We start from the raw sequence: 51,652 nt of genomic DNA on the forward strand, positions 1-51,652 counted from the left end.
GCATTCTTCGTTAATTTGTATTTGCAGTTTCTTCCCTTTAGATTATGCTCCCTGGAGGAGCATCTGTATCATATTCTTTTGTACTTCCAGAATCTTGCATGACACCTGGCATAGAGTGACCGCTTAATGAATGATGTCTCACTGAACAATGAGTGCTGTGGAGGGATGGACATCACCGGAAGCCATCACTTAAGCCCAGACCTCTGTTGTTTAGTGTCCCTTAGCTGGTCACTTTCAGATAAGTTTGGCCATGCCACCTGCTTCCTGTTGTTGGCTGGATCCTGTTTCTTGGCCCTGCTGGAGGAATGAGCCTGAGTGATGATGTTCTCTCCCTGAGTTGCTTCTCTCATTGTGATGGGCTTCCATTCCTCTGTTAACTCCTGCTGAGGAATTTAATAAGGAAAAACATTTTTTAAAACATATGGAGCTTCACACTAGTGATCATCTCTAGATTGGAGAGTTGTGGGCAATTTTATTTTCTTCTTCATGCTTTTCTGTATTTTCCAAACAAAGAGCATAGATTCCTTAATAAAAAAACAATACGATAAATATTAATTTTTATTTTGAACCCAAGTTTGAGATGGAAAGAGTGCCTTGAAAACATTCAGTTTTGGTCAAGGGTACAGACAAGGAGGATACACGTGGAATTTTCTTCATCACTTGCTGTAAAAAAAGTTGGAAAAGAAAGTTCCAGTCAAAATCACAGCTTGACTAACATTCCCCAAGAAGTCTCCTGCAGATTTCTATTAAAATGCTAGTGTTTTAGTCTCCTATAGTTTCCATAACAAAATAACATAGACTGGCTGACTTTAACAACTGAAATAGTATTTTCTCACACTTCTGGAGGTTGGAAGTCCAAGGTGTGGGAGTGTCAGGCCTGGTCTCTCCTGAGGCCTCTCTCTTGGCTGGTAGATGGCCACCTTCTCACTGTGTCCTCATATGGCCTGTCTCTTTTCTTCTCATGAGGACACCAGTCATACTGGACCCGGGCCCTCCCCTTATGACCTCATTTAACCTTGATTTCCTCTTTAAAGACCCTATCTCCAAATGCAGTCACATCAGGAGCTAGGGCTTCAACATATGGATGGTGTGGGGGGGAGCATAAATCAGTCCATAACAGCTAATGAGAAAATAAGCACATGGACTCTAAACACAAAACTTGACCAATGACCACAAGTTTGAGAGAATTTATCTCTAATTCAAAAGCCAGCAGGTCCAGCCTGAAACAAACTAAATGATCATGTGAAGTATATTAGTCCATTGCTGTTGCTATAACAGAATACCTGAGACTGAGTAATTTATAAAGAACAGAGGTTTATTTGATTTACTGTTCTGGGACAGCTGCATCTGGTACAGGGCTCAGGCTGCTTCTACTCATGGTGGAAAGCAGCAGGCAGCGGCGGGTACAAGATGATAACATGGTGAGAGGAAGCAAGAGAGAGAGTGGGGAGGTGCCAGGGTCCTATCAACAACCAGCTCTTGCGGGAACTAATAGAGGGAGAACTCACTCATTACTCCCCCACCTAGGGAGAGCACTAATCCATTCATGAGGGATCTGCGCCTATGACTCAAACAATTTCCAGCACTGCCACATTGGGGATCAAATTTCCACATGAGTTCTGGAAGGACAAAATATCCAAACTCCATCATGAAGGCTGATATTGATTTACTGCTGAACACCCAGTGCACGGAAGCTGGGGTGTGGCTCAATTACCTACTGCTGAGGAACCAGCACCCCGAAATTTAATGGCTTAAGATATAAGTGACATGTTCTTTCTCTGGCTTTTGTGGCATGTATGGGTGTTTTTTCTTCTGGTCCCACCCAGTTTCACCCATGGGTCCCAGTCCTATGGAAGCTAGACAAGGCTGGAAGGCCCAAGGGGGGTTCACTCCCAAAACTACAGCTCCATATGGAAAACTTGGGCTCCCTTAGCACTGGATTTCAAAATTCAGAACAGTGGAGGAAGGCTGCCCGGCTACCTATGTCTGCAGTGCCTCTTACTGTGGCTTCGGAAGCTGGCTAGGCAGGCCCAGTCTCTTTAGGATAAAGTTCACGGACACTCACGCATTTTCAGTACTGTGGGACTATCTGAAATAGCATACTTACCTGTAAATCTCCCTCCCTGCTCAGAGGGTCTGGCAAGGAACAGGGAGACCCAGCTCCAAGTGGCTCTTTCTCTGAGTTCAGCGGGGGAGGGTGGAAACTGTCCTCAGCTCCACCCTCTCTCTTCTTCTCAGCCCCAGATGCTTCTTGCATGGGCTTCTAGCATGAGAGGTGCCGGCACAGGTAGGCACTTGTGTCTCAGGTGGAAGGAATGAGAATAAAGGAGGGACAACCTGAAGTATCCGTTCTCCAGAACGGATACACATGAGAAGTGTGCCCGGATCTCCAGAACTGAGCCTGACCCTTCCTGAGCTCTTCTCTCACAGCCCTGCACAACATTCTTGCACTCACCTGAGCACCTGCCAAGCGTGGACTGGGGTGCTCAGCATTGGGGGAACAGAAACCTACAGCACAAAAGCTGAGCTCTGTGGGGCTCAGCTGAGCTAACATCTATGACTCAAACAAGGATCAAGGAAAGTCTGAATGTCAGACATTACTGTTACTTTTCACCATTTCACCATTTCTCCTTTTTATCAGGAAACTGCAAATGAGCTTTGGAAGGGTTCACCTCATCCGCGAATCCTTTCCTGAGCACTTTGCCTTTGGCCCACCCCTCCCACTCCCCCACCCTCCGAAGGCCATCTCCTGGCCCCCCAGAGCTCCCCAGTGAGCCGCCAGAGCAGCACTTTGTTTTTGTTTTGTTTTGTTTTCTATCCCAATAAAACTTTATTTACAAAAACAGGCATCAAACTGGATTTGGCTTGTGTGCTGCAGTTTGTCAACTCCTGGCCTAATGAATGACCTGTGTGTACATCCAGAAGAAGGATGAAGTGGTACAGATCAACATTACAGCTTTTAAATAAGCATATATATTAAAACCCTTTAATAACTCCCTTTTACCAATAGGATAGAGTTCCCCTAGCATGGCAGAGATCCTTATCAACAGGAAAGTGTATTCATCTAAATAAAGGTGGGAATATGTTTAGAATAGAATAGTGATGCTACCTGCCACATTTACTTCATACATATACAAGGGTGCTTCAAAAAGTTTGTGGTTAGCGCAGCTGGCAGTGTGTCAGTCATAATCTGAAGGTCCCAAAGAGTTTGTGGAAAAATAGAATTAAAAGGTAATACAAATTTTTCCATGAACTTTTTTTTTATTGATTATATGTATTCATGGGGCACAGAGATGTGGTGATCAGATCAATACCATCAGCATGCCCACCAGCTCAGATTGCAATTGTTCACCAGGTGCCCCACCATCCCCTCCCCCATCCCCCACACCCCTAAGTCTATTCAATGCAGCACTTTCTTGAGAGTAGCTCATTCCTCAGTTTACTCACGTGTCTCTTTAGGGGCAGTGACTTTGTCTAATTTATTCGTATATCCCAAGCATCCAGCATGGAACCTAGCATGGTGTGTGATAAATGTTTAGGGAACAAGGAAGGAGGGAGGGAGGAAGAAGGTGATGAATGATGATATGGGTTCAAGCAGGCTGTCTAACACTTAACGTTGGGGCAAGGTCTTATGAGCTGATGTGGACCACCTGCCCCTAAGTAAAGAATGTGTTTAAGTTCCTGAAATGGTTGACATACCAATTAATGTACAACCTCCTGACCTTAAGTGAAACAATGAGCTGTTGAGGCATGAAGTTTACTGCCTGTTCTATTCACAGACACCCTTTAGCCTGTATGTTGTAACCTGTACCCAATAACAGCAGCTTTTGTATCTCACACACCAACAAATATGGGACCACTCTGGTATGAGGAGGCCCCCTCCCTTTTCCAAACTTTCCTATAAAATCTTCCCAGTGATAGACTTCCAAGCACTTCCCAATTCTGTTGGTTTCTAGGTGGATACTTCAGATTGGCTTTCAATAAACCTTTATAAAATTATTTCTGCTCTGACAAGCTTGATTTCAGTCCACAAAAGGGAGAAAGGGAGGAAGAAGAATTGCTTTTGCTCAGTGGATCCCCTCTTATGGGATTTGTCATAATGTCATGTTATACTTTTCTCTGTGTAACCGAGAAAAGAGAAAAAGAATTCACTCAAAATACAATCAGTGAGGCCTGGAGGGACTGCCACCCATCAGGGGAGAAGCCCCGATCCAAAATCAGCCTTTCTTTTTATTGACAAGACAAGGAAGTTTTACAAGAAAAATCAGTGGATTCAATCATCAAAGTAGGACATAAGGACATGGCCAGTGTGACAAAAGTTGTCCATGGCTAAGTATAGCTTAACAATGGAAACTAGTAACATCAGTAAATTAAAGTGACATTCCAAAGTACAATTAGTAAAGAACTATTAATTGTCAAACTGGCTCATTATCTAAAGTATGACCTCTCCTTAAACAGAAGTTACACTCTTATGATAAAATCTAAATACAATTATCTCTAAAGTTTCCCCCAACAGACAGCTTGTCCTAGCAAACATTTTTTCCACAACTTTCCCTTCAGCAATTCTTAAAATTTCTTAACAGAACCGGTATGACTACTACCTGTCATCTCTAAAATAATTATACAGTCCCGTACCTTACCAGTGATTAAGAGTTGATTAGATGGGCTTTGGCCTCACTATCTATGGGCTGTAGCCCCATACATGCATTTACCTAAAAACCTTATTCGAAAATCAAATGAGAATCACGATTTCTAACCCACTACAATGTCACATTTCTTTTCTGTGTGTGAATGCCAGTGCACAGCTGGCCCTATCCAGGAAATACAATTTTGGAAAGGCCACTGGACCTTTCCCAGTATTGTAAATATACCAGTGAGATTGGGTTGGGCCACTTGTACACCAGGCAAGGGCCCAGGGCCACCAGCTCGGCTCCCCCTACTCCCCACAGTTCCAGTGGGCTTTCAGCATCTGTACCCTCCTGGCAGAGCTCTAGGCTGGGCCCCAGGGCAGACAAGACCAGACAAACAGCACCCACACCCAGGCTTCTCCTGCTTTAGTTGCAAAGGCACTGTATCAGCCCGTTTTGTGTTGCTATAACAGAAATACCTGAGACTGGGTAATTTATAAAGAACAGAGGTTTATTTGGCTTACAATTCTGGAACAACTGCATCTGGCATGGGCCTCAGGCTGCTTCTACTTATGGGGGAAAGCAGCAGGCAGCCGGCGGGTACAAGCAGATCACATGGTGAGAGGAAGCAAGAGAAGAGAGGAGGTGCCAAGGTCCTATAAACAACAAGCTCTGGTGGGAAATAATAGAGCGAGAACTCACTCATTACTCCCCCAACCTAGGGAGAGCATTAATCCATTCATGAGGGATCCGCCCCCATGACTCAATCGTTTTCCAACACTGCCACACTCGAGATCAGATTTCCACATGAGTTTTGGAGCGGACAACACATCCAAACGCTATCAGGCACCACCCGGGAAATCCCTTTAAAATAAAGATTCTAACACAGTGGACTGAGGTGCCCCCCAGACCCTGCATTTCTTTTCTTTTCTTTTCTTTTTTTTTTTTTTTTTTTTTTTGTGACCGGTAAGGGGATCGTAATCCTTGGCTTGGTGTCGCCCGCACGGCGCTCAGCCAGTGAGCGCACCAGCCATCCCCATATAGGATCCGAACCCGCGGCCTCGGCGCTCCCAGCCCCGCACTCTCCCGAGTGAGCCACGGGGTCGACCCCCAGACCCTGCATTTCTAACAAGCTCCCAGGTGAAGCCAACGCTGCTGGTCCGGGATCCACACTTTGAGAAGCACCGGGTTTTGTCACATGCACAGAAGAGAAAATGCAATCCGACAAAACAAACAAGAACCTGAACTAGCGCCTGGGTCGAACAGAGGGGGCGCGCGGCGGGGACGCGCTGTTCTGCCTGGGCCCGGGAGTGGTTCCGGCTGCTCCGCAGTCCCGCCAGCTCCCCGGGCACCGCAGAACCGTGTCCAGCCTCGAATGGCAGCGTTGGCAGGACGCTCAATGCGCCGGGGCGGCCAGGGGGGACGTGGAGGGAGGGTCCTGGCACCGCCCCCTCCCCAGGCACCGCCCCCTCCCCAGGCACCGCCCCCTCCCCAGGCACCGCCCCCTGGATTCTGGACTCTAGCGTTGCGCCGCCTGACTTTCCATTCTGTAAACCCTGAAGGAGAAACGAAACTGAAGCCGAACCTGAGTTGATTGGTGAACGGAGGCGGGGCATGAAAAGAGGAAGCAGCCCGGGACAGTCCTTCGCGGGTCGTGACTGCAGGACGGGACCAGCCTTGCCATTCGCTGCTTTCATCCGAAAGACACGGGAACACTCAGCTGTCGGGAACCGTGCTGGATCCCACGTGCAGCAGCAAACAGCACGGACCTGGTGCGGGCCATGGCCTGTCCCCAGCCTGGTGGCGGAGACCAAGGCAGCGTGATAAGGCCGTGCTCCAGGGCGGAGGGGGGCGAGGGGGCGACAGGGCGACGGCGTCCTGCCCTGCCTGACACCGGCGTGCGATGTCAAGCTGCAGGAAGCAAGTCCGCCAGGCCTGGAGGGGGACCGGGGAAGACATTGCTTTGGAGAAGGGGCGCCCTGAGCTGTAGGTGGCTCACGTAGGAAGTGGGAGTGTCGCGAGATTAGAAGGGTCCTGCACATCATACTGAGCAGTTTGGAATAACGCTGTCCCCGCAGCCACGCCCCTCTGCACCATTTAAACAGGGCGCTGTCAGCTTCCCACAGGTGTTACAGGAAGTGCACCGATTTTGAGGTAGGGAGCACATGCCATACAGCTGGCCAGCGATGGCTTTTCATGAACACCAGCTCAGCTCTTTTTGGCAAGTCCAGCCCAGGGCAGGCCAGGCCATGCGGTGTGAGAGGGCTGGACAAGGACCAGAGAGACCTGGAGTCCCCTGGGACACCCACGACTGCACGGGCAATAGAGGTCAAGGGTCAGTGTGATTGTTTGACTGCTAGTGCTTCCCCTGTGGCTGCATTGTTTTTGCCAGATACTTTTTAGTGGAGGTAGGAGTACCAAAAAGGCAAGACCAGGGCTGTGCCATGTGGGGCCTGAGGCAGACAGCAGGGCACTTCAGTCCGGTTAAGTTCAGCCCATGCGTACTGAGCACTACTGTAGTGTGCAGGGCCCCAGGCACTGAAGGAATAAAAGCTTGATAGGACCTCACCCTGCCTTCATGAAACTGACAGCCCCGTCGAAGAGGTGGCCACATCCCACACTGCCCAGAACATCACCAGAAGTGCAGTAGCCTGAGTTAAGGCCAGTGGGGGCCTGGAAGAGATCTGACCCAGGGTTTGGAAGGAGCTCCCAGGAGCAGCTGCATAGATGAGGAGACATGGAAGTTGAGCCTTGGCAGGGGAGGAGAATTCCTCTGGGAGTCTAGTGGGAAAGGATAGCCCAGCAGGAGGAGCATAAACAAAGTCTCAGTAGCATGAAGTGTGTGCCGTGGTGGTCAGGATGGCAAGTAGGGTGCTGAGACTGGAAGAGAATTGCCTGGAGGATGGGAGGGGGCAATTCTCAAGGACTAAGAGTCTGAAATTTATTTGGTTAAGAGAAGAGTAATGAACTTATCTTTAAGAGGGAATACATCGTTAGCAATTCACGTGGGAGACTGTGAGCTTCCTGAGGACAGGAGCTGCTTCTAGAGTTTAGCATGGGGAGAAGATGCTGAAGCGTGCAGGCTTGGGGAATAAAAATGTGGGTTGGAATGGGAGACTGTGAGCTTCCTGAGGACAGGAGCTGCTTCTAGAGTTTAGCATGGGGAGAAGATGCTGAAGCGTGCAGGCTTGGGGAATAAAAATGTGGGTTGGAATGGTAGCATTACCACTTCCTAGCTATGGGACCCAGGCCCTTGGGCCTCAGTCTTCTCATGTGTACAATGGGTGTGATCACCTTACTCCCTTTGTGGGGTGGTCGTAAAGGTGAGCAATTGCACGTGAATATCTCAGGCTGACACCCAACATACTAGGGGCTCAGTACATATGATCTATTATTGTATTGCTACTAAATTACACCCCAAAACAAGCATTTGTGTTTTGCAGGGCACTGCCGTATATTGTGCATATTAGAAGCAATAAGGTACCAAAATAGAAGGCCAGGGAGGGACTGGGGCAGGCAAATGAGGCTTCCAGGCATCCAATCAAAGGAGGCCCTTTGATATGGATTGAATTGTGTCCCCAAAGTTTTATGTATTAGCAGCTTGATCCCCACTGTGCCTGTTAAGAGGGTGGGAAATCCTATTACGGTAATTGAAAGGTGGGGTCTTGAAGACATGATTAGATTGTAGGACCATGCCCTAATGAATGGATTAATAATGGTGGTCATGGGTCTGGTTCTGACGGCTTTAAAAGTGGAACCCGTGAGAGCCTCTCTCTGTTCTGCCATTTTCTGCCATATAAGACCCCTGCATTGCTGTAAAGCCACCACCAAAGAACACTCTCACCAGATGCGTTCCCTGGACTTTGGACTTCCCAGCCTCCAAAACTACAAGCAATAAATTTTGCTTTCTTTATGAATCATCCAGTTCCAGGTGTTTTTTGATAAGCAACAGAAATGGACTAGTACACCCTTGCACCAACTGAGGGTGGGCAGCTCCTGCATCCAGACACCCCACTGCCTTCCCCTTATCCCACATTGGCTAAGGCTGGGACTCTGTCAAGGTTTCATTTTGCCCCGGCTCTTTCTGAATTCGAGCATGAACTGGAATCACGGGGGAGCGCCTCCTGCGGTTTGAAGAAGCAGTGGCGGCACCCAGAGTGAAGTCTCTGCTGAATGTGGCGCCTTGCTTGTACCTGCCCCTGCCATCCAGCGGCACCTTTTCTCCTTCAGAGTGTTACCGGACTCAGGTCCAGCTGCCTGCCCACTTGAAAAGGAAAGAAAAAAACTCAGAAGTCAAACGGTTGGTGTTAAAAAAGCAGATGTGTTCAGCTGAAGGAGATGGTAGGCTACCCCATCCCAAAGATTTGCATTTACTGAGGGGTTATTAAAGGAAGGGTTGAGGGAATGGAATGTGGGAGGTGAAAAGCAGGAGAGAGGGAGATGTGAGATAGGAGGGATCCATTTCTATGTGTCAGGTACAAGGTCTTGCCAAGGCCTCATCTGGTTTCTGTTCTCATCTTCGCTATTATCTCAGGACCTTGCAAGATTTTGATTTGCGCCAGTGTACTTGGCTGATACCCAAGGTCAGCTTCCGTCATTTGGCCTTGATCATTTCTCAAAACTCTACAAGTCTCAAAGAACTCTTAGCTTTGCAAAGTACTAATTAGCTTCTCGGCCTCGTTTTCCTACTTAGCTAGTGAGATAAGAAAGTCAGGGGATGGGAAGCAAGAGTGGAGAGAAAAAAAACTGTCCTTTTAAAAATCCTCCACCCCTCTGCAACCCAGGCAGCTTTAGGTCCCAACATGGCTTCAGTCGTGCTCACTCCAACAAGAGGGTGGCAGCCCCGTGCTCGCAGCCCACCTGGCCGGGCGTCTCTTTTCTCCTCCACCAGGAAGTAACAGGCCCAGAGAGGTTGAGCAGGGTTTAGGGGAGGGTTGACTGCTAATTGCTGCGGCAGTTTGTGTTCCCCCACCAGACCACCCTTGCATGGGATTGCCCAGTCCCAGGATCGGCATTCCCTACGAGCCCCGGGGACACGGCCGGTGCTTCGGGTTTCGTTTCCGCGCTGGCGCCGCCTCCGAGTCCGCGGAGTTTCGTTTCTCGCCCCGGCCGGGATGCGCGTGGGGCGGGGCCGGGGTGGGCGCGGGGCGGAGCCGGCGCCCTTAAAGCCGCGGAGTGGGCGGAATTCCCGCATTCGGGAGCTGCGCAGGGACTGGTGAGCTTAGCTGCCGGGGCCCGCGCCCGGCAGCCAGGAGCGGGGACACAGAGAGGGGCATTCGCCGTGGACACGACGCTCCGGGGGGTGGGCCCTTGCTCGGGTGCTCGTCATGGTGATAATATCAGCCACGGCGACTGTGGGTGAGCTCAGACCACTTGTTCTAGTCCTACCACCAAGGTGCTGAGGCTCCGGGTGACCCCTGGAAAACAGTCCCCTATCTGCGGCGTTTCTGCCTGGGGAGGATGAGGGCCGGGAGAGGGTTTCCCAGGGCCTCAGGTGGAGGGAGTGGGGCCCTGAGAAAGTTTCAGATCCACCGCCATGTGGGCCGTGAGCCCACCCCAGAGGCCGACTGTTGCTTTGCGTCGGTTTGTATTTCCTGCCAACGAGTAAGCCTGACAAGTCAAGGGTAGGCTGGGCACTTGTAAGCTGGGGTACCAGGTCTTAGCTGGTGGGTGCTGCTGAATCAGGGGCGTCCCGAGCCCAGCTTAGGAAGGAAGGGCGGGCAGAGACAAGGCACTAGCAGAAATCCCCCTGGGGACTCCTGCAGATAGTGCCCTGGGTGCAACCGGGTGGGGGGGACTCCCTAGATCACGTGAACTAGACATGGACTAGACACGGGATGGAGGGAGGCAGGACAGCCCTGGGCACTGACAGAGGGAACGTGGGCGCTGCTGAGACGTCCCTCTCCCCCCCCCCCGCCCCCTCCCCAACTGGACAACGACTGAGCTGTGCACATGGGATTCTCGGAATTGTTTGTTCAAATTTTAAATCAAATTTTTTATTGGTAGCAGGGTCAAGCGATGCTAACTTTCAGTTGCCAGCCACAAAAGGCTCCTAAATGTCTAATGTGTCACCTTTCTGCTTTGAACAGAGCTGCTGGTCCAGCCCTCCCAGAGTACAGTGTGGACAGGCCTCCCATCCTCTTCCTCGTTCCGTCCTTCCTCAGACTTCACACGCAACCTAGGAGGATTTGGTAGGTAGCAGTGCATTTGGTCTAAAGTGCAAGATGCTCTCCCTTTTATTCATAAAAAATTTAAATGCCAGTGGGTTTTGGGGTGCAAAAACACTTGCAGGAGAAAAAGTGAATGTAAGGCCTGCAAGGGTTATTTTAAAAACTAAAATGAATTGTGTTGGGAAAGTTGCAGACTCTCCACACATTAAGCATTTTCTCGGATGTGCTTGGTCAGTGGTCCTTATTAAGGGTTGGAGGAGGGGCGCTGAATCTTATTTTCCATCCCTGTCTCATTGTGGAGTGTGAGCTGAGGAAGCTTCCTCACAAGGATAGAACCCCCCTGGCAAACTTTGCTCTCCACTGCCCCCACCCCCACCCCCAGCCCCCGCAGGGATTTTGTGGCCCAAACTGCTGGTAGATGGTGGCTGGGTCTGGAAGCCAGTCACAGGCAAACTCCCACTCCCTAAATCTGGAGTGGAAGGGGCAGCCAAGGGAAACAGGAACCCGGGTGGGTACAGGCAAGCCTTGGGCAGGATAGAAAGAGACCCCTGCACCTAGGCAGTGTTAGATTTGGTGAGATGGAGAAAAGGGAGAGAGAGATCCAAGCCAGGCACTATTTCAGCCAAAAGCTTTGTTCCGCTAATGTGGAATGGAGACTGAACCAGATCAGTTCCTTCAAACGAAAGAAAGCAGGAGGCATATAAGCCTTTGAGGGTTCTGGCAGAGTAATGGGCAATTTCAAAATCAGTGCTATGCAAGGTGACATAGCCCTCGTGGTCCACTAATATCTCGTCAGTTAGGGCATAGGCTTTTCTAATTAGTGTCACTACTATATTAGTACAAGGTGTTCCAGCCCAAAGCTGGCTAATGCAGCCCACAAGACGTTCCTTTGATGATAACAGTCATGTTTACCCTTCCTCAGGAGAGGAATTTCACTGACCCATTCCCAGAGCAGAAAAGGGAAAGGGGAGGGGGAGAAGGGGGAAAGTTGCTTAACCTAGCTGTGCTGAGGTTAAGCCAGCCGTGAGGCCTAATAGGCAATGGCTCCCCTCCCTGACTCTAACCTTAGAAGTCAGAGAAAAGCCTCTGACCTAGCCCCACCCATGGGTAAAGTATGACCAGCTACCACTTTAGGCTCTGACCAGTGGGGCTGTGCAGTGGTGAGGCGGTGGAGACCTGAAAGGGAGAGAGATAGGAGGCATGCCTGGCCCCCTGCAGTCTCATCTGCAAACACAAGGTGCAGGTTACACATTCTGTGATCAATTGGGGGCTGAGGACCAGGGGTCACCACCTCTTGACTCTACCAAAGCCAGAATTGGTGGATGCACTCAGTTCAGTCTGACGACCGCAGCTGGATGTTGAGTGTCATGGATAAGTAAGAAATTGGTTTGAACTAGTTAGATTGCCCTGCTCCTGTAATCCAAAGTGATTTTCAAAGATGATCCAAGAAAGGTACAAACATTTATGACTTACAGATGAAACCCGCAAGATTTAGCTCTCTAGGAATCTCATCTTATGAAACAAACAGGGGAAGGGAAATATACTCACGGAGTCCTGTTTTGACTGATGAAGTCGAACCTGTGGTCCTGGGGTGCAAGTCCTGGGACCAGTGATGCCCCCTGACTGGGTGCAGTAAGACCAACCAAGGCAGCCTTGGCCCAGAAGACTGGCACTTCAGAGAGACAGATGAAGTGGAGGTCTTCACATGGAGCCCGGCACCCCTGGACACACGAGGTCTTTCCAAAGGCGTGGGGGGTCTTAGGGAATAAAATCCCAGATTGCCGTATTCCATAAGTGCACTTTAAAACTGACAGCCTTTCATAACCACCTCTCCACCTTGCAGAAGGAATGCATCCCTCTCCTCCTTTCTAAATGAAACAGTGATACGATGGTGCTTGCCCTGGAAGTTTATAAACCTGAGGAGGGACAAAAAGGGGCAGTTCTCAAGATTGGTGTCTGGTAGGTGTCATTAGCCAAGGCCCCGTGAGCCAGTGGCAGGGCTTCTGGACTTTCCTGACTTATACATATTTCTGTTAAGCACCAAGTGTGACCAAAAAACAAGGTGTTGGCTTAAGTTGGGATGTCCTGAATCTAGATATGCTACAGACCAGGGTGACAGGCAGGGGTGATGACAGTTTTTGTTGGGTTTTAATAATCTGTCCTTTCAACCTCACCAGCCTTCACAAAGATTGCATGGCTCTTAGGTCAGGGTTCCTTGAGGAGAAGCGAAGACAGCATCAATAAAACTTGTTGCTCCAGCCAGTTAATTTACAGCAAGGCTCTGCTCATCTGTCTAGAATTAGACTGGTCAAGGTTTATAGAAACAATTCCAGAAAATAGTACCCTGCTCCAGGCGTGCCCCTAATGCCTTTCACCCTCCTCCTTGGGGAGGACGCTCATTTGCTCCCCAGGTCTGGGTCTCATTTGCATGCTTTGCTTGATGTCTAGGCGGTGCAGGAGAACACCTTCACGTTTCTGTCCTACTTGTCAAAATCAAGTTAAAGCAACGTATATAAGAGGTGTGTTGGTGCCTTAAATTTTTATAGCAGTTATTTTGAATCATAAGAGAAAATTTTTTGTTTACTCTTATCCAAGATTACTAGTTGCTGTGAAATTGAATATTAAGAGACTTTGGGTCCGGAACATTTTAAAAATGAATCTCATATATATGCATATGTACTTTTTGATGCAGAGAGGTATGATAATTCAGTTAAATGAAGAATAAAATCCATGGCATTAAGATGCACTTATGTGGGGGAAATGGACTGAAAATATGAAATCAGGGGTCAAAAGGAACAACAGAAAAAACTTAGATTTTATGTATATATTTTAACTAAAGGTTTGGGTATCAAATTGCCATAATATTTAATTTCCCTCAGCTACGTTGGAAAGAGTTCTTTAACTATTATTCTTATAGGTAGCTTTTAAAAATGCATCAAGAATTGCATTCTTTGTAACTATTTAAATTTATAGTAGAAAGCTTTTTGATGTTCAACCTAAAACTGACCAGAAGTACCTGGCTGGAAACGTCTCTGGGCTGTGGAACCTGCTCTTGAAGAGCACTGAGCCAGGATGCAGCACTTGTCTTCCTCAGACACTTGCTTCTTTGGGGTTCCCTGTATTTCTCTTCCAAGCTCTGGGGACATCACAGTGAAAGCTTAGTCAAAAGTCCCTGCTCTCGTAGATCTTACCTTCTGGTGGTTTTGGTTCCATGGATGAATATCCCCAGCCTCTGATTTGTTCCCTACAGATCTGCTTCACTTCAAGTTTAACTTATAAAGAAAGAAGATGGTTCATTCTGAAGTGGAATCCTCAAAACCTTATTCAGCTTCTGCATCCAGCTGTGGACATGCTAACATGACAGAGAAAGGTCAGACGATGGTGAGTTGCTGTCTAGCAATCACTATCCATGTGTCTGTGTGAGGGCTGCCCTTTCCCATAGGGCTGCTACTGCCACCCCGAGATACCTGCTTCCTCATCCATCCTGTGGCAGGATGCAGATCTGAATCCTCTCCTCGCTTGGGCCAACTTGCAACCCAGTGTAGACATATTGCCTTAGCTGACTCTGGTTGGAGTGCCATTTTGGTCTTGGAAACCAGGTGAGATGTTGGTTAGCTCTTGTAGGAATTGGCCCATGACCTGGGTCCAGGTAACACTGTGTTATCCCCTGCCCGCCTCATGTCCGGTCTCAAGCACAGACCTTCTGAGGCATCATTGGGATATTACCTTTGTAGGGAAGCCAAATGGTGTCTTTTTTTCCCAGAATCAAGACATATTTTTGGTGGGACCCAAACATGGCCTGTAGAATCAGTCCAACCTTAATTTGGTCACAGCGCTGACGCTTTTGGTTGTGTGACCTTGGGTTGCTATTCCTCCCATTAGAAGCCTGGTTTCCATCTCTAAGATGGGAGTAATCACAGTTCTTGCCTCGTGCGGCTGTTGAGAGGGTAGGTGCAGGTGGTGTCCAGTCATGCAGAAAGTGCTCGGTGCATTGTTCTTCACATTTCAAACCGCAGATCATCAGCCTATTTCACATTGGCTCCATCTTCCTAAGAAGGGTTAGATGCTTTTTCCAGCAACATTGAAAACAATGTTGAAGGACATGGAAAAATAAGAAGGGCCGCCCATCTCTCCACCACCCTAACATAACTGTTTACTTCTCCTTGCAATTGCCTCCCATGTGCATCTCTTGCCTGGCTGTAACCATTCGGGACAGGAAGAACTCACACCCACTCACACTGCCCTGCTTTGGGAGCAGCGTGGCCTTTTCTGATTAAGGTGAACAGGGCGCATCTTGTGATCAGTCAGTTTCACTTCTAGGTATGGACCATGTTTCTCAAATTGTGGTCCCCAGAGCTGTAGCATCAGCAACGCTGGGGAAGTTGTTTGAAATGCAGATGATCACCCCCTTCCCACCCTCAGACCTAATGAATTACCAGCTATAGTCTAAGGCCCTCCAGGTGGTTCTGCTGCATGCTGTGACTTGAGAACCACTGTGCAAACTCCTGCACTTCCCCCGGGAGCTACATGCATAGCAGCGAAACCTGGAATTGACACATGCGCCCCTCAGTGGTGGAATAAATACCCAGACTGCAGTGTGCTCATACAGCAGAATTCTGTGCAGCAGTGAAAAGGGATGAACTCAGAATAGCGAAGGCTAAAAAACAACGTTGAACCAAAGAATCGAATCATGGAAGAAACATACAGTATGGTCCCATTTATATAAAATTCCAAAACAGGCAGCAATAAGCAATGTACTGTTTAGGAAAAGATATATAGGTGGTAAAACTAAAAAGAACAGCAAGGGCATGATCACAAGCCTCAGCGCAGAGGGAGCCTCTGCAGGTGAGCGGTGGTAGGAGGAGGGACTGAGGGGGTGGAATATGGTAAGTACTGGGAATGTTTGTTTTCTCGACCCAACCGGCTGGCACATGCATATTTGCTTTATTATTGTTTATATTCTATAAACTCTTATGAATGGAGAATATAAAAAAAAAATGAAAACAAAAGAATCTCATCAGGAGGACTGGTACTGAGGCTACCGAAGGGTACAATGATATAGTGAGGTTTCTGGCACGGCTGTTACACCATCGTACCACCAGGCTTTCCCCATGGCAGTGTACCCCACCCTTTTTTAAGTATTGTTATAGAAAAAAATTGCACCGGATGCTTGTTAAAATCAGCAAGGAAGACTTTATTCAAGACTTGCAGTGGGGTCTAGACTATTGCGATAGGGAATGGAGATTAACTCAACTTTAAAAAAAAAAAAACAAGGACAAGTAGGGATTTATAGCCATCAGGCAGTGGGAGGGAGAGCATGGAGAATTGCTGAGAGGAGCTTGATTAGGTATCAAGGGATGGGGAGGATTTTCAATAAACTGGCTTGACAGGATTCTTTCCTACAACAGGCAAAGTCAGTGTGTAGTGGGGAAGGAGGCGCAAGGGGGCTGACTAAAGTTTGGTCAAGGGAGTACTTGTCACTGAAAGGAAAAACCCCAGCCCGAGTGCAAAATAAGACACACCAGGAGACAGGGACTCAACCAAAGTGTATTACGCAGGCAAAATGAACAAGCGGGCTGCCCTCTCGAAAGTGGGAGCAGCAGCAGGGAGAGTTGGGCTGGGCCTTTTATATCCAGTTAGGCTGAGCTGGACCGTTCCTGTTGGCTAAGAAGGAAGGGGAGGGAAGCGAGCGGGGTTTAAGCTGAGCTGGGACTTTCTCCCAGGCGGGCAAAATTGCACATGCAGGAAGGTGACATGGCAGCTAGGGGATTTTTCCAGGTGGGGGTTTTCTGGGAAACTTTCTCAGGTGCCATTTTGTGTTTCTCGGTCTTTAACACCATTTTACTTTTCTGGCGGAGGGTCTATTAGCCAACATTCCGCCCTCTTTGTTCTTAGTTTGGGAGAAAGGCATTGAGATCATCTCTGGCTACTTCCTGCTGAGAAGGGGGTGAGGAAGGGGGCGGGGGACTTGGGAGGCGAGGGCAGAAGGTTTGCTTAGTCTAAACGAGAGATAAGAGACCATAAACCCAGGCGCTGAAGATGGTAGTTTCTTCTGTTGAGAAGGTGAGGAATGTCCCTTGGAGCCAAAGGTCACTGAGGCCCTCAAATATGTCTTCCGCTTGTTGGATGTTAGGGAGGAACCAACTGTCCTCCTGGAGGGCGTGGAGGAAAAATAGGAGACGTGTCCTCACCATCTGGTAGGGGCAGGTACTCTTGGAGGCTGCGGTGAGGAGAGCTACCTGGGCTGTCGAGTTGATTTGGCATTGTAGGGAGGTCAGGGCCTCTGCTGAAGCCTCAACAGCCGCCTGGAGTTTTGGGGATAGATCTCTAGTGGAGTCTACAGAATGGATAAGAGCCCCTGTGCCTAGTCCCATGGCCACTAGAGAGGAGGTTAAGGAGACCTTGATGACTAAGGGGAGAAAGACTGCACGCTTTTGGTTTTCTGGGGGGTTAATTAGGGCAATAATTTCTGCTTGGCTGTAACCGGGAAGTTGAGGGACCAGTGAAACAGAGGCAGAGAATGGAACCAGAGACATTAAGAGTTTTGGAGCGGGTGCCATTGCACCAAAAGAAACCTCCAACAGGGGCATGGGTTGTACGACCGGTTGTCCAGGTCTCTGTCAAATAAAATCTCCACTTGAACCCTGAGTCAGGTGTGGCAGGGCTAAGAAGCAGAAGAAAAATCAGGAAGGGGATGAAGGTGTATGTATGTTGTTCACATATCCTGCATGGGGGTTACTCCCAATCAACCTCAGTCTCACAAATGGGTGCAGCTATGGGCCAGGGCCAAGTAGGAGTTCAAGCAGTTGCCACAGAAAAAGAAGAGAAAATGGGCCACACTCTAAAATCCAAATTTCCATGCAATATGCAGTATGAGTGAGGAAGGGAAGAGTAGTAGTTACTCTGGAATTGGGGAGAGGGCAGGTACGTGGAATATATGAAGCTTTAAAGGATTAGTGGGAGAAATGGAACAAGCGAGCTTGTGAGAATGACCTGAGTGGTGAGGCTCTGTTCTGCAGTCGGGCGACCTGGCTGGCTTTAACCTGGAGATATGAATCCACGAGGTTAATTTTCCTGGGGCTTCTTCTAGCCGGGCAGCTGTAGGTGTACAAAGAACAACTTTAAGAGGTCCCTCCCATTTGGGGGTTAAGGGCCCTTATCAGGTGGAAGAGAAAAATACACCCAATCACCAGGGGACAAGGGAAATGAAGTGTGAGCCCTAGATGGGCTAGGTAAAAGGGTTTCTTGATACTTCCACAGCTCCAAGCAGATAAAACAAAGAAGGTGGTAAGAGAGATGTCCTGGCAGATGACCAGGGGGGTATGTCCAGGCGGCCCCATACATGACCTCAAATCGAGATAGGGAAGAGGGCCGCTTTGGGAGAACTCGGAGGCGGAACAAGGCTAAAGGGAGTAATGTTACCCAATTAGTGTGGAGTTTGTTCAACTTTTCCTGATGATTGGGGGTGATAAGGGATATGAAAATGCCATGGGAAGTTGAGACCTCTTGCAACCCTTTGCATAACCTGGGAAATGAATTTGGGACCATTGTCTGACTGGAATGATGTGGGGACCCCGAATCGTGGGAAGATATGTGAAAGGAGGAGGGAAACCACCGTGGATGCTCTCTTATTAGATGTTGGGTGTGCTTCTACCCATCCAGAAAATGTATCCATGAAAACAAGGAGATAAGAATGTTTATGTACTTTTGGCATATGAGTGAAATCAACCTGCCAATCCGTTCCATGGGTGTGCCCTCTAACCTGGTGTCTTGGAAAAGCAGTGGGCTGTAATGCGGTATTGGGATTAGTTTTTTAGCAAATTTGACATATTTTGGTTAAGTCTTAGAGAAAAATTTTATCTTCTGGGGTTAGAGAGAAGAAGCTAAGAATAGTTTCAGGTTATGTACACTAGGGTGGAACAAAGAGTGTAAGTAAGATAAAAGTTGGTGTCTTTGTGGATCCTTCGAGGGGTTCTCAGAAGGGGTTGGTGGGGCTGTGACCATAACCAGTGGTGGATTGGGCGAGAGCGCCGAATCCTAACCACTAGACCACCAGGGAAGCTCCAGTGGTGGATTGGAAGACATGGCTGCTTGCTTGGCAGCCTGATCCGCCCTAGAATTACCTATGGTGATGGGAGAGGAGTCAGATTGATGTGACCGGCAATGGACTATGCCTATTTTGGAAGGCAAAAGTGATGCTTGTAAAAGTCTAGTGATAAACTTTGAATTGGTAAATGTGACTCCTTTCGTGTTTAAAAGGCCCCTCTCCTTCCAAATTGCCGCATATGACAAAAGCATGTGGAACACATATTAAGAATCAGTGTACAATGTAAGGGATTGATCCGCAGATAGCTCATAAGCCCGGGTAATCGCCACGAGTTCTGCCTGTTGTTGGTTGGTTGTGTTGGGTGGCAAAGCTCTGGCCTCAATGATACTAGTGGAGGATATGATGGCATATCCTGCCCTTCGTACTCCATTTATTAAGGAAGAGCTACCATCTGTAAAACAGATGTTTGTGGGGTTGTCTAATGGCCCTTCTGAGATGTGAGACGGGCAAGGGAGGAGGATTTCTAAAGCCTTGATACATTGATGGAAGGGAGTTTCTTCAGAAACAGGCAAAAGGGTGGCAGGATTTAAAGGGGAACAAGTCTGGAAAGTTATAGAAGGATCGTGGATGAAGGAAACGAGGAGAGATAGGGCCCAGCAGCGTGGGAGGGTTTGTAATACTTTATAAGTCAAAAGATCCTTTAATTGATGAGGTGAAAATACACTGGTGGTGCTGCCAAAAGTGAGTTTCTTTGCTTCTTGAAGAAGCACTTGAGCAGCCGCCAATGCCCTGAGGCAGGGGGCCCACCCCCAAATGGTGGGATCAAGTTTTTTTGACAAATAGTCCAGTGGGGCAAAAGAGGGCCCCCTCTGGTGTCCTAACACACTCAACCCAAAGCCCTTGTTCTCGTGCACATATAGTACAAAGGGCCATTGTAAGCCAGGTAAATGTAAAGCTGGGGCTCTAAGGAGAGCCTGCTTGAGGGTTTTGAAAGGGGTTTTGATGGATTTATCTAGAGGTTCTTTTGAGTCGCCCTGAGAGTCATATAAAGGTTTGGCAAGAAAGGTGTAAGTTGGAACCCAAGCTCGTAAGTACCCCGCAAGGCCCCAAAATGATAACATTTCATCCTTAGATTTTGGAATAGGCAAGTCTCGAAGGTGTTGTTTTTGGTCTACCGTTATGGCTTTGGAGTCATGGGAGATCTGAACTCCCAGATATTTGACTGAGGGTTTAAAGGCTTGGACCTTTTGGGGAGAAACCCTGTATCTTTCGTCTGCTAAGAAGTTGAGGAGGGAAATGGTATTGGTTATGGAAATGGGATAAGAAGGGCTGCACAAAAGAAGATCAGCCACATACTGAAGGAGTGTGGAATGGGTGAAAGCTGACCCGCAGAGGTCCACTGCTAAGACCTGCCCGAATAAATGAGGGCTGTCCCAGAAACCTTGGGGAAGGACCATCCAAGTGAGTTGTTGGGAATGATGAGATTGAGCATCAGTCCAGGTAAATGCAAAAAGGCTTTGGGAATTTGGATGTAACAGGACAGTGAAAAAGGTGTCCTTTAAATCCACCACCGAGAAATAGGTGGTGGACGCAGGGATAGAGGATAAAAGTGCGTATGGATTAGGAACTAAAGGATGGATGGGCACAACTGCCTTGTTAATGATGACTAACTGGTAAGTGTTGGGAGTTTCTTTAACTGCCAGGATGGGAGTGTTGTAGGGGGAGTTTGTGGGCTGAATGAAACCGTTCCTTAATAGCTCATTGATAATTGGTTGTAACCCTAGCAGGCTACTGGTAGGAAGAGGGTATTGGGCCTGGTGAGGGAAATTTTGGGGGTCTCTGAGGGAGATTCAAACTGGTTGGCAATGCACTAAAGAGGGAGTTGAAGTATCCCAAACTTGGGGATTAACTTTGGATAGTGGCGGGGGGAGATTTGGTTCATCTGGAGGTTGGACCGCTCTGGCAACCAATAAGAGCAGTGAAGGGGTATGGTGGAAAGAGATGTAGGCCTGGAACCTGGCCAGTTTGTCTCGACCTAACAAAGGGGTTGGGCATTGTGGCATCACAAGAAACTGATGAGCAAAGGAATGGTCCCCAAAGTGGCAAGTTATCCAGGGAGTTTTTAGTGGAAAAATGGCTTTGCCTCCTACCCCAACAATAGGCAGTGTGGAAGAGGAGGTAGGTTCCCAAAACTCCGTTAATATTAAGAAAGTGGCATGGGTATCAAGGAGGAAAGAAATGGGGTGGCCCTCAACTGCGAGATATACCCTGGGCTCCCTGGTGGTGGTGAGGGCTGTCGTAGGTAGAGGGTGCCCTGGGCCCCGTCAGTTGTCCGGTGCCAGTCCTAGAAGGCTGGGTGTGGGGTTCGAGATAGGTCCAGTCTCCCTATGGGGGTTGGGGCATGATCGTGCCCAATGTCTTTCCTTACCACACTTAAAGTAGGGACCCGGGGGTCCCTTTGGTGTGGTTGGGCCCCTTGAAAAGGCAGTCATTGGTGAGGGTGTGGACCCCTTTAAGGCCTGTGCCAGTAGTTGGTACTTTTGGCATTTGGCCTTATCGTCTCAGCCATTATAAACCTTGAATGTGGCAGCCAGTACTTCATTTTGAGGAGTGAGGGGCCCCCTTTCCATTTTCTTTAATTTGCCCTTTATGTCAGGGGAACTCTGGTTAAAGAAATAGGTCATGAGAAGTTGTCTTCCCTTTGGGGTCTCTGGGTCTATGTTAGTATATTGTAAAACAGCCTCAGTGAGGCGATCTAAGAAAGAAGGATTTTCATTTTTATCTTGTGTTATTTCTTGGATTTTTTCATATTTAACTGGTTTTTGTGTGGCCCTTTTAAGCCCCGCCACTATGCAAGTAAGAAACTGATCACGGAGGGCCAATGGGGGTGGGGGGGGATGTTATAATCCCAATGAGGGTCAGTTTCTGGGACAGCCTGTGCCCCAATTGGGTGAGTGGGCGTGGTTTGATGGGCTTCGTCTCCATATGCCCTGGCCTCTAGCCAGACTCGTCTACTTTCTTCTGCAATAAAGGATTTGTGAGGATAGTGTGGGCATCATGGAAAGTTAAGTTATAGGCCTGGCAGAGGTATCGGAATTCCTTTGTGTAGAGAACTGGGTTAGTTGTATAGGAACCCAAGCGTTTCTCGATTTGGGCATGGACTCTAACGATACCCTCCGCTCCTGCCACCTCTCGGAGAAGAGCTAAAAGCGGACATTGGGCCGGAAGGGCGGGCCAGGTTTCATGGGCTTGGGCTCGTGTATGAGGGGGGCTGGAAGGATGTGGTGGCGTGAGAGGGGCAGAAGAGGCAGGAAGAGCTGATGGCGGTTGGAGTGGGGGAGGAACGTGTCCCCAATATCGGGGGGGGGGGGCTCATCTGCTGAGTCGAAGTCAGGGGAAGGGGAGGAGGGGGCGGGCAGAGAAGGCTTAGACGCTAATCAGACCTGTTTTGGGGCACAGGTGGTACATAAAGCAGGGTTAGAATATGGAGGTAAGAAAAAGCCTGGACATAGGGAATTTCGGCCCGTTTTCCCGATCGCTCGCAGAAGCTATATAAGTCCTGTAGAATGTCGGGGTTGAGGAACCCAAAGGGAGGCCACCTGTTTTGATTATCTAAATTATAGTTGGGCCATTCTTGGGTGGAAAACCTAACAAGTTTGTTTTGCTTAATATCCAGAGTCAGACCCAAAGTGTGAAGATTAGTCAGGAGACATTTTAGAGGTGAGTCTGCCGGGAGAGACGTGGCACTGCCCATGAGAATGGAGAAGGAAGTACTGGACCTGAAGGGGCGTCCCCGCTTTGGTTGGGGTACTGAGAGGTCTCAAACCACCAAAAGCGGTCGTCACCGGTTTCTGGCGGTTGAGGGACCCTAGAGGGTCACAGAGCTTTGGGGCGCCTGGTGCAGGGCTTGTGAGTGTCTGGAGGGCAGAAACGAGAAACCCTGCAGCAAATGAGAGGGCAGGGAAAGGGCAGACCCAGCTTAACCCAGCCAAGTCCTGAAGAGAGAGAGTGGGAGAGAGAGAGAGAAATGAAAGCAGTAATTCAAAGACTCACCAGTTGGAAGGCTGGTGTTGGATATGCTGGTGGTGATCGAGAAGGGCTGGGCTGAGTGTCATTACTGGTGTGGGCTCCAGGCCATGGGCAGAGAAAGGGATAGGGTCCCACTAGGGTGGGGAAACCCATCCGAGTCATGGCACCAATGAAAGGAAAAACCCTGGCTCGAGCGCAAAATAAAACACACCATGAGATAGGGACTCAACCAAAGTGTATTACGCAGGCAAAATGAACAAGCGGGCTGCCCTCTCGAAAGTGGGAGCAGCAGCAAGGAGAGTTGGGTGGGCCTTTTATATCCAGTTAGGCTGAGCTGGACTGTTCCTATTGGCTAAGAAGGAAGGGGAGGGAAGCGAGCGGGATTTAAGCTGAGCTAGGACTTTCTCACAGGCCGACAAAATTGTGCCCGCGGGAAGGTGACATGGCAGCTAGGGGATTTTTCCAGGTGGGGGTTTTCTGGGAAGCTTACTCAGGTGCCATTTTGTGTATCTCGGTCTTTAACGCCATTTTACTTTACTGGCAGAGGGTAAATTAGCCAACAGTCAGTAAGTACCCCCTTCTCTGCAGAAAAGTTTTCAGTACTCCCCATATATACATTTTTATATTTGTCCATTCTATAAGGCAGTGGTTCTCAACAAGGGACTCTTTTGCCCCTTGGAACTTGTGCCAGTGTCCAGAGACATTTTCATTGTCTCAACTCTTGGTGAATGGTGAATAGAGGCCAGGGTTCAGCTAAACTTCCTACAATGCATGGGACAGCCCCGCATAACAAAGAATTATCTGGCCCAAAATATGAATAGCTTCTTGCCCTGATATAAAGGAACTATTCTAGGAAACAGTTACGTATATTAAGCACACACAAAAGTAGACACTGGAAAGAAAGGGGTCAAAGATAAAATGATGTTCTCATATTTCCTTCCTAGACCCCAATCAGACCTCTTTTAGAAAATCACATCCAGCTGATGGTGTGGTGGGAAGGATGAGTATGATTCTGCTCCTCCTTAGAGACCGTCTCAGGCGACGGCTGACAGGAGAGAGGAGGAGCAGCAGTGGAGTCCACTGTGCCTAGAATGCCCTGAGCAGCTAATCTTGTCTTTTTTTTACCCTTCTTTGCCTGAAAGCATTTATAGTGGCAACTTCTCATATATATATTTTTTAATAAGTACATTCTAAGATGTTGTTGAGGGGAGGGAGAAAGAGGGGACAGAGATGGCCCACAGCTGGCTCCGTCGCTGGCCTCATTGTGGTTGGCCGTTGGCAGGGCCGAGGCCTGCAGCCCACCACCTCAGGACCCCAGGCACTTCTCATTTTCTCCTACTTTTGATGTTGTATGTTTGTTAATATTTCTCTATTTAATTTCTAAAATTATGTTACACAGAACAGTCATTGCTTTAGTCGTGATTCTGATAAACCACTCGAAAATTTCATGTATACCTTCTATGTGCTTCTTATACTTAGTTTTGCCTTTTTAAAATCAGCTTTATTGAGGTTGTAACTTACCTACCACAAAATCCACTAATTTGAAGCATTGTTAATTTCATTTGCATTTCCCTGGAAGTATTTACCATCTTTTTTATGTGCTTGTTTGTCATCCCTCTAACTTCCTTGGTGAAGTGTCTCTCCAAATCGTGTGCCTATTTTTTAATCAAGTTGTTTGTTTTCTTACTGTTGAGTTTTGATAGTTCCTTGTATATTCTGGGTACAAGTCTTTTGTTGGAGATGTACTTTACAAACGTTCACTCCCAGACTGTGGCTTGTCACTTCTTTCTCTTAACAGTCTCTCTTAAAGATCAGGTGTTTTTAACTTTTGTGTGAATTGCAGTTTTTTAATAGTGTTTTATGGAGGTGCCTTTGAGGCCATATCTAAGAAAACATTGCCTAACCCACAGATGCAAAGATTTTCTCCTATGTTTTCTCTAGGAGTTCTACAGTTTTAGGTTTTACATTTAGGTCCATAATCCATTGTGAGTTAACTTTTTTATATATGGTGTAAGGTATAGATGCCAGTTCTTCTTTTTTTTCTTTTTGTCTTCATACCACTTGTTGAAAAACCTGACTTCCCTCTTTGTTGCCTTTGCACCTTTGTCACATGTCAGAGAGTGTTTATTTCTGGAGTGGGTGTTCTGTTCTACTGATCTCTTTCCCTGCTTTTACAGAAATACCACACTGTTTTAGTTACCATAACTTTATAATAATTATGGAAATCAGGTAGTGCTAGCTCTCCAACTTTGTTCTTCCTTTTCAAAGTCAATTTGACCATTCTTGGAGTACTAAATCATTTATATTTAAAGTGATTGCTAATATAATTAAGTTTGAGAATATAATTTTGCTATTTGTTTTCTATTTGTCCCGTCTGTTCTTCATTCCCCTTCTCCTCTTTTTCTGCCTTTTTTTGGATTAATCAAGTATTTTTCATGATGCCATTTTGTTCCTTTTGTTCACTTATTAAGTGTAACTCTTTTAGTATTTGACTTAAATCTACTTTCAAATGATTGCATATTTCTTCGTGGACAGCATAAGACTCTTACAATAGTGTACGTCTACTTCTCTGGTCCCAGCCTTCTTACTGTTTTTGTCATGCATCTTTATATATATGGTAAACCTCACAGTACACTGTTATCATTATTGTTCAAACAGTTGATTAGCTTTTAAAGACATTTAAGTAATAAGAAAAAGTATAGTAGTTTCCACTTCTGGTATAGATTCCTGTGTGTAGATCCCAATTTCTATTTAGTATCATTTTCCTTCTGCCTGAAGGACATTGACATTTTCTCTAGTTCAGGTCTGCTGGTGATGAATTCATTCTGCTTTTGGATATCTGAAGACTTTATTTTGCCTTCATTTTTAAAAGATATTTTTGCTGGGTATAGAATTCTAGGTTGATGGTGTTTTCAGTACTTTAAAAATGTTGTTCCACTGTCTTCTCACTTGAATTGTTTCTGATGAGAAAACTGCTTTCAGTCTCATCTTTGTTCCTCTGTGTGTATGTCATTTTCTGGGTAATTTTAACATTTTCTCTATATCTCTGTGTCACTGGTTTTGAGCAATTTGATCTAATGCGTGTTGATGTAGTTTACTTTGTTTCCTGTGCTTGGTGTTTATTGAGTTTCTTAGATCTTTGCATTTCTAGTCTCCATTAATTTTGAGAAAAATGTGTGTATTATTTCTTAAAATATCTTTTTCCTGTTCCTCTCTCACTCTCTTTTGGGAATTCCAATAACCTGTATGTTAGGCTTATTGAAGTTGGCCATCTTTGATGGAACATGACCTGCAGGCCATGACAGAATTTTCAATTTTCACCTTGTCCAGGGGATCGAGAACAACCTGTATAGCCAGTATGAGGAGAAGGTGCGCCCCTACATTGACCTCATTGACTCCCTCCGGGCCCTGGGCGTGGAGCAGGACTTGGCCCTGCCTGCCATCGCCGTCATTGGGGACCAGAGCTCAGGCAAGAGCTCTGTGCTGGAAGCTCTGTCAGGAGTCGCCCTTCCCAGAGGCAGCGGTAAGAACTTACACTCTTTGTTAGTCTGCGAGGGCTGTCATAACAAAATACCACAGATGGGGTGACTTAAACCTTAGAAATTAATATTCTCAAGGCTGCAAGTTCAAGATGAAGGTTTGGTTTCTCCTGAAGCTCTTCTCCTTGGCTTAGAAATGACAACCTCTCACTGCACCCTCACCTGGCCTCTCCTCTGTGTGAAAACATCCCTAGTGTCTCTTCCTCTTCTTATACAGACACCAGTCATGTTGGATTAGGGCCCCATTATTATGACCTCATTTAACCTTTATTAGCTCTTTAGAGGCCCTGTCTCCAAATGCAGTCACATCGGGGGTTAGTGCTTCAACATATGAATTTGGAGGGAACACTGTTTAGTCCATAATACCATCCATTGCACATTTTATGTGTGTTGTATATAATCTGCAGTTTGTGGGAGATCTGAATTAATGCATTTGGGTCCCTAGCCCAGAACTACGTGCATGTGCGTGTCTTTCCTGAGCCGCGTCCCAAGAGGAGACCCACCATTTTGGGAGATAGATTGGTGCTTAGGTTACTGATCTGTCTGTGTTGTAAGGCCAAGGACATCAGTGAGACCTCAAGGGAAAAGGTCAGACCTGAGTTGGGTCTTGGAACACAGGTCAGACAGAGTAGATAGGAAAGGTTTGGATGGAGTAGGGGGATAGGGGGAAGGTGGCCTGATGGGAGCAGTATGCCTTCCAAATGGGAGTAGAGTGGGTATGTTAGGGGGATAATGGAGGATATTTGCATAAGTTTAAGGGGTTTCCCACTGCAGTTTTCCACCTGAGCTATTGCAGAACACTGGGATGAAGTGGGAAGCCTGAAGTGGTGGCTTTTAAGCACTAGTGAGCAAAACCTCACTGGGGATGCATACTCAGAAAGCACATTCCTGAGGTCGCCCTGACATGTCGCATCAGAGCATCAGACAGTGAGACCAGAAAGTTTTCCATCTTAAAAGTCTCCCAGATGACTGTATAAATGTTTGAGAACCATAGGTTTAAGGCACCATATAGGACTTTTGAGAGCAGAGCAGAGAACTGATTTGGATGTGACCTCCTAGGTATTGTGACAAGATGTCCTCTGGTGCTAAAACTGAAAAAACTTGTGCACGGAGAAGAGTGGAAGGGCAAGATCAGCTACCGGGACCTCGAGATCAAGATTTCAGATGCTTTGGAGGTGGAAGAGGAGGTCAGGAAAGGTGAGTGCCAACAAGCACTTGTTAGTCATCCATGGTTTGTTTGGACACCTAGTCAGAGCCCATGGAGCGGGTGGGGGCACCTGCCACCGTTCCCGCTCTTCCCTTTGAACTTGTCCTGCCCCCTTAGGATCCTCCCACCTCACGCCAGCCCCAGTTCCCTTTTACTTTCTCTTCTTTTATCCTCGTGGAGACCAGCACGTTTGGACAGAAGCTGACATCAGTAATTTATTGCTTAGTATGTAAATAAGTATCTGGGAATGATATGAATTTTAAATTTAAATCTTGTCTCCAAATACAGAGGGTCTGTCCCATATTCAAGGGTTTCCCCACTCCACAGATCTGATGGGAGAGGAGCCAGGGTGTTGGGGGGAGGGAGCTCCTCCCCTGCCACCTTGTAAAACCCCACTCAGAACCGGTGGGCCTCTTCTTCAGAGAGGGACATGCACGTGTCTGTATAGTCCTAGCTGGGGCTGATTGATGGCAGGTCTCAATAAAAGCAGACCACAAAGATAATTGGGAACATCTGAAAGAGGAAATAACACTAGAAGGACGAAGTAACCTACAAAGGGCAGCAGCTGTGAGGCGAATAAGTACGTTTTCCTTTTTGACTTTAGTTTTATTCCTAACATGTCACATGGTTGAGTTTCAGTCATTTGGGGAAGGACGGGTTGAGCTTCTGTAAAGATGGGAGTGCTGATGAACACATACTGACTGCTTTATGGAAAGTTTAAGTGATGTTATAGACAAAGTGTTATGCTGTGTTATTTTGTATTTGAGTTTTCTGTGGCAGAAAACTCAAAATAACTGTGTATCAGTCAGCCCTTGCTGTGTAACAACCCAATCTCAAAATGTAATGGCTTAGAACTTTTTATTTCTCATGATTCGGTGACCAGCTGGGTAGTTCTTCTTTGGGCTGGCTTGGCTGGGGCTGGTGTTCTAGGATGGCCTCAGTTGTGTATCTTGGCCCTCAGCTGGAGTGACCAGGGCTTCTCTCCATGGGGTCTCTCATCCTCCAGGAGGCTGGGCTGGCTTCTCTACATGGTGGTGAAGGGTTCCCAGCAGTAAGAGAGGGTACGCCCCAGTGGGTAGCACCTTTAAGTCTGTTGGCATCCCATTTTGAAGTATCCTGTTAGCCTGACAAAGTCACATGGTCAAGCCCAATTTCAAGGGACAGGCTCCCTCAATGGAAGAAGTGGCCAGACCTAATCCCATGACCACATACCAGGTAAATGGATATTGGGGGACAATTCACAGACCCTGCACATAAACCATTGTTGTTTACTTCCACTCTGCATTCTAGAATAGTATCAAACCTACAAAAAAGACATTCTGGTTGTAGAAAAGAGGAAAGTTGTATTAGTTAACCATTTGATGAAACAAATTCATACTCTAAATTTTTCATTATTAAGGAATAAAGAGCAAGGTGAAATCTCATGAAAAAACACCAGCAGCCAATACTCCTCTTGCCTAAAATAAGCACATTTCCCCATATAATTTTCCAGTTTACATTAGGAATACCCACGTATTTTTGTTTTCATTTTACTTTGATGTCCATGGGAGGGACTTAGGTATGCTACCCGGAAGAACTTCTCCACTCTGCTCAGCTTTGGACTGGTACCAGGAGGTGTCACACGAGAGAGGAGTTCTCACGAGTTCTCTACAGACACGTTTGGCCACTAACAGGGAAAATCCTGTGTTATCCTTTGAGGTCCCTTTTGACTCCAATCACGAAAAGTGAATCTGCTCCAGATATGCTTTTATCTGTGACACTCAGAGGGCAGCGGTTGCTTTCAGAGTATTCTCTGTAATGAGATACTTCCATCCTAAGCTCTGTTTGGGTCTTCTCTGTCTCCTCTTCTCTAGCCCAGACCATCATTGCCGGGGAAGGGATGGGAATCAGCCATGAGCTAATTAATCTGGAGATCAGCTCCCCACACGTACCAGATCTGACTCTAATAGACCTTCCTGGGATAACCAGAGTGGCTATGGGCAACCAGCCTGCTGACATTGGATATCAGGTGAAACTTCAGACCCCGTGCTGACCTTGGCTGTGGGGGTGGAGGGGGCGCTGCATTAGGGCTGCAGTGAGTTCAGGGCTGAGTTTTGAAGAGTTGGTGTTTGGAGGCATGAGTGGGGAATTTGGAGAGCACATTGGTCACAATCTCCTCTGTCAAGTTTGATAGAAACTTCTCTGGAGAAAGTGAGGCAAACAGGCAAAATTGGAAACACATTTTATATTTGTTTTGGGTTTTATGCAATGACTCAATTTTGGTTATAGTTACGTTTTATGGCATATCTAAACTGTCATTCATTCGGAAGGGATTTTATGAGGGAGGAGAGAGGATTAGAGAGAGGTATAATGATATTTGAGTATCAGTGAATCTCACCCTGTACAGTAAGGATTTAGGGAATGAGTCAAGCAGTTTTTTGGAATCTCGTTTTCCACTGTGACCATCAGATCTGAGGTCTTAGGGGATAGTTAATCAACTAAAACCTCATGGTTTTCCCTGACCCCATAGCTCTGTTTCTGCCAGAGAACTTCATTTTCAATAACGCTGGCTTGGGAGGTGCCACCAGATTTGTGTTTATGGCTTCATTTGTCAGCAGTTGTTTCCTTTGCAGAAATACCTCTGGGCCTCTTAGGGCAAGAGGCCCGACACAAGTATAGGGTCGGGACCCGTCTCACCTCTCATCCCTTTGCAGTACTCACAAGTCACAGCCTCTCATTTTCTTATAGATCAAGACACTCATCAGGAAGTATATCCAAAGGCAGGAGACCATCAACTTGGTGGTGGTCCCCAGTAACGTGGACATTGCCACTACAGAAGCGCTGAGCATGGCTCAGGAGGTGGACCCTGAAGGAGACAGGACCATAGGTGAGAAGAGGGGAACCTACCACTGGCAAGTAGTCTGCCATTGGGATCAGAGGGCAGGGCAAAATCAGGAAGCAAATCATATCAGTTAAGAATACATCTGAAATAAAAGCAACCCGAATGTCCACAGCAGTGAAGGGATAAAAAAATGTCATATATCCATAAAGTGGACCTGGGTGAGGAGTTCAGGAAGAGCCCCCATAGCTGCTCGTAAGGGGCATCCCCATCTTCACGCAGCTTGCCCTGCAGTTCTCTCCCTGGATGGGGGCTCCGCCTAGCCCCTTGTTTGTGTCAGGGCCATCCTCTGCCCTCAAGCAAGGCGGGGAGGAAACCCTGGGAGACCGGTGGCCAGGGGCACAAGCTGTCATTCACCTCTCTCTGTGACCGTGAGTACTCCCTGATGGAAAGTCTCTGGCTCACAGGAATCTTGACAAAGCCTGATCTGGTGGACAAAGGTACAGAAGACAAGGTGGTGGACGTGGTGCGGAACCTGGTGTACCACCTGAAGAAAGGTTACATGATCGTCAAGTGCCGTGGTCAGCAGGACATCCAGGACCAGCTGAGCCTGGCCACGGCTCTGCAGAGAGAGAAGGACTTCTTTGAGGACCACCCGCAGTTCAGGTGTGCTCAGCTGTGTCCACCTAGGGGAAACCCAGGTGAAGGGTCAGGGGACAATGCCCTGTCAGAAGCAGATATTTGGAACGTGTATGTGTGTTCTTATCTTGGCAATGACCATGGAACTCACCTGATAGAATGAAAGAGCAATCCACAAAGGATTGCAAACAACCAAACCCTAATCAATCAAAATAAAGAGAGACTTTCTACAATAATGTAAATAGTATGATGCTGGAACCAGAATAAAAATATAAATAGAACAGAACAGAAAGTAGACAGTCCAGAAATAGACATAGGTGCATATATTTGATATATGATAAATGTGTCATTTCAAATCAGTGGCCTATATTAGTTTGATTATCAGTCAGTGGTGTTGGGATAGTTGTTTAATATTTGGAAAACAGTTAAATGTAAATGGTGCCCTTACTTAACACTTTATGCCAAAATAATATCAGTTGACGCTTAAAATTAAATGTCAAAAAGAAGCCATAAGCATCCCAGAAGAAAATGCAGATGGATAGTTTATAATCCTGGGGTAGAGAAGACTTTTCTAACCTTCATGCCAAAGATGAAATGTTTTTAAAAGGAAAAGACTGATGAATTGATTAGATTTAAAATAATGAGGATACGGAGAGTTGTAAACATTCCTGCATTCAGTTCTCCCAGAAGCCTGCGGAGAGGTGTTGCTCAGAATTACAGGTGTGTCAAACAGATACTCGCGTACCACCGTGCACGGCAGCACTGTTCACAGCAGCCAGAGAGGAAACAACCCAAGTGTGCATCGTGGATGCGTGGGAAACAAAATGGGGTATAGCCGTCAGATGGAAGGTTACTGAGCCTTAGAAAGGAAGGGATACGGACACACAACAACAGATGAACCTTGGGGACATTATGCTAAGTGACGTAAGCCAGTCACAAAAAGACAAATACTCTGTGATTCCACTTTATGAAGTCCATGGTAGGAAAATTCATTGAGACAGAAAGTAGGATGTTGATTGCCAAGGACAGAGGAAGTGGGACGGGGAGTGAGTGTTTAACTGGGACAGAGTTTCGGTTTGGGAAGATAAAAAACTTCTGGAAATGTTGGTGGTGATGGTGGCATGACAGTGTGTATGTACTTAATGCCACTGAACTATACACTTAAAAGTGGTTAAAATGGTCAATTTTGTAATATATGTGTTTTACCACAATTTTTTTTAAAATTAGCAGGTTTGGCAACTGAAGCTTGGGTCTGAGTGTACTTTCACACATAGGCTCGACTCAAGCTTTCCTGCTGCCTTTTATCCTAAGTAGTCCTTGAAAATGGAGAAAACCCTGTAATAACTTACAATGTAGAAACAAATTTCGGTAGAGTGAGAGGGCGCTTGGCTTCCCTTCTCTACACAGTCCACGGTTTAGGTTCTTATCTTGGGCATGGGTATGTCTCCCCGGTTCAGTGTTCATGCACACACATATATAAATATGCATCAATCCATTTTCATGAAGACCTATGCCTATATGAATTATGTACACTTACATGTACACTTTACACACAGAAGTGGGTGTGTGTGTGTGTGTGTGTTATGAAAACATATCCATAGGTATATATGTGTATGTTTAGGAAGACCGATTCTGTAGTTGGATGCCATAAGACACATTTATTCTATCAGCTAGAAGGGACCACTATACCACTGTTCAAATGTCTGAGATTGCTCACATTCAGTCACAACTGTACAATCCAGCTCTGCATATCTGCTGGGCACCGGTTGCAGGGCATTCCATTCGGTTCTCAGTAACTGAATGTGCCTTGATTTTCCCCAGCAGCAGAATGCAGACTTGCATGTCCTGGGCACATCAAGATGGGAGTTTATCTTGTGTTTTTTTCCAGGGACCTTCTGGAGGAAGGTCGGGCCACGATTCCCTGCCTGGCAGAAAGACTGACAACTGAGCTCATCACACACATCTGCGTAAGCACATGCAGTACTGTCTGATCTCTGTAAAGAATCCTGCAAACACAAAGTTACACTTTGCCAGCTTCTTAAATGTTGCTGTGCCCATGGCTCTCCCTGGGATCTTACTAAGATGCAGATTCAGATCCGATGGGTCTGGAGTGGGGCCAGAGATTCTGCATTTCTAGCAAGCTCCCAGGCAGTGTGGATATTGCTTGTCAGAAGACCATACTTTGAGTAGGAGGCTGACAGACCATATTCACTTAAAATCTTAGGAGCCTTGTACTAACTCCTCTTTTCTCATTACCAGCCACGGTTGTCATGTCTTAGTAAGTGTAAGGAACATATTTTTCATTTCTAAAAGCTCTCTGTGGTTCTTTTTCATATCTGCCTGAACGAAGTCTTTTTTTTTTTTTTTTTTTCAAATTTTCAATCCTTTTGAAAGATTTCTTCGCACATATTTATGTTGTATTTTGCATTGGATGGTTCCAGTATCAGAATCCTTGGTGCATTGGGCTCTGCCACCATTACCTACGTGACTTGGGTGGAATTTTGCCTGTGAGCTCATCTTTCTTGAAAGTTGATCTATGGGTATTCATAGAAGCCTGAGTCCAAAATAGGTGTCTCCAGGGAGAAGCGTCATTCACTTTTGTCAGACCCCTGGGAGTGCTTCTTGCTTGAACCATTTTAAATTCTTAGCTTAGGTGGTGGGGACCCCTCGGCAAGTGTAAATTTGGGCAGCAAATCTGTTTGAGGGCTGGCTTGGGGCTACAAATTCTCAGCAGGTTTTCTTGTCCTCCTGCTTAGTGCCAAAGTTCAAGCTCTTCCACGCAGTCCCCAGGAATGTGGGTGAAGGGTAGTGTTGCTCCTAGCTGTCTAAGGTCATGACAGTGGATCTCTCTCGGGTCCCACCCTTATGCAGAAAGAGGACACCCTCTTACTAGATGCCCAGTGTGAGCAAGCCCTTGGTGGTTGATCTTTTGCCTCTGCACCAAGCCAACCTGTTAAGCTCACGCTGAAGTCTTTTTCCCATATGAGGGCCCTTGAGGCCGAATCTAGCTTCATGGCTGCTTTCTTCTCAAGTCCCTGGGTGGCTACTGTCACCTGGCTTTGGCCCCTGAGTCTCTGTCATTAACTTACCAGCTTACTGATACATTTAAAGAGATAGTTTTCACACTTAGCCAGCACTTTTAGACATTATAGTGTCAGGGTGTGCCAGGAAGTTCAGCAAACCGTATTGTTAGAAACAGAAATATCCCTAATGACTTTGTGTCTGTTAGAACATAAAAGTTGTTGAGTCTCAAATTGTTCCCATTGCCACTTTTTCAGAACCTACTAGACAAGTGGATCTTTCTAATCTCCCTGAAGAGAGTTTTTGGAGTGTGGGCACAGGAGGAATTGCTCCTTGGGTTGCTCTTATGGGGCCCAGAAACCATGAAAAGCAGGTTGCTCGGCACAGCTCATGAGGCTGTTTCACGGGAGCAGGAAAGGGTGAAGACCTGGGTGGGAAGCAGTGCCCTAACATGCCCTCCCTCCATCTGGAAGGTCATCCTTTTGGAGGAAACCAGGAGGTCTGATGGACCATGCAGCTGCTCTGCAGAAGCCAGCCAGCAACCTTTTTTTCATTTCTTGTTTATAATGATGTATTCTCATTATTTTCTCTCTATTTTCCTCAGAAATCTCTGCCCATGTTAGAAAATCAAATAAAAGAGTGTCACCAGAAAATAACAGAGGAATTACAGAAATACGGCACCGACATACCAAATGAGGAGAATGAAAAAATGTTGTTTCTGATTGATGTGAGTAGTGCCAACTACATCGAGTCAGAGAATCATCCACAATTGTCAAAAAGGGATCACATGCCTTGTGAGCACGTGAGCTCTCACCCAAGAGCCCAGAGGTGGAAGGGAGGGGTCAAGTTTTCTGGGGACATTGCTGTTGCTTTGCCTCGCACAGATTTGTCCCCCCTTTTTCCCTGGGTGACAGAGCCACAAAGGATTACTAAAAGCCCATTTCTTCTGAGCAGTGAGAAGCCCCAAAGTGGTTAATCTCACAGAACCCTCAAGAGAAAGGCATTCCTTCCATTTGGGAAATTAACCATGAATTGGGATTCTCTTCCTGCATTTATTCCCAGACCAGGAAGTTACAGGAAGAGAACATAGGTGGAATTATAGTTTAACAATATAGGCTGGTAACATTCAGTAAAACAAGCAAAGTGACATTCTATAAGGCAATTTAAGTGATCCACCAACAAAATCTTGATCTTAGCAAACATTCCATCTCCCTACACAGCCTCCCAGTATCTTTACATATCAATCAGTGACTTGTCTGTCTTTGAACCAGCAACCTTGCTGTGTTACAATTCCTTATCTTACAACAGAGACTATAGCCTGGGGAAATTTTCCTGTTTTTTGCAAGGTCAACATATTATATGTACTTTTAAGAAGTTAGACTAAACCTGAAAGTACAAGAAACTAGGCCCTGTGAAATATATTTGCTTTATAGTATACTCCACACAACACCTCCACTTTCCCCTTGTTCCACAGGGGGCGATAGGAGGCATGGAGTGACTCTCAACATACACACGACCTCCAAACCACCTTAACACTTGGATTTGAAGTATCTCTGCTTATACAATGTTTCTCTTCTTGACAGAAAATTAATGTATTTAATCAGGACATCAATGCTTTACTACAAGGGGAAGAAACCGTGGGGGATGAAGATACCCGGCTGTTCACCAAACTCCGGAGTGAGTTCCGCAAGTGGAGTGATGTGATTGAAGCTAATTTCAAAAAAAGTGAGTGTCTTACTCCATTCAGGCTGTTACAACAGAATACCTTAGATCAGATAATTTATAAATAACAGGAACCTGTTGCTCACAGTTCTGGAGGCTGGGAAGTCCAAGGTCAAGGCACAGCAGATCTGACGTCTGGTGTGGAATCTGCTTCAGAGATGGAACTTTCTAGCCGCATCCTCACATGGCAGACTGGACGAACAAGCCCCCTCAAGCCTCTAATAAGGCTCTGATCCCATTCGTGAAGGCAGAGCCTCATGACCTGACCTGAGCAATTCCCAGAGACCACATCTCTTAATACCACCCCTCTGGGCATTAAGTTTCGACATCTGTATTTGGGGGGACACAATCATTCAGACCGCAGCAGAGAGTCAAGGCACTGTCATGAGCCTTCTGTGTTGGGCTGAGACGGAAGGGGTGTGGTTGGTGAGGATGGCCAGAAAAAGGAGCAAGTGACACAAATGCCACATTCACTCTGCTCTGGGGCCCTGAACTCAGTCTGGCAACATCTATACTGATTTCAAAGGACACCAGGGAGAAAATGCAGATTAATTGGCCCAGATCAGTTACAGCGTCTAGCAGAATCAGTCCTCCCTCAACAGTGAGCAGCTGGATGTGGTGCGTGCATCATGCTCTTTGTGTTATAAGTGGTGCCACCACTGTGGTCCCCCACCCAGTCTTAGTGAACCGGCCAGGGTCCTGAAGCCTGCCATGTCTCTTAATGGATTTTATCGTGGCAGCAATGACAAGAAAATAAAACAGCATGCCACCTACCACCCTTGGGTCTTCAAATCATTAGGAATCTGAAAAAGGTAGGGAGTGTCTTCTGAAACCTCTTTTTGAATATTTCAAGAAGCCGAATCACATGCCATTCAGTGATAAATCTTCTGCAGCTGAGGGAAATTTCAAGTAACTTTGCTTTTATTCAGGCAGCTTTATGGGGTTCCACAATTTATTTCAACAATTTGGAAGTTCACATGAGCAGCTTTCCTTGGCTTTGAATAATAAATGTGGGAAAATAGATAGTTCAGTCTTTTGGTAGGCCACAGCTTGAAATCCATTTGTTTCCTGGCAGAAGGCATGGAGGGCAGGAGAGGATAAATAACAGACCTCCTCGGTAGAGAGACGTTTGAGAAGCTCATTTTGGGGGCAGTGACTTGCCACCACTGTATCCAGAGAGTGGAGGCTGACACCCACCATGTGCTATATTCTCATGCCAGGGAAGGGCCACCCTGTCCCTTTCAGAATGAGAGAAAATACTTGAAAATCACATATCTGACAAGGGTGTAGTATCCAGAATATTTAAAGAACTCATAACTCAAAAAGCCAAATAATCCAATTAGAAAAAAGGCAAAGGATTGGAATAGACATTTTTCCCAAAAGAAGATATATAAGTGGCCAATAAGCACGTGAAAAGATGCTCACAATCATTAGCCGTCAGAGAAATGCAAATCAAAACCCTAGGGAGATAGCGTTTCACACCCACTTGGATGGCGGTAGTCTCTGCCAAGTGTTGGAGAGGGTTCAGAGAATGTGGAGTCCTCACGCATCGCTGATAGGAATGTCAGTGGCACAGATCTTTTGGATAAACGTGCAGCTGTCCCTCAGAAAAGTAAATACATGACCCAGCAACTCTACTCCTAGGTGTGTACACAAGAGAATTGAAAATATCCACATGACAACTTGCATGTGAATGTTCATAATAGCATTCATGTTAGACAGAAAGTGGGAACAGAGTACATGCACATCCACCAGTAGATGATAAAACAGAACATGGTATAGCCACATATGCAAGTCTGCTCGGGCTGCCGTGACAAAGTGCATAGACTGGGGGCTGAAACAACAGACATTCATCGTCTCATTCTGTATGGTGCAAGTCCGGGATCAAGGTGCAGGCAGGGCTGGTTCCTCCCGAGGCCTCTCTCCTTGGCTTGTGGACAGCATCCTCTCCCTGTGTCCTCACATGGTCATCCATCTGTGTGTGTCTGTGTCCTGATCTCCTCTTCTCATAAGGACACCAGTCAGATTGGATTAGGGCAACCCTAATAACATCATTTCAACTTAATTACCTCTTTAAAGATCTTGTCTCCAAACACAGTCACATTCTGAAGTACTGAGAGTTGGGAATTGAACATATGAGTTTGGGGAAACAGAGTTGGGCCTGTAACACCATACAATGGAATATTTTCAGCCATAGAAAGACACCGAGTGCTAGTACGTGCTACAACATGGGTCAACTGTAAAGCATCATGCTAAGAGAAAGAAACCCATCACAGAGAACCACACATTGTATGACTTCATTGATATGGCATGTCCAGAATCAGCAAATCCAGAGACGGAAAGCAGAATCACGGCTGCCAGGGACAAGATGGGGAGCAATGGGGCGTGACTGCTGATGAGTATGGGAGGGGGGTTTCCTTGAGGCAATGTAAATGTTCGGGAATAAGGTAGTGATGGCTGCGTGGTTTTGTGAATATACTAAATATTACCAAATGGTACACTTTTAATGAGGTGAATTTTATAGTATGTGAACTATATCTCAATAACAAAAATTTCTATGGGAATATATCTCCTGACCAGGAAAGGGTACCAGCCTGCCATCCCTGGTTAGTTTTTCAGAAAGAGTGAAGGAAAATTAAGCATTTTGTACAGTTGACAGTGATACTGTATCACATTAACACAATGGGAAGTGCCTAGCTCCTCTGCTATCCCATTTGATTTATAGACACTTTCTTCTCATGCTGCAGCACACGCACATTGATGTGCTATTGATTCCAGACAGTTCTGGTTAAGGAGTGTATTATGATACAATTTCTTTTATAAAAATAAGATTGGATTTATAAAAGTTCATACTCAAGTACCTCTGCAAGAGCGGGTCTTACTCGAGGTTTCTGCATTTGCTTCTTTTTTGGCATCGTGCACTGGCTCCACCTTGCTGTCTCGAAATGACTGAAGACAATTATCTCAAGATCTGTTTCTTTATTGCAATCCTTGAATATTTTTCACTTTGCAGATTGGATTTGATTTGATTTCATATTTCCTTGCCACTCATAATTTTAGCAAGTCCAGAATGGTATTATGTTTAGAAAAACTTGCAAGAATATTTTTGTAAAATAATTCAGAGCTATTCTTTTCTACTGCAGGTTATGATGTTATATGTAGAAGAATCTGGACATTTGAAACTCAGTATCGTGGCAGAGAACTGCCAGGATTTGTGAATTATAGGACATTTGAGGCCATCGTAAAACAGCAAATAAAAGCTCTGGAAGAGCCAGCTGTGGATATGCTGCACAGGGTGACTGGTGAGTTCTTGATTTGGCTCTTAGGCATCTTATTTCTAGGGCAGGGAAAGGTATGAACCAAAGCCAGTGCCAACTTCAGAGCTCTCTTCCTGGAGGGTTTTCCAGCACCCACAACCAATTCTCTGATTCTGCAAATGCCAGCTTGGTGTTCAGCAATTCAATTCGGTTCTGACACTACCCAGAGTTAGAGCAGACCCCATAGCTTAAAGCTCAGTCCCAGAAGACTATCCCCGATCTCCCATGCTTCTGCCCAACCCTCTGTAAACCAGGTTTCCCATGGCCCTCTCCTCAGGTCTGATCATTTGATAGAACAGTTCTTAGAACTCAGGAACACACTCACTTACATTTACTGCTTTATTATAAAGGATATGATAACGGATACATAGGAATAGCCAGATGAAAAGGTACATAGGGTGAGGTCTGGAAGTGTCCTGAGCACAGAAGCTCCTGTCCCTGTGGAGCTGGGGTGCACCAGTGCTCCTGGCAAGGGCATGTGCTCACCAGCCAGCAAGCTCTCTGAATGTCATCATTTAGCGGTTTATATGGAGGCTTCACCACATAGGCATGATTGATCAACTCCGTCTGCAGGCTGCTCTCGTGTCCCTGGTTAGGGGTGGAAGAAGTGGGGGCTAAATGTGCCGAGCTTCTAGTCATGGCCTGGTCTTCCTGGCCACCAGCCCTCATCCTGAAGCTATCCAGGGGCCCACCAAGCGTGGTCTCAGTAGAACAAGAGATGCTCCTATCATGCAGGAAATGCCAAGGAGCTTGGGAGCTCTGTGTCAGGAATTGTGGACCTAGACTGAATCTGTATTTCTTACTGCGCGACATCTCCACACTGCTCCACCACTCTGGTTACTTCACCCTCTCACAACACTGTTTATTTGGACTCTATAAGAAGTAAGGTCAAATTTGAGCATTCTAAAGCACTGTAGGAACCTAGGGTGGTGTGGCTGTTGTCATGCATGGGTAGCAAACTATCAGCAGCCCATTGAGGAGAAGTGCAACATTTCACATGACAGGTCATTTCCCTTCTAGAAATGCTTCCTTGGTTTTCTGGGGTGTTACCACATCTGTTCTTTTCCTCCTCCTTGACTGACAACATCCTCACTCAAACTTCAGCTGTCTTTTTTCAGCAACAATTGATAATCATTCATGAATCCATGAACGAACAGGGGCAGAGGACAGCCTCTAACAGTTCATTAAGAGATGCATTCCCAATAATGTTTTACCTTTTTAGGCTTAACAGTTATCCTGTATACCAATATCTGTAGCTGTGTTGTTTTGGTCAATGGTGTGCTCTTAATTCACTCCAGAAGAAGGTTTGTAATACATAGAGCCTTACAGTCATATAAAAAGTTTTTAAAGTAAACTTGTATTTATCTACTTCTGTTTCAGAAAAATATGATATGGGGATTAATAAAAGATTTTTGAGCATAAAGATATTATAGTAGGACAGTGTTTTGTGAAGAAGAAGAATAAAAATATGGGTTTCAAAAGTAAAAGAGAAATCGTGTAAACTTTTTGATTTAAATAAGAGTTTGTTCCTGTATTTCTTTTCAAATGGATAATGTGGACATTTAGATTCTATTGATACATTTAGGAATGATGTGACAGCTTTATTATAAAATATTAATACATTTGTAATTTACCAGAAATTACATTCTTTGCAACTATTTATACTTAGGATAAAAACTTAAATGTCAAATATATATATGCCAGGTGACATTTAGGTTTTAAAATTCTTCCAGTGAGTTCTTAAGATAAAGAGCATGCCTTCCTCTTCTAGTGGTAAAGAAGAGAAGAAGGGAGAGAGAGGAAGCTTTGTTTCTTACTATTTTATCCTCGTGTTTTGCAGTCTGTGAAGAGTACACGTGATCCTACCAATATTGAACTTTTTTTCTCTCTTTGATCAGATATGGTTCGGCTCGCATTCACAGATGTTTCCACAAAAAATTTTGTTGAATTCTTTAACTTCCACAGAACCACCAAGGTAAAACCAACCATGTGTGTTTAAAAAAATAAAATTATGTCTGACACTAGAAAACATTTCTAGGATTAGAAATGTATAGTATATATTTGGAGAAACAAATAGTCAACTCGCTTGTGAATCTTACTAATGATGCTACCAGTGCCGTCAGGTTAGAAGTAATAAAAAGGAGATAGAATTTAGAAATAAAATGTCTGAACTTATAGGAACAAGAGAGCCCCAGTTAGTGTAGGAGATTATCCCATCCAAACAAAAGGGCCCCAAATCCATAAACTCATTGAGGAAGCCAAATATGAAGATGGTATCTTTGAAGAGGGAAGAAAGAGCAAAAAGAGGGTGAGACACCCTCTTCCCCCCACCTCCAGGGGGACCAACTCAGACAGGAAACCAGACTCAGCCACTCTCAGAAACAGGGGTCCCTGGCTCAGGTGGGTAGACCCTCTGGCACGCCTCAGCTCGTGGTCTTGGGGCATGCTGCTTCATTGGCCTGTGCCCTGTGCCTCTGGCTGCTCATCTGTAAAATGGGACTAATAAGACCTTTCTCAGAAGGTTGTAATGAATGCACAAGAAAATGTGAAGGATGTACCTCGCATAGTGCGTGGCATAGGGTGGCTCTCACCAGGTCCCAGAGGTCTGGATAGTTTCTGGTAAAGGATCTCCTCCATGGCCTTCTGGCAGCCAGTTTCTCTAAACCCTAGGAGCATGAAACAGAATTTGCCGCCCCCCCTTCTTATCCCTATGAACTCTCTGGTGGGTATAATGCTCCTCACTATCAGCTATGAAAGACATAAAAGAGAAAAGGAAGAAACTGAGTCATTAGGTCTGAGAACAGGGTCCACGCAGGACCCCAGGCCCTGGGATGGGGGCATCTGGTCACACATGTGGCTCAGACTTCCCTGCAGATTCTGACCCTCAGCAGGGGCTGAGAACCTCGTCATAGACAAGCCGAGGTGGGGCACAGAGGGCTACTCCAAAGTAATGTGCTGTGTCCTTCAAGTTGGGTAACATGGTATTTGTGGACTTTTCTGATTACCTGTTTCCCTATGACTTAGGGATTCATTTTTTGAGGTAAACTGAATTGTCTTTCTCTTTTACTGTAGTCTAAAATTGAAGACATTAGATTAGAACAAGAGAATGAAGCTGAGAAGTCAATCCGACTTCACTTCCAGATGGAGCAGATTGTCTACTGCCAGGATCACGTGTACAGCGGTGCCTTACAGAAGGTCAGAGAGGAGAAAATGGAAGAAGAGAAGAAGAAACTGTCCAATAGTCTGTTCACTAGCACCCCTTCTTTATCAGACTCTTCCCTGGCTGAAATCTTCCAGCACCTGATGGCCTACCACCAGGTGAGTCTGCAACTGTCTCTGTCCTGTTGCCTTTTCTTCTGAATGCCTCTCTCCTTTAGTTTCATCATCTCTCTCAGGGCCCATCAGCCAGATGTATTGTCAGCCCCTTGTTAGCCTCTGCAGAAGCAGCTGGGCCTCAGACAGACAGAAGACATTATGGCCTTGACCCACTGACATCTGGTTTTGACTGGCTGTGTGGCCAAGTTACTCACCCTCTCTGAGCTTCAGCTTTCTTTCTGGAAAATGGCATCTCCTCATAGGGTTCTAGTGACTATTCCATGAGAAGAGTGTGGGTAAGTCCCTTAGTTTGGCACTAAAGTACAGTGGTTGCTCACCAAGTGGAAGCTGGCTCCCAGGCACGTTCTGTGGTTCCTATGCACATGCTGTGGCTGCTACTGTACTTTTCAGGTAACGTGAAGTGCAATATAATTCATCCCGGAGAAGGAGGCAGTGAACACGGGTACAATTCAAGTAGAGCTGCTGGAATACCTAAAAATCTGGACAGGTGAAGCAAATCGTAGTCTCTCGGTTTATTCGACATCTCCATCCCTTCACTATTGGGATGCTGTAGGGCAGTGCTTCTCTACGGTAACCATGCACACAGGCCTCCTGGGCATTGTGTTGAAATGCAGGTGTTGATTGCAGATCTGGGGTGGGGCCAAGATTCCACATTTCTAATAGGCTCCCAGGGCCTGCTCATGCTACTAGATTGAGACCACACTTGGAGGACCAAGGCTCTAAGCCAAGGGTCAAACCCAATTCCTGCAGACACTGGGAGGTGTGCACACATGCGTGAAGCCAGTCAAGGTTAAGACAGGAGTGCACCACTGCTGCTCTGGAAGCCGAGCTCAGAGCCTCTCTGTGCACACTGCCTCATGCAGCCAAGTTACCTTTTAGAGTAGGTAAGGCAAGTGCATGTAGAAAGTCCATATTGTAGAATGAGTGACAAAGGAAAATTAATATCCGGCCACCCCCGTCCAAGCTGTGCAGTTCCCCTCACCCAAGCAGCCCCTCTCCAGGCTCTCTTATGTCCCTGGGGAGACTCCAGGCATCAGAAAGCTTACATGTTGTCAGGCTGGGGCTCAGAGACCCTTCAAACCCATTGTACAGACTGGGTCACAGAGCCATCACATGCCAGGGTGGGTCATCAGACCCCTCACGTGTGAGGCTGGGTCACCAGACCCCTCACATGCCAGGCTGGGTCACAGACCCCTCACATGCAGGTCGTGAGCTAGGTAATTGGGAAAGATCCCAGGAGCCGTTGGCGGATGACACGAGCTCAGTCCTCAGCTTCCTCAGCAGCAGCAGCAGCAGCATCTTACAACAACAGTCTCCAGCACCAGTAGCAGTGGCCTCCTGGAGCGTCCTGGGGGCCTTGGAAGCAGCTTGCAGCAACAGCCTCCAGCAGCAGTAGCAGCCTGCCTGTGCCCCACCCCCCCAGGGTCGTCCTGGGGGCAGGGGTACATTGTGGATCAGAGCCATTCATCCTTTATACTCAAGTCAGATAACTCAGGAACACCTGGGTGCAAGTCAGACAACCCAGGCACACCTGGGTGTCCATGCACATCCACAAACAATAGCCAAAGAACCCCCCCCCCCCCCGGGCACACATGCACAGTTATATTTACATTGAATGTGTGGCAAGATTCTGAACATCTGAGGGACCCTAACCATTTATATTTCACTTTCCCTACACATGCATATGTACTTTTTATACAAAGGTTAGCAGAGGACACATGCTGTTCTGTATTTTCTTTACTGTACCTGGGGTTTGTTTTACTGTGGTTCATGTGGAGCTGCCTTGTTCTTTTTAATGGTTGCCAAGTATCCCGTGTTATGGCTGTAGCATATTGAGCCAGTCCGCTATGGATGGACATGGTTTGTTTCCAGGAATGTTGCAGTGAACAGCTTAGTTTATACATCTTGTGTCTGGAAGCATAAATTGCTGCAAATGAGATTCCTGGGGTAGTAGTCAGGTTTGTGCCAGGGAAACAGAACCAGTAGGATACATGCATATAAAGAAATATGCTTCAAGGAATTGGGTTATGCAGTTGTGGAGGCTGGCAAGTCCAAAATCCTAGGACAGGCCAGCAGGAAAGGGAGACTGGATGCTGGGGCAGGAGCCAAGGCTGAGTCCACACATGGAACTTCTTCCTCAGGGAAACCTCAGTTTTGCTCTTAAGGCTTTTCAATGGTTTGAATGAGGCCCACCCACATTATCAAGGATAATCTTTACCTAGAGTCACCTGGTCATAAATATTAACCACATCTACAAAATACCTCTATGGCAACACCTAGATTACTATGTGATTGAATCACTGGGGACTCTAGCCTAGCCAGGCTGACACATGAAACTGTCACACCAGGGGAAAAGACAGCACTTGTTTTAGATTGTTCAATATTACCCATGGAAGTCTGTTTCCTTGCACCCTTACTAGTTGAGTCTGCACTAAAGTTGTTGGGTTTTTTGGATAGTCTGAGGTTAAAAAATTATGGCTTCTTGTAATATTAATTGGCAGTTCTCTGATCACCATCTTTTCTTGTGTTGAGAGTTATTTCCATTTCCTGTTCAGCAAACCATCCATCGGACAGGCACTCTTTGCACAGGGAGATATCAGACCCTTGTGATTTACGATGCAAATGCTGTATAGTCTGTCGTTGGCCTTGTGACTCTGTCTGTGGTGGTTTTAGACTATGCTGACATGTTTGAGATTTGTGGGTTGGACCTAATCATCACTTCTCTTTAGGCTTCTGTGGTTTTCATCGTACTGTGTCTCTCTGAGATTGTAAGCAAAGTCTACAAAATTTTCTCCAAGTAATTTATTATTTCAACTTTCATATTTAAACCTTTGATCCATTTGGAATTATTGGACAATAAGAACAAGGCAGGATCTGGATGGCTAGCAGTTGTCCCAGAGCCATCGTTGAAGGACCACCCTGTCCCCACTGGTACACACCCCACCATACCCCCTGTCCCCGTGCATTGGGTGTTTTTCTAGACCCCACCTTCTGTTCTGTGGCCTTGCTTCCCATCTGTCAGCATGCACATGCCGTGGTAGTACATCTCCATACAGTGCTCTGTCCAGTACAGCTCGACGCCCCTTCAGTGCCCCCACTTTTCTCTTTCTTTTCGTATTGGGGTAAAATACGTATGACATGCATTTCACCACCTTAGCCATTTTTAAGTGCCACAATTCAGGGGCATTAAGTACATTCACACTGTTGTGCAGTCATCTCCACCGTCCATCTGCAGGAGCTTTTCATCTTCCCAAACTGAGACTCTGTCCCCATTAAATACTCACTCCCCATCCCTCCTTCCCCAGCCCCTGGTACCCACCCTCCTACTCTCCATCTCTATGAATTTGCCTCCTCTACGGACCTTATAGAAGTGGACCTTATACAGCATTTGTCTCTCTGTGACTGGCTTATCTCACATCGCAGAACGTCCTCAAGGCTCATCCATGTTGGAGCATGTCAGAATTTCACTCCTTTTTAAGGTAGAATAATATTCTATTGATATAGATTCACATTTTTTTATCCATTTGTCCATCAGTGACACTTGGGTGGTTTTCTCCTTTGGCTCTTGCTCGTGGAGCTGCTGTCAACGTGGGTACACAGATATCTGTGCCCTCGCTTCTTTTTATGCAGACATTGTCTGCCTATTTTTGTTTGTTCATTTCAGTGTTTTAGAATTAGCCCGTCCAGTTCCTTGTGAACAAAGAGAACTGTTGGTATGCTTACTGGGATTACATTCAATTCATACGTCTCCGTAAGGAGAGCTGATATCTTTCTGATGTCAGTCTTCCCGTCCGAGGATGTCACAGATCTTTCCATTTTTACAGTCTCCTTTGGGGGGACCTCAGGGATATTTTAGAGTTTTCTTTGTGTAGATTATGCACATTTCTGCAGTTAACGCCACATATCTTCTTGCTGTTGTCCCTACGGGAAAGAGGTCTTTGCTCCCATCATGCCTCCTGTTTGCTGGTGGCAGATAAGATTTCTGCGTGAGTCTCATGCCGCACACCCCTGCTTTTTCTCCTGCTGTTTGTGGTGGTTTTGCAGCTGCTTCCCATGAGTTTCCCAGTGACTGCTCATGCCTGCTGCAGACAGAGACTGCTTTTCCCTCCCCGCTCTGATCTTGTACCTCCAACTTACTTTTCTTGCCTCCTCTGGTCCATTTAGTGCAATTTGAACCAGTAGTGCAGATAATAGGCATCTTTGTCTTGTCTCTAACCTTGATGAGCATGCCACTTCGCTATGAAGCATGATTCTCACCGGGCTGTAATTGAGGTGTCAGCAGGGCTGCATTCCTCTATGGAGGCTCTGGAGAGAACCCACTTCCTTTTCCTTGTCTTTTCCAGCTTCTACAGGCTACCTATGTCCTTAGCTGTGCCCCTTCCTCTGTCCTCAGAGCCAGTGGGCTTGCATCTGTCCTATCTTCTTCCAAAGTCACCTCTCCCTCTGCCTTCCTCCTTGTGATGACATTGGGCCCCCCAGATAATCTCCTATTTTGAGGTCAGCTGATGAGCAACCTTCATTCCATCTGCAAGCTCAGCTCACCCTTTGCAGTATATTCAGAGGTTCCAGGAATAGGACGTGGGCCTCGTTGGGGTCACTGCTCTTCTTAGCATGCTTGTCATTAAGTGAGTTGGACTTCCCTGGGCCAGGGATTTGCATAGTGTCCTGTGGGCACTGAGGAAAGGGCCCAGGGTGGAGGTGCAGGGTGGCTGTTCTTTACCACCGAAGACTTTTTCTCTGTTGCCTGCACACCTGGCCCATCTCCTCGACTTCCCCAGACCCACCAGCCTTGCTCAGCAGGGTAGAGCCTTCAGGGTAGCACTGCGCCTCCCCATCTGATGTGTACTGTCCCTCTCCACGCCCCTCCATCCCTGCGCCTTCCACCCTGGCCACCACTACTTTTGCCACATGCTATTCCCAGGCTGCAGATGGCCTGTCTTCTACATCCACTAAAACTGGGCGTCTGACGTTCTCGTTGTTTGGCCTGATGCCTTGGGCAATTTCCAGGACAAGGAGAAAATGATGCCAGGTGTCTCTAAAGATACTGTGGGCACTTGATTTTGTCCCTGCAGATAACAGCCATTCTTTTCAGCTTTACGCCCCTTCTGTGACATGAGGCTTCCCTGCCCACACCCTAACATCCCTGAAGGCTTCCCTTTGCTCCTGTCTTCCTGCCTGCACTTCCATCTGGTGATGGGCCACGGCCTTTGTTTGCTCTGGTCCTGGAACACATACCAGATGTCCCCTCTGTCTCACTGACTGTCGATTAACATTCACTGAGTGCTTATCATGTGCCTGGCATCCTTCTAAACTTGGATCTTTCAACACAGTTAATCTTTTTCACCATTCCATAAGGTCAGTACTAACATTATCCCTATTTTATAGAGAAGGAAACTGAGGCACGGGAGATGGCAGAGCTTGCTCAGGTACCAGTACATACCAATTTCCCAAGAGATCGACCTGTCTCAGGAAAGAAAATTTTCACTGACAGGCGGGGCTTGGGGAAGAAGGAAGGAAATGGCAGGTAACTTCCTGCATGCACACACTCACAGGGCTCCCTTCTGAGGCTTTTGATAGCCCAGCCTCTGTTCTGCTAAGTCATTTGAGGGTTGATAAAAAAGGACAGGTAAAATCTTTTCCACAGAGCTGTAAATAATTTGGAAATGCAGTTTTTGTGCTCAGTCCCTCCACTTGCCACTTTAGAGCATAGTTTACCCTCTTTCATCAGAGGTATCCATTTAGTGGTCAGGAAAAGCTGGTGGGAATACGGAGTCCCGTCTGCACCGTGACTCGTAGCTGGAAGGTTCTCCTCACTGTGCATACTTCCTCTCTGCCTCCATCCCAGAGGACACTGATGGGTTTGGAACCCAGGAGATGGACCTGGCACCTGCTAGGGTCTCCCTCATTGGAAATCTGGGTGCCCCTGATGCCCACATGGCAAGGGCAGACCTCTCCTGGCTGTCTCCCCTCAACCTTCTGTGGCATCCCTTCCTTCCAGGAGGTCAGCAACCGCATCTCCAGCCACATCCCTCTGACCATCCAGTTCTTCGTCCTCCAGACCTACGGCCAGCTGCTGCAGAAGAGCATGCTGCAGCTCCTACAGGACAAGGACACCTACAGCTGGCTCTTGAAGGAGCGAAATGACACTAGTGACAAGAGGAAGTTCCTGAAGGAGCGGCTGGCACGGCTGGCCCAGGCTCGGCGCCGGCTCGCCAAATTCCCTGGGTAAATGGGTTCTCCATCCAGCTCCGTGTCTCCCAGGCACATCTCCAGGGAGAAGGGGCTCCACACCATTCCTGATAGCTGTGCCATTATTAGTTATCCATGTAGCAGGTATTTAAATAGTCAGACTTTGTAGTCACAGCCTCTGCTTATCCATTAGCTGATGAGGACGTAGTGAGAAGCTACCACGTCCAGTGCTGGTACAGAGGCCCTGCCCTCAGGTGTGGTCTAGATCGGATGAATGTGCCCCTTTCCTTACTAAGAAAATGACTGTCAGCCCTCAGGATCCTTCCCCTACTCTGAACTGTCCCCTTCTCTTTATTAGAAGCCGAGGCAGGGGCCGAGCCCGTGGCGCACTTGGTAGAGTGCTGCGCTGGGAGCGCGGCGACGCTCCCGCCGCGGGTTCGGATCCCATATAGGACTGACCGGTGCACTCACTGGCTGAGTGCCGGTCACGAAAAAAAAAAAAAAAAAAAAAAAAGAAGCCGAGGCAGGCCAAGCATCCTAGAAGAGTTGTTGCCTGGTCTTGTGACGTCCTGTCACACCCCAGTGATTTAGGAGCATCAGTCCCCATATGAGCACCAGTAGGAGCCATGTCCCATCCCTTTGTAATAAACTTGTTTCTAGCAGACATTTGATATTTGATATTTTGGGGGAAGCCTAAAGACGGCAGCAGGTAGGAGTAACGTGAAGCACACTGGACACAATGTCTCCCTACCCCCTGCTGGGTAGGAATGGGGTCTGATTGTTCCCTAGAGACTAAAGGGAGATGGGAACAAACTCAGAAAAAGGAAAGAGCGTGTGAAGGCAGTGGCATTCATTGCTTATAGTGTTCACTGATCAAGTGTCCGATTGGTTTAGTCACTGGGTACCTAGCATGGAGTTGGAAAACTATAGATGCTGGTGAAGAAAAGGCGCTAGCAGGACTTTGCATGCAGATGCTCTGGCTGGGGAGGGGTCTGGGAAGCCGCGAAAGTGGAATATTAACCATGAAGTTAATGGAGGGAACCGTGGCTTCCTGACTGTTCTCTGTTCTAGCAGGGGGAGAGGGGAAGCTCGCAGACACGCCACTGCACCCTACACCTGATCCTCCGAGAACCGTGGCTCCAAGTCAGGGCTGCTGCGGGGCCACGAGGCCACGTGGACTCAAGGGCAGGAAATTGAACAGTGGGCTATGGATGGAGGGGACATGAGAGGACCCGACACCATGTACTTTAAAGGGAGAGTGGAAGGTCACGAACACCTGAGCCTAGAAAAGAGAAGGCCAGGGGCTGATTAGAGGGGAGGTGTGAGGACCAGTGAGCGCAGGCATGGGGGTACTTGCTACAGAGACATTGGGGGTGGGATGGCTGCTGCCTCAGGAGCTGTAAGCTCACGGGCAGGGGAGGGCCTCAGGCCAAGCTGGACACCTGCTTGTCAGGTGGGGCTGGACTAGCAACCCCTCCCATCCACACCCTCACTCCCGGACCTCTTCTGGTTCCTGAGACTCTATGAGGCAAATCCTTGGGACAAACAGAATTTACTTAAAAGAGAGGATGCAGCAGAGCGATGGGCATTGCACAGTCCAGGTCAACAGCCATGGCCCGGCCGTGCTTTCATGTCTCCAGGCAGTCACTATCCACCTGCAGTTGACTCAGAGCCACTGGGAGTTAGCAGGTTTGCCTCACGCTTGAAAGAAAGACCACACCAGTACTCACAGGCTTCCATAAGAATAAGGATGGGGGGCCGGCCCCGTGGCGCACTCGGGAGAGTGTAGCGCTTGGGAGCGCAGCGGCGCTCCCGCCACGGGTTCGGATCCTATATAGGAATGACCGGTGCGCTCACTGGCTGAGCGCGGTGCGAACGACACCAAGCCAAAGGCCGGTCACAAAAAGACAAAAAAAAAAAAGAATAAGGATGGGCAGGCAGTGCAAGTATCCATAACTCAGCACTAGGTGCCTGTCCCTTTAATGGACGTAGCCAGGCCATCTCTTCCTGGAGTAGGTGAGCCTCAGGAGGCAGGCCCCTTCCTTGAGGCGGGCGCCCCCTTGTGGATGGCTTGAGTAACGTCTCCACTACAAGGCGTCCCTTCCTGCCACCTCCCCCAACCCTTTCCTGTCAATCTTCCACTGCCCTTAAGGAACAGTAAGCGGTGTCAAAGTGTTGCATAGGATTCTGCTGTGCTATTGTGACAAGTTTTCCTAGTGATACCTAAAGAGGATGGAGGAAGAAAGTCGCTCTAGAGAAGGGGAATTTAACTGGGGGAGGAAACCTGCTGGGGACCCACCCAGGTGCTCACAAAAACTTTCCTTCTGGCCAAAAGGAACAAGAGTCTGAGGCTCCCCCAGGCCTGTCCTACCTAGTCCTGTCATGGGAGAAGTGAGTTGTCCCTCGTTCCAGGGGTTCAGAACTCAGAGAGAGCCATGGAAACCTCCTTGTGTGTCTTCTCCACTCAGTGGGGGCCCCAGGGTTAAGGCAAGTGGTTGAACTGCCCCTCCCCCACCTCCCACACACGAGGGGCAGCACCAGTATCAGGACCCTCACCTCCAGTTTCTGCTGCCTGCTCTGTAGCACCAGCTTGAAGGTCCATCTGCCTGTGCAGAATATACTGGAATACCGAGGATGTCCACTCATGGATAGGTCTAGGGCTCAGCTGACCCTGTAGGAATGCTGGTCAGAGCCCACTCCATCCTCGAAGCCTTCAGGGCTCTGGCTTCAATGGTTACAGTTTTCCCCTACACAAGTCGCTTAACTAAAACTGAGGGAGGGACAGGGAACAGAACACCGTGCTTGTAAGAAGGGGAGTGACACTGGCAACCCCAAAGACAAGCAGCAGGAGGCTGCAGGGCACCTGGGATTTCTATCTTTGGCACAGCTCCACTTTTGTCTCTAAGTCCCTTACAAGCCTCTCACCCTGCCCCTCGGGGTGTGGAGAAAGCAGCTGCACAGCACTCGATGGATCCACACTCTCCCCGATC

General features: G+C 47.1%; 1 protein-coding gene across 3 annotated transcripts; it reads left to right on the forward strand.

The window, feature by feature from the left end:
* The first annotated feature begins 9,791 nt into the window (after nucleotides 1-9,791).
* On the forward strand, nucleotides 9,792-49,995 carry MX1 (MX dynamin like GTPase 1). 3 transcript variants are annotated; one of them, XM_063088644.1, is made up of 16 exons: nucleotides 9,843-9,986; nucleotides 10,718-10,819; nucleotides 13,247-13,317; nucleotides 14,049-14,179; nucleotides 26,205-26,397; nucleotides 27,473-27,610; nucleotides 29,474-29,628; nucleotides 30,348-30,486; nucleotides 30,906-31,104; nucleotides 32,966-33,044; nucleotides 34,703-34,825; nucleotides 35,682-35,823; nucleotides 38,964-39,122; nucleotides 41,036-41,112; nucleotides 42,210-42,455; nucleotides 48,472-49,995. In XM_063088644.1, the coding sequence occupies exons 4-16, from the start codon at nucleotides 14,087-14,089 to the stop codon at nucleotides 48,700-48,702; spliced, it is 1,974 nt and encodes a 657-aa protein (XP_062944714.1). In that variant the 5' UTR covers nucleotides 9,843-9,986; nucleotides 10,718-10,819; nucleotides 13,247-13,317; nucleotides 14,049-14,086; the 3' UTR covers nucleotides 48,703-49,995. The 3 variants fall into 3 exon arrangements, with proteins under 3 accessions (XP_062944705.1, XP_062944714.1, XP_062944694.1); XM_063088635.1 differs by lacking the exon at nucleotides 13,247-13,317 and having other exon boundaries at nucleotides 9,792-9,843; XM_063088624.1 differs by lacking the exon at nucleotides 13,247-13,317.
* The last annotated feature ends 1,657 nt before the right edge of the window (nucleotides 49,996-51,652 follow it).

Source organism: Cynocephalus volans, chromosome 1 (genome assembly GCF_027409185.1).
Source record: "Cynocephalus volans isolate mCynVol1 chromosome 1, mCynVol1.pri, whole genome shotgun sequence".
Taxonomy (NCBI): domain Eukaryota; kingdom Metazoa; phylum Chordata; class Mammalia; order Dermoptera; family Cynocephalidae; genus Cynocephalus; species Cynocephalus volans.

Coding starts and splice junctions, on each gene's coding strand:
- MX1 (XM_063088635.1), top strand. CDS start 14,087: ATGGTTCATTCTGAAGTGGAATCCTCAAAACCTTATTCAGCTTCTGCA. Junction 27,611..29,473: donor GGAAGAGGAGGTCAGGAAAG/GTGAGTGCCAAC, acceptor CCTCTTCTCTAG/CCCAGACCATCATTGCCGGG. Junction 33,045..34,702: donor AGCTCATCACACACATCTGC/GTAAGCACATGC, acceptor TATTTTCCTCAG/AAATCTCTGCCCATGTTAGA.